Below are 72,089 nucleotides of genomic sequence, written 5' to 3' on the forward strand. Positions count from 1 at the left end.
CTCTACGGCTCCGCGTGCCCCTCTAGTGTTCTGCTAAAGCTGGCTTCACCGCAACACGTGTATTCCTATTCGCGTGCCCTCTCCTTAATGTTTAATCCTCCTAGGATTATACTAACAAAACAATAAACACAGTTTTGTACGGCAAGTATGGTTTACTAGTTTGAATGACACGTATTCTTTTATACATCTACTAGAATGCACTTATTTACTGAATTGACATTGGGAACAACGTTTACAATGCTGTAAGTCATAACATTCATAGGGTTTAATGTGTGCAAAGTACACCTAGTCGAGATTACCTAAAATATCATTTTACAGACTATGTACAAAAGTGGCTTTATTTCACCCACACAACAGTCGGTTCACATGGATATGACAGCTCTCCTTAAATAAATATATATTACACAGCTAAATTTGAAAATATAGTTCATGTGCAGCACTAGTAACTGTGACTCCTAGAACGAGCCGAAGGTTATGTCGTGGAGTGCTGGTGACGAGTTGGCCGGGAGGGCGTAGTCCTTCTCGAGTTGGTCGAGGATGCCACCTGATCGTCCGTAGGATGCTCTGGAGGGCTGGGGCTGCTGGGGCTGCGGTTGGCCGAAGGATACAGGTCCGTTCCTCTCATACACAGGGGCGGGAGCGGGGGAAAAGAAGCTCTGTTGAGGTTGGGGTTGGGGTCTAGGAGCAGGGCGTGGAGCTGGGCGGGGAGCAGGCTGTGAGAAAGAGGAGGATGGACCGACGGGAACAGCACCGGGGATGGCAGCTCGTGGAGGTGCAGGTCCAAGAGACGCGGAGGGGGCAGGTCTGGAAGGTCCAAAGTTCTGGGCGGACTGGAAACTAGGGAAAGAGCTCTGGGTGTACTCGGGTTGTGGGGCGGGTCTAGGGGCAGGACGAGGGGCGGGGCGAGGGGCGGGGCGAGCCACTGGGCGGGGTGGTGGAGGTGGAGCCTTGGCTGGGACCTCCTCGTAGTACTGACCGTCGTCGTACTCCACCGGCTCAGAAACTACCGGTCTGGCAGCTCCCTTTAAACAAACATTATAACAATAAAAACTAAATACAAATCAATATTATTACCATGTCTAATGGAGAAAAAACTACATAAATCTATGTGCAATTTATTTTATGGGCAGTTTCCCATCACATATTCCGAACAAAATATATGTGATACACCATAGAACTATTATTGATCTGTTTTTTTGATTAGAAATTGCATTGACTTGTCATATGCAACATTTAATCCATAACTACATTTTTTTGGACAGAGGATCGCCCACTTATCATACAAGTAATCCTCACTAAGCACCATACAATTTAATCTTTAGAGTATTTTACCAAAACGTGCCAACGAATCTATGGCTATGTGGGGTGTTATTTACCTACTATATTTATCTTGACTTTACCATTTGCACACATACCTTCTTGCTCGGTCTGGTGTTCTCGGTAATAGCGCTCTCGTCCACCAGTGTAGGAGGGGCGACGGTTATTCCCTCCCCAGCGGGTTGGAACCCGTACTTGTTGGCTCCGTACTCTACGACGCGCACCTTGCCGTTGTCGTCCACGTAGCCGTACTTGCCCATTACTTCCCCTGAGGGCAGTTTGGTCTCGATTTTGAAAGCTCCGTCAGCACCCTCATATCCATAGGTGTAGGATCCGTCCTCATTGTGCCTGAAAACACATTCAATTCTATAAACAAACGTGTAAAAGAATGTGATAGATAGCTTGGATGTTGGAAATGCTTTCTTAGGAAGATCAGAACATTTTTTGTAACTCGGATTGTTATTTTGATACCCCAGTACAGCTTTTCAGACTTGTGGGGGACGGACAGTAATGGTTTCTGCATACTTATAAAACAGTTTTTGGCTTTGGACCACTTTATCTTAAAATAGTTTAGTTTTCTCTCTTACACAATTCCACTGACTTTGAAACTAAAAGACTAGAAATTTCTTGGTCAGTTTCAACACAAGTGGAATCTTTCTAAGAAAGAAAACTAACCATTTTAAAGAGAAAATCCATAACATCTTTTTTGGGGGTTGAACCAATCCATCCCATGTTGTATACTGTATTGTTTTATGCATATGTAACATCACCAGTACGTAGATAATGATCCCAAGGATCTCAAGCTCCAAAGGTGTCATTGAGAGGAACACAAGTCATTGAGAGATGATGATAAACTGTTATAACCTTTTACACTGTGTATAGAACAGAATCCAATGTTTAATTTTGTTCGCCCGTATTAGTAAAAAATCTAAAAACATTTCTGATGTTGAAAACCTAACCTTACCTCTATTTACAACAGTTTAACTAGACTTTAGAAATCATGCTAAACATTTCAATAATTTTAACTTTTCTGAATCAATGTCCAGGAAGACTCTTCGGCGTTGTTCTGCTCACCTCCTCGGAGGTCACTGCAGAGATGACCTTCCTGAACTTCCTCGTAAAGCCTTATTATCCTTTCCCTTTGAGTCATACGATAAGTCCTTCCATATAATCCATAGATGATGTATGGCCGCTCATATACAGTGCATTGACTTGCAACGTAACGATCTTCTAGTGTGCTTTTATTCAAGGATACCGAGCGTGAGCTATGAAGGTCATTAACCTGAACATTACTCTCAGACAAATTCGTTATTTTTCATAGATGGAAACGTATTTGGATTTTTGAATCCAATAATATTGTAGTTGCCATTAATTCAGTAAAAAATAACCGCCCATAAAGTGTCAACCTAGATTGTTCATATGTTTTGGCAGGGGAAATAGAACAAATGTGCTATTAACCTAATGCAAAAGAAAGTAACATTATAGTTAATATTTTCTAGCCACATAAATTCTGTTTGATCTGGGTTGAAACATTTGCACGACTCTCCCAAAATAAGTCGTCATTTAGGATTTTACTCTTGAATTATCAGTATAGACTATGTCTTAAATTAGGCCATAATTATTTATCAGAGTTCATCATTATCCATAGTACTAGTTTTTGTGTGAGATTTTAAATTCCAAAATATTAATGAATCTAATAAAAAACCAGACAATAGTCTTTTTCCTGAAATGTATTATCTGACTTGTAAATAACTGTATTAACATAATTCGTTGTTGTTAATTGTAATTGGACCTCATAATGACATGTTTGACAGACTGGACGAAATCGATATTTAGTACATCTCAATACCCGTGTAAGGGTAAGAGTTAACATACTTCTTTCGTTATATCCATGCAATCTGGTTTGTAATACGAACACTTATTATCTAAGAGTGTACTCAGAATAACATGTCGTTATCATAAGTAAATGCAACGTGTGGAAGTGCGAAAATGCGTAATAACTTTGAATAACATCGTGAGAACTAGGCCATCCCGTGATCTGTCTCGGGTCAGGGAAGTAAAAAATAACGGCGTTAATTGTAAGGAAAGCTCAGAAGTTACACAAGCGCATAATGTATGAGTTACGTGAGTCAAGTTACCAATGGTTGGCACGCACACTCACACAAACACACACGCACAACACACGCGTGTACGTGATCCTTGTTGATCTAGATTTGAACATTTCAATCAGTCAAGATTAACACCTGGTGTGATAATAGCGTTAAGGGCATCGGAACCGCCTACATCTTTCACTTTTTACATAACAAGCCTATTCGGTTTGAGATATTTAGCATTGTAAGTGGATTACTGTACTCTTACTTTTACAATATGCAGTTCCTGGTGAAAATTATATTGTGTAACTGACCAATTACATATGTACTTAGGTAAAGATTAATGTACACATTTTAAATACTTTTGGTATTTAAAATGTGTACATTAAAGCTGCCTCAAGTTAGAGTGGTATAACTTAGAAAACTTGGGGTTGACATACCGGTCAACACATATGGAAATGTTAGTCACTAGTATTTGGCTGTCGTTGAAACGGGTAGGCTCAATTGATAGTTTCTTGAGTGATGGTACTAGTTTTCAATCAAATGTTATTTAAAATCCCTGTATCTAGGTGGCCAAATAGAAAGTATGTCAACTCTACAAATTCTAATTAGAAGTAAACGATTCGCAAAAATATCGTCCTAGTACTTCAGACCATATCTAGGTCTCAATCTCGGGACAAAGATAAATTTAAGGCGTAGATTGCTGTTACTCAATTTGCCGCAAAACTAAACTATTAATATAACATTTTTAATCGTAGGTGTAAAATATTTTTCCTACAGTCACCCGACAAAGTTGGCTTCCCTGTACTGTTTATAGTACAGAAAGCTGCTAATTGCTGCATATTTATACTTTGCCGTACGGTTTATACTTTGCCGCACGGTTTATACTTTGCCGCACATCAGGATTCCAACCAAACAACACAAAACAGCGTGGTTTTATTATGCACGTAATCCGTGTACGCTTGGAAATAGGTTGGCAACACTTAAAGATAATAATACTATGAACAGCTGATTGACTATTATAACTACGATTTAACCTGTCATTTCGTGTTTATAGTTTTGGTATTTCTGAACTTTCTGGACTTTTCTTTTAAACGTTTTTAAAACATTCCTACGGTCTTAATAAACAAGAAAATACCTTTAAAGCATTTTTTTTAGGCGCGGAAACCACTTCAAATTACAAAAACATACGGAACTATATTCTCAAAAGACGGAGCACATTTCTTGCCCAGGAAAAATAGCGGAGTGATACGGACCACGGGTACTACTTTCTCCAGGGCACCATTTGTGTAATTGTGTTGCTAGCTGAACCTAAAAACGTGTTGTATAGTGTTTGAAAGACTAATTATTTATGTTTTATAGTGACTGTAGGAAAAATATAATGTGTAACACGAGTGAAAAAGGCCTTTGCTGCACTCGAGATCATTCCGCACTCGCCTGCGGCTCGTGCGTAAACATTGCTCTCGTGTGCAGCAAAGTGCCACTTTCACCACTAGTTACACAAATAACTATTTTGACGTAAGGTTGGGGAATTGTATTCACTGGCTATAGAAATTACAATAAAAAAATGATGTTTGTTTTATGATAAATAGATTTTGTCTCACAATTAATCTATGTTTTTAACTAATGATTGGCCGGGAGGGCTCGAACTGCACTCACGGTCAGTCCCTGGCCCTAATCCAACTATGGAACTGCACTCACGGTCACTTTGAGCCTTTCTGGGGGTACTGGAACTGCACTCACGGTCAGTTTTTAATTAGCCTATATCACATTGTGCAACACCATGATTAAATTGATACAAACTTATTAAATTAGTTGAAATATATTGAAAAGTTTTGATTAAATTAATCCAAACGTCAAAAAATAAACTTACTACTGACATTGTAAAAAATACACATATATATGTGCACAGAAAATTCTAGCATAGTATTTACGATAACATGATAAGCTATATTCTTATTATAACGAAGCTGCTTTTGTAAAGGTTTCTTGTTGGGCGCGAATATTTGGCTGCATACAGACTGATCCGCGGTCAGAGGGTAGTTTTGGATCATTCAAACTGACCCGGGGGTCTGGTAAGTAGATAATAGGGTCGCTTGAAACATGTGATCTGACCCGCGAGTCGTCGAGGGAGGACGGGAAATTCTTCAGGCTTCTACGGGGAAAATAAGTTGAGCAACAGACAAAGTCCTTCCTTGTACAACCAGTAATATGATTTAGCCTAAAAGCTTATTTTAGCAATTTAGTTCATTTGGCTTAAATATTGCTATCATTTTTTAAAATCTTTCACTTAGTAAAAACTAATTGTTATTTAGTACAAACCAACAGAAATACAGTACATCAGTGATAACTTACATTGCTATAGGGTTCTATTGAGTGATTATAACTTACCCTAAGTTTTAATCAAATTTTGAAGGTTTTTTGTCATTTTAATCTTTGTATGTTAAGCTGAGCAGTGTGTGGTGAATGCTTCGCCCCAGAGCCAGGGCTAAAGCGCCTATGTTAATCCTATAGAATGCTAACATTTAGAGTATTACTCTATTTGTTACAGGGTTCTTCATACTATCCTTAAAAATAATACATCGTTTGTTGTAAATTATCATTGGTGCCATTTGTTTTGTCTGATGTTGATTTCTAAAATTTAAAAATATAGGCCTAGTTTTTTTTTTATTTAAGTTTAGGATATGGTTATGTATTTCTTAGTTCTTGTAAGCTTTTTATGATAACAATATATTTGTTATTAAATTGGTACGTTTGATACTTCCAGAAAGTAATTTGATAATAATGATGGAAATAATTAGTAATATGATTTATATTTAAAATCATAATCATAAAAAAATTAAAAAAACGAATTCTATTAAATCCCTTGCGCACAAGTATTTACGTACAAGTATTCAGTGCGAATTCATGTTTCTTGATTCATAATTCGAAAAATAGGTTTACTACAAAGTACAGAATTGGCTTATATCTTTGAATATTAATAATACAAAAAATCAAGTAAAAAATAGTTAGTCGCTAGCGCATGTGGCTGGCTCACACAACTACGTTCTTTTTTAACAAAACACTGGCTACAGAGCTGGTCCATTTAGATGGAATGTCTACTTCAGTATCCAATAGTCAATGCTTGTATTTAATTTGAGTCATATTACGTAAAAGATATTAAATCTATCAATTTAATTCCGTAAGCGAATCGGTCCCCATTAAATATCCCGAGCTACGTAAAAGGTAGAATGGCTGTTGGGGATTAATTAATTTTAAAGCTCAAGGTCCAAGGACTGTGGGAACAAATTATATTAGAATATCAAAAATATCAGAAGTGTCAAAAATTACCCATGCTCTACACCTGAGGCCGTCAGAGATTCAGTAATTTTCTTAATGGAAGTACTGTACTGCTACAGTTTTTCGATAAGCTGTTTTAAACATACCAGCTGAAAACATTACGTATTTGTGTGTTTATTGTTTTTAGTGTTCTGTTTTTAGGTTAAAATGTAAATGCGGTGTTTAAATGTATCGTATTGGGCGAAGACCGCGACTAAATGTGTAAAAAAGTGTGTATTTATTTTAAATTTGTACACATAACTATAAAGCAGTAATTGCTGCTATGGGCCCCTAGTTGTCTATATTGTATTGACAATATGTTTAAAAGACTAGCGGCGAACTACGCGATACCCATATCAAAATACAATGGCGATTATAAAGTAGGCCTAATTAGTAGTGGGAGGAATATTTAATTCTATTCAAGACCTTCATACCTACCTTGTTTGGTGTGTATATTAATAAAAAAACAATCCTGAATGATAAAATTCTGTAAGATCATCTATAATTTTAGTACTATCTAAACAAAGCTGGAATATTCTTTCTAGAGCATTCCAGATTAACTACTATCACGCACTTCCATAGTTAATTCATAAAGCTATAAGACCTCCTAGAATATTCCAGATAGTTTTAGAAAGCCATGAAATAATGAATAAAATATAATATTTTCATGTACACGCATATTGCAGGCCTACGTTGCCTTGTCCAAAACACTTTTTTTTTGTAGGCTACCCAAACCATGCGATATAGGATGATTTATATAGGAAGAGGTCATACATAGGTTCACTCACCCTATAAGGAATTTGACGTCTTCTCTGTAAAAATGTCTTACGTAACGATGTCTATTTGGGTGAAGAATTCCGAAAACTCGACCCGGTCGAGACGAAGTATGCAGTTTGAAAAAACTTGATGTTGCTGTAAGATGTTGACTTGAGTGTGATTATTAGGATATAATAGTATTAATTTTATGTTTTAATCATTGATATAGTTACTTGTACTCTAAACCGTATTGAACGCTCATAGTCATAACACTAAGAAAGACTTAAGGAATTTCGTAGCCACTCGGATATACATACGATTTATTTTATATTTTATATTACGATTTATTTCTATTTAGCCTATTTTATTTTATGATGATAAGATTATACGTGTTCCAGAACTGTTTACTTTTTGAACGCAAACCAAATTGCAATTAAGAAAATTAATTTAATTCCGAAATGCTATCCTCATTGAATACAAAACAATTAATTGGCAACCTTGATACAAATTTATTATGTTAACTTTTTGCCAATTGTAGAAACCATTTGATATCGAAACTTATAGAATATTTGGACGGAATTGAATACACACAATAAACTAAATAAAAGACTAAACTAGGCTAGCTATATTAAGCCAAATCAATTAAATTGCTAAAATGAGCTAATAGGCTAAATCATATGAGTATGAGCATATAAGTTAAGCAAATACTAAGTCTATTACTCAACTTATTTTCCCGTAGAGGACGGGGAGAATTCCCATGCCTCCCTCAACGACTCGCGGATCAGATCACAGGTTTCAAGTGACGCTATTATCTACCTGCCAGACCCCCGGGTCAGTTTGAATGATCCAAAACTACCCTCTGACCGCGGATCAATTCGAGCACACGCGAATATTTTGGGGATTTCCAGCGTATTTCCAAAGGTGGGAAGGAGGTGGGAATGTCCAGCGAGATGGTTCTATTGGTAGCGTCACCACATTCCATCCCCATTGTTCGTACATGACTCATTTACCTGTTGTGCCAATATACACTTCCCTTTCTAGTCAGTTTCAGTTTCAGACTAGAGCTGGTGTGATCTGTTTCCGAAGTTATGAGTAGTGCGCCGTGTGATACGGTTAAGATGTTTAGTGAGAGGGGGCGGGAGTTATTAATATTTAGTCATTATAAGTTTTATAAAAGCCGTTTAACGACTCAGGGACAAAAGTGGAGATGTTGTAAGAGGGGTTGTACGGCAAGAATATACATCAACTCTACGAACGACACGTTGCCTGTTGGGGACCATAACCACCCTGCGAGTGAAATTTTGCATCGACAGTTCGTGTCTAATAGTGTAAAAAGAAAAGCTGAGGGCGATTTACTAGATATGCCGGCAAAAATCGTTAGGCGAGAAATTGTAAGTGCTCCTCCAGATATACAAACTAAGCTAACCCGGTACGATGTGTGCCGTATAAAGCATAATTTATACCACAGAAAGCGGCAAGAATATCCACCTCTACCAAAAGAAAGGCGTGACGTCCACGAAGCGCTGGAGTGCCTGAAGATCGAAAGTAATGAGAAAGAGAACATGCTCATGAGCAATGACAAAAAATCTAATATTATAATTTTTTCAACGAAAAAAAATTTGGATTATCTGGCTAAAAGTAAAACAATTTTCATGGATGGAACTTTTTCTTACAGTGTCCGTTTTTTCACTCAGATGTTTACGGTGCACATTGTGGAAAATGGTAATTATGTACCCTTAGTCTTCAGTTTGTTACCGGACAAAGAAACCAAAACTTATTCTGCGTTTTTTAGTAAATTATTGGAATTGTGCTGTGAACATGGAGTGGTGCTGTCTCCGGAAAACATCGTCGTGGACTTCGAATCCGCTATACATAACGCTGTTTGCCAAGTTTGGCCAACAGCAAAACTTACAGGTATGTTTGATTTTTTTTTTATTTTAGACGTATTTATTATTCTTTTTTAGCTGAACCTGCATACATATATTAAATCAATAAAGTCTCAATACACGTGTTAGTAAAATGGATTTTATATCTCGTATAACAGTAAAATTACAATGTTTAATCTCACTAAGTGTATGTAATACTAGTTGACCCCCGCGATTTATAATTTAATTTTTCATTATAAAAAGGAAATTACGTATTTATCATGAAAAGTAATGAAGTTATTTTAAAGCTTCAGGAAATGTGTTCTCTACCATTATATTTTGCGTATGTAATTTACGCGCTCCAATAAAACCAAGGATTGGCACATTTAGCCATTGTATTAAACTTTGAAACTTTACATACTTGCCAACTGCTTTATCCTCACGATAATGCTATAGTTTATTTTCCATTTTGTAAATAATTTATAATTTATTTCACTATTTAAAAACAACACTACCAAAATCATGACATAAAACCGAAAGGTCGCTGGAAACTTTTTTATATTTTGGTCAGAGTCTTTTGACCTGCGGCAAAGTTGTAGGTTATGAATCAAATTTAATTTTTCGTTTCAAGATTTTTTTCTAAAGTGCACTGTTTTGCTCGTGTAGCACTCAGAACGACGCGTCAGTGGAGATTTCTGAACGGCTCAGGTTATTTCCTATAAAGGAAATTACTGTACTTTGTTTATTTTGTTTGTAATATTAAGAAGAAATATTTTTACTTAAGATTGTGCGTTATATTTGGTTTAAGGTGGGTTTGCTGTTAGATTAAATGTCAAAGCAATAATATATTAGTTTTTAGCGAATTTCCCACATAGGGAATAAGCTATTACCGTAGTACTCATGGTAAGACCTGGACCCGGGACCGATTTACTTTTTCGCCTAGAGGCCAAAAACACCATTCGTTCAAATTCATATATATATATATATATATATATATATATATATATATGTGTGTGTGTGTGTGTGTGTCCGTTAGCGCGATAACACGAGCAAAAATCATCAGATTTTGATGAAATTTAGTACAAACGTGTAAACCTACGTTTATTCGAACGAGTCCGCGAACCAGCATGATCGAACTATGGGAACAGAGGTTTATTGGGGGTTTTATGAGTTAAAAATTGGTTTTTCCTATTCTTGACCCTAAAAACTTAAAATTTAGCAATTTCTTTCCAAACCATTTTGTAGAGCTTAAAAAAACAAATAATTTAGTATATAGAAGCGTTATTATGCGCATAATGGTTACGGAGAAAATTCCAAAAATCTGTAAAATAAAATTCCCATATTATTCTTATGGAGAATAAGTAAGTTAAACCATTGACTATTGGATACAGAAGAAGACATCCCATCTATATGGATCAGCTGTCGGCAATTTTTTACTAAAAAAGAATGTACTTGTGTGAGCCAGTCACAGATTGCACTAGTGGCTAAAACTCTATTTTCTACCTTATTTTTTGTTGCTGACAAAGTTGATGGGTCATAACAGTTGCTATTGCTCATAATAAGTCGTTCCATAAATTTGACTTGGTAAGAAACATTGTGTATTCGACAGAAATAAGTCATTTAGATCAGCGCAATCTGTTGGTGGCTAACATCAACCACGACGAATTTAATAAAAAAAACTGGTGACAGCTTTAACATGGGAATGGAATGTAAGGGTACAGGCTTCTCTATTTTCACCCCACGCTGTAAATAAAACATGTGATTGTAATTTCTTCCATTCGTTTTGATTTTCTGTTTATATTTTGTTGTTATTTCGTCGCAAACATGGCAACGCATAAAGCCCATGTTATTTTTTTTGAATTTCTAATCCATTTTTTGTGCTTATATTTGAGCCTATTTTAATTTTTAAATGTATTCTGCACTTCTACAGGAAAATCTTTCTAACGGTATGCGTGGATTTTCTCTGCGATGCACACGAGCTGAGAAAAAAGGTTTTAAAGAAACATGCTTGCCTATTAATATATAGATATAGATATTAATATATAGATAGATTGGATAAAGTAAGACAGAGGACGGAATAAACAGATGACTTTTTATTACTGGCTAGCGAAGCGTTCAGCCGTGAAAGACCGATTTTTGACCGTGAGTGCAGTTCCATGGGAGACGGTCAGAGGGTCCCAGCCTCAAAATCTACCTAAAAATCCTTTGCCTGCTTTGGTGAGTGTTGCCACAGGGTCCCGGGCCGACCCCTCATTAATCCTGGGACCCTCAGACCGCAGTCGCCTGGAAAGGATTAGGTTCGGGTTTGATAAATGTTGACAAGGGGCAGCGTATTTCTATCTTTCACGATCAACTTAGTAAATTTAGTCACTATTTATTTTATTTAGTCACTAGACAAAGAATTGTCACTTAAAATTTTAAAACGTTCCATATCTGTTGTTTGCACTCGTTATGTTCTCATTACTCCCTAATTCTGCCATGCCGAATTCAATACAATTATTTTCAATACAGAAAAATGCACCAAAAAGGCCAAATTCGTAGAGGCGCTTTTTGAAAGTTTTTCAAATGCATATGTGTAGTGTGATATATTCATTTAAAGATCTAATCACCCCAATAATTTTGGTGCTAATAAAAATAAATTGTCTCTAACAGTATTTACAGCGTGGGCCTAAACGTTTATAAAAGGACTTTGAAGTCAAATGCCGTATACTGAACGAAACAGCACCAAATTTATTATCAAGCATATTTTTAGCTACTCTTTAAGACAACTTGCAGTAAGGGCATTTTGTGTTAATTTTTAATTTTGAAAAATCTCCAACTTTAAGATTAATAAAAAGGGGTTGAACACTCTACATTCTCAAATACCAAGGTATGACAAATTTTATAGTTAAAGGCCTTTAAAAAAATATTTTTATTCAAGTAGTCTTTGTAATATTAAAAAAAACACACTTTATTGCCCTCCCTGTAGCAGCTAACCTAGGTACTTGTTGTATAATGTACTAAAGGTAACGGAGAAAGCTTGAAAATAAAAAAGACGACATTTGAAATATCTTTGTTATTGTTGTGGAGATGTAGTTTACATGTTTCTCTATGTTGATAATATTTGGTTGGTTGATTTATTTCATCCTATACAATAAACGTTCGTTAAAAACACATTTTACCTTCGTAGCAGCAAAACTAAACACTCTTTAAAACTAACTTTATCTACGCTATTATTTTGCCCGTGCCGAGGGTAGAATATAAACACAAATTCCACAAGGATGTATATTTCTAGTTTTACTGTTTGATGTATTTTATGTGTTCGTGATAGTATTAATTTAACTTAGCTGGTGATTACACTATGTAAATAGCTTTCTAATATATTATATGATTAACAGTTTTGCCAAATAACTTTAAACAGTATAAACTCTCGTATAATGTTAATTCCTAAACATTATAGTTTTTTAAGACATGCAGCAGTTTAGAACTTCACATGTAGGCCCTACATACTTCACATATAGTTAAATTGTTTTAATATAGTTTTGCAAGTGTCATCAAAACGGGTTGACACTGATAATTATTATTCATATCTTTATACCGTTAAAAATAAATAGAATTTCCTTCAAATTTTCATTATTTGTTTATAAACAGTATATCAGTAGTTTTTTTTCTCTGTTTTCATGTCAATTACTGTAAATAGTTGTATTTTTTAGTTTTACTGTATGACGTCTTTTTATGATTATTAAGTGGTACTAATAATCTATCTAAACTTATGTAATCATTATATATTTTTTAATAAATTAGGCTATTATTTTTCACGACTTTATTATTGTACTCTATATGATCTAAACGTTTTATACATAACAGTGTTTACCCAAACATTAGTATTTTAGATAGATAGATAGATAAAAAAGTAAATAAATATTTCATTAACAATCAGCAAGCAAAGCCCTCGGACGATATCGAAGCATGAACAGTCCTAAACAGATCCGAGGTATGGTAACTTTATTTTTGTTAGTTTTTACGTACTTGATTAGCATACCCACAGCAGACCCCTTTAGATCTTTGTATGATATTATTGTGTAGTACAGTGTGTCAGTTGTTACATTGGTCTTTTATTTATAGTTGATTGTTTATTTTTCTCTTTTGCATTTTTCCATTTGTTTAATACATTTTCATTGGAAGATAGAGTTAAATCTCAATGAAGTTATTAATTATGATATTTCAACAAGGCTGATTAAAATACATAAACCAAAGATATATTCCTTGAAACTAGTAGTACATCGAGTTTTACCTCCATAGTAAATTGTGCATATAATAAAGGTTGTAATGCAACTGAAACGCAAAATAATTTATTTCCAACAGTAACCCCACATGTGGGGTATTTCAGTGACTTGCGCGTTAATCCTCTCTTGGCTGGAGTTGCCAGAGAGTCCCATCGCTAATGAGGGGTAACCCTGGGACCCTCTGACCGCACTCACTCAAATATTTTACGACCGACCCTTGTCTGGGTAACCCTGGGACCCTCTGACCTACAACCCAGTTCCATATGGCTTAGGCGGGCGACCCTTCCAACCCTTGTAAATTCCTTTGACCGTGAGTGCAGTTCGATGTCAGCCGATTGGCCACTGAGGACTTAGGTCACATGAAGCACTGTTACAAACAATGTCAGACCTGTGTTCGTCAGAGTGGAGGTCGGTTTTTAATGATAGTCTGCTTAGCAGGAGTCTCAAACTACAGGCTGGTGACATGTATGTGTACATAAATCTTCATTATATTCTTCAAAAAATTAATTAATAAACCACTACCAAGGGGTTATATATCCCTCTATTTAATTAATCAGCCTGACTTGACATACCCCTTTAACCGTTGTAGCGAAAATATTACTTCTACAAGGCAGTACTGATATAATGTCAAAGATACCAAACAAGGAATACAATGCAGTAAGTACTATAATTTGTGTAGGACAAGACAATGGTAGGTATGCGGCGGTGTGGGAGGTTACCTACGATGACCTTGACAAAGTCACATGACATCGCATGCCAATCACTCATAGAGGATAACATTTCACGTTCAGTATCAATTACATGGGTTGATTTACCAGTTTGTGATGTTTAAAGCTACATACATCAGTAAAATCCACCGTTAAAGTCACTATAAAAATCAGTAGAAGCAGTGATGTACTTTAATAAAAAAAAAACTTGTGTATAACGGAGTTTATATGTTAGCTTAGCCAGAGACTATATATACCGCCCTTATAGAGACATCATCCTAATGGTTCACTTAGAGACAATTTCTTTTTGTCCAGTATTGCAATTGCCTTAGAATCTGCTCCAAAGAGAAAAAAGTAACAACAAACTATAATTGCTATTTTATTGAATTTAAACTTACTACGATCTGTTTGTAAACTAAGGGTTGAAAGTCAAGACATAGTTATTTATGTACCTAGTGTGCAAAGGCATTTGCACCCGAGTTACACATAATATTTTTCCTACAGTTACTATAAAGCATATACAAAATTAGTCTTTCAAACAATACACAACACGTTTTTAAGTTAGGTTAAATCCAAGCGTTGAACGAAATGGGAAACACTGGACCAGCTGATCGTTGTCGTTGTTTTAAGTCTTGCCAACATATTTCCAAGCGTACACGGATTACGTTCCTAAAAGCACACTGTCTTGTGTTGCTTGGTTGGAAAACTGGAGTGTGGCAAAAGTAAAAAGTGTGCAGCAAAATTAAATAAATGCATCAATTAGCAGCTTTCTGTACAATCAGTGCAACGTAGCCCACTTTGTCAGGTGACTGTAGAAAATATTCTTGGCATTAAAGTTTCGCTCGTGGAAAAAATGCTAGGTTTATGACAATCGGTTTAACCCATTGACAAAAACCCGTAAGAGCCTACATATTATGTTTTTGACAACTGTCGACTGTCTGTGGTACGTACACTCCAGTAGACGAGAACCATCTGGTCGACCTAGTAGGAACTGGGATATCTCACGCTCAAAGCAGTCAACTAGTCGACCGTTGCGTTAAGATGAGAGGATGGCACCGCAGTAGTTAATGAAGAGACAGGATAATGGGAAGACGATCGTTACCAATGTCCCGCGGTCACGACTGCGCCTTGTAGGGAGGAAGACGTCGTAGCGTGCCGGAGGATACATTGTATAGACAGGTGGCGGGGCTTGAACCGGGGAACTGGGTCGTACATGCGGAACTGACGTCTTTATTTACCTCTTCTGTCATAGTTGTGCAGAAATATTGCGTGACTCAAAACTATATAGTAGGAGAATTAATGTGTATTTTAGTTTTTTTTCGTATGAATCTTAAAGTCAGCTGGTGTCACGTCTGCCAACGCATACAACCAAACATTATAACCTCTATACTTTAACAGCGATTATCTCAAAACATCAGTTTTCAAGATAGTTTAGCAGCTACAGCCTCAATTTATCAGTAGTTGCGGAAGAAATTGGTTCAGTTATCTCGATGTAAAAATATAAATAGTTTAATGAGTACGAGAAGTATGTTGGTTACTTCGAAGTAAATCTAGATTTATCTCGCCTTCAACATTCCCCTAAAAAAATATATTACTGAAACTTTTTTCTTACTAAATATATTTTTTTTTAACAGACAGACTTTAAAGAAATTACACTGTTCATGGTTTATTGAATTTTTCATGTGGTTTTATGAGGTTTCATCAGCTAATATTCGAGTATCCAATTTATTTTGGTTACAGGAAATAGAATAATTATATCCGAAAATGTTTTCAATATTTCACCCAACACGATTTAATTTTCCAGATTTCTGTGATCTAAACTGTTTGGTATTAATGAACAGTATTATCAACTGCTTTCTTCCAGGAAACTTAAAAAGTATCGCAATGTTTGATTTGTGTAAGCAACTACCATAATTTCTTCACACGGTTTTTGATCGATTATTCAGCAATGTAAAAAAAACTAAATTTATCTTTTTTTTAGCATCCTTAAATAACTTTCATATAGGTAGTCTTATGTACAGACCAATAAACATAAGCCAAGACCATGGTGGAAGTAAATATATGTTTACTTCCACCATGAGCCAAGACCTATAACATCCCCACATATCCACTGGTTATATGGGTGGATTCGCTTGTTGGGCTTTAGTTTATTATTTATTTGATATTTCATTTAAACATTTTAAACTGATTGTTACCTAACTTCTAATATTGTTTTATTATATTGAAAACACATTTATGATACTGAGCAAAAGCAACTGCTACGCGTATTTATTATAGGAAATTCTATAAATACTGTGAAAAACTAAATACCTCACCTGTTAATCTGCTTGAGGATGGCCACGGGGGGTTGGCGAGGGGCGGCGTTAAGCGATGAGGTGGGCCTGTAGGCGGGGGCAGGTCTGGGGGCGGCACGTGGGGGCGGTGCTGGCTGATCATAGTCAAACCCTCCCTCATCCACGTAGTTACCTTGTTGAGCTACAACAGCGCTGAACAGACACAGTGCTGCCACCTGTCGGACAAACAGTGAGTTAGCTCAACCTTTACTACTGCTGCTATCTGGTGGGCGAATGGTGAACTTAGTGCGATCTCGGGTGAATCGTGTAATTATGAATGGGAGAGTTACTACTATTTGAGATTAAATTGATCATTTTCCATTCTTATGATTCTACTCGATATTGAAATATGTTCAAAACACAATTTGTCAATTGTATAAGCAGAATGGATAAATTACTCCAATCTATCTAACCTTGGAATGCAGATATTTCCAAAGAAATTGTGATAACCTCGACCATACAAAATTAAATCTCTCAGAAGAAAAAGTAAATTTCTCGTTGGAGACTTGAACGCAAGGATGTAATGAAGAATTATTATTAAAATCAAGATGCTGCCTAAAATTTAATAATTTTTATTCATTTGTAAATATTTATTTCTTCGGTTTGAAATTAATTAAACATCTGCATTAAAATTGCTGAATGTATCTATAAAGAAAATCGCGTATAACGTGATACGTCTATTCATGAATTGGTAAGTGTTTGGCTTATACTACGCACCCAAAAATATGGACCCGAGGAAAAATGTTTGGAATGTTTTCATGTGCTGTTGGTACATTAAAGATTTAACTAACCAACCAATTGAACATCGATGTATTAGTATTCATTGTTTTGTAGAGGCTATAAATAACTTAAAATAAGTAACAATCGACTCTAAAACATTTTGGGTTAAAAACCAAAAGAAGTGTTAGAGTTTAGTGTCTTGGGCTTTTGGTGTGAGGGGAACGGCTTTGTTGTCCTTAAACGTTTGAAGAGGTTAATTTGACGTGTTTGGGTGCTTTCCTAGTATTTAATTGAAAATACCACCGACCTAGACACTAGAAAAAAATCATATGCTGTCGAAGGTGCTACGATAACGCCAATTACGATTTCCAAGAGGATTTTCAAGCGTTTTTACGATAAATCTCTAGAACACGTGTCTATCACCTTTGAGGTGGACAAAACTTGACCCTGTGGGGTCCGATAACCCCAGGAAGTGCCTTGCCAAGGTCCAGGGTGGCCGGAGACCAGGGCGAGGCTCACCTTGACTGGAGGCAGACCTTGGCATTCTAACTGTCCCCGGGTCTGCCGTCTACCGCACCCCAGTCGGCTGTATCACTTTTGTTCCGCGGTTTAGGCTAATTTCTTCACATCACTTTTGTTCCGGGGGTCAGCAGGTAGATTTCGGGACCGGTCAAAACATTGCTTTTGTTCCACGGACAAGTCTCTTGTTCTGCGACATCTCTCTTGTTTCTCTTGTTCATGGGGCTGTACTCTCCCTCCCCCAAATACTGTCTTTGGCTCTCCACCTAATTCTTTCTGTCATAGGTTAGGTTAGGTTATGTTAGGTAAAATTATTTAACTTATTGATATTTTTGCTAACAGGAAAATGGTAATTTAACGAGTTTTAAAGCCCGCATGACACACTACACAGTATCAAACTAGTAGCTCAATTCGAGACTCGTCACGGGATGTGAACCCACATGAAAAGTGCCTTAGACCATTGTGGAAAAGGCCACAAAATAGTCTGGATTTAAGGACCATTGTATATGGCCATAAAACACGACGTATCTTTCACAATAAGTTAAATTACCATGTAAAATGAACAGTATAAAAACCTGACACATACTTTGATTCATTAGCTTGTCAACCAATCTTATAATGGGTTGGTGGAAGATTCTTTGGCTTTTATGGGAATCACAAAAGTTGCAATAACTTTTTAAACGTAATTTTTACAGCAATTAGGGTAGTAAAATGTTGTTAAGAGTTAAAAGGGCTATAACATGATAGATTTTAATGAAAACCAGTCAAGCCAATGTTTTAGAAATCCGGTTTTCCGTTAGTATATGGGTTTTAATGGGAAAAGCGCCATAAAAGAAAGTAAAATTTCAAAACTAGAAACCCCCCTTGGGATATACTTTGTAGAGGGAGAGAAAGTAAAAAATAAGTAAAATTAACATTGGATATGTACGTTGTCAACCAATTTTGATGTTGCTGCTTTTGCCAGTAGAGTTCTGGGCTTTTCATCCTACATCAAAATTTGAAACTTATTTCATTCTGTGTTTCATGTTTAATGAACCAAAGGCTATTAAATTGTTCTCTCTTATTTTAGGTAGGATTCAGCAACATGTGCTTATCACTTTGATTATTATATTAGAGGACGATAAATAGTTAATTGAATATGTTTTCCAGACTAATTAAAATAATGTGAAAAGTGGTCCAGTAACAAGAATCAAGTAGGAAGCAGCATAATGTAATTTTAATAAATTTATAAAACTTCCTAATGCAAAGGGTGAGATATGTATGAGGAAGTATTTGTTTCGGAGACCATCTTCAATCCATGATAAAACATACTCTTTTACGAACTCTTATCCATAACATCCAATAAAAAAATGTTGGTCCATTTTAGTTTATAAACTCAGTATAAAATATATAAAATAATACTATGATTTACTGCACCTGAAAAAATTCGCTTGACAAAACCTCGAATAACACAAAGTCGAGAATGCAACCATAGAACAAAGGAATTTAATATAGACCATCAGACGTGCTGTGGTTACCATAGTTACCAAAGGTTCTGGCGCACACCGCTGGGAGCGTCTTGTAGTTACGAAGTGCGTAGGCCGTAACAACATGGTGCTCCCAGCGGTGTGCGCCAGAACCTATGGTAATCGCAGCACAGCTGACGGTCTATATTTCATTCTTTTTGTCTATGATGCAACTCAATAGCACCTGAGTGATTAGACAATCGGTTCCTAAACCGAGCGGAACGAACACGGGAGAGAAGAAGAGGAAGAGGTAATAGCGTGGTATAGGTACGATACAGGTTGGTTATTAGATAACAAATAATGGGTGGTTGAAGATATAGAAGTTAGCTATAGACAGGAAATTATAATTATACGAGAGTAATGTATATGGTATGGCCGAACTAGCCAGGAAATTGAGTTACAAGATTGCATGTAATCTTTAGAGTAATTTAAGCACAAATTATAGGAATAATTTAACAAATAAGACATGAATTAGCATTAAATCATATTTAATGAATGAGCTGTTTCCGTATATTTTTTGTTTTAACTTATTTGAAATTTACGAGGTTATAGTCTTAAACCTAATTTTAAATTTTAAATGCTAAAACTTTTATCACCACGCCCAAGATTCGCCCTTGGCATTACCGAAGTAGGATGGTCAGTATAAAAACCCGCACATCATTGCCGCCAAAACCTGATCTCGGAATACAAATGGATGCCCTGATTCGGTAATCGTAACTCTCAGGCTTGTTGCTTGGATCTAAAGACATTGTTCCACTTAGCAAAACAAGTAGACTCCTCATTCCATTGTAAATTTTAAGCTTGTTTTTGTGTCTAGTTCATGTACGTCCACACTGATCGCTGGGGTAGACCACATTTTGTTTGTAATATTTTAGGGTTATTTTCATGATTTGTGCTGTACTATTTGGTTGTGTAACTAGGAGACAAATTATTGTTTACCATAGTATAGTTTTATTTAGTTAAATGACGTTTTAAACGACTGAAATAACCAACAAAAAATTGTAAACGAAACATAAGCCTATTAGTTCGACGTACAGAACTAACAATAAAATTTGCTTAAGTTGTTACATAAGGATGACAAATCTACTAAAGGAGTATGTTAGGGAGTATGTTTTATCTATGGTTCCATTCTATAAGAAACCTAAACCAAACCTACGATGCTCACTATTGTGCTAAAATATGAGCAATACTAATAATGAATAAAGCAGTATAATGAATAGTAATACAACATTGTGCAAAAAACTATGTTGAATTATGTTGTGTTGGGCTAACTGTGCTAAAGATGATGTTGTATCAGCGAGTCGCAAACATTTTGGCAAATAAGGCTTTACAAATATATTGAGAATTTGTTTATTGTGTCAAGCTAAAAATGTCCAAGGGTTTCTAAGATTTTAAGTCTTACACATCAACTAAAATTATATTATATCGGAAAATAGCATTTCAGTAGGTTCACTTGGCATGTTTGTATCTTTGAATTTAATAACCATTGTTGCTAACTCATCCACAGACCCGTTGGGGATATATGATGATTGTATTAGCAACAATCAATGTACTAATATCGATCCATAAACACCACGCTATTTTCAAAAGTACGTTAACCCCCAAATATGGCCAGTATATTCCTTTGGAAAATGTTGGATGGTTGAATCTCATCGCGAGTTCCCTAAATGTATCTAACAAAAATAGAAAAAAACTTCGTCCACGAAGATGTAGCTGAATGAACCCATTTTGGCAATCAATAGTCGAGTTTAGGATAGGATGTCAAACACATTTGATACCTCGTTAATCTTTATTTAAATTTACATGCTAGCAGTTAAACACGTTTGGTTATAACAACTAACAACTCATTTAATTCGACCGCTATTCCAAATAAGCCTAAACCTAATGATTACTGGGACGGGTGGCGTCGTCCTGTTGTCCAACTACTAGGAGGTAACGAATTGTGGATATATTATATAGGCATGCACTCTGGATGCGATACTCCCTGATGTGGATTAACGTCCGCACGAGTGAGTACTACGACTATCCGCAGTACTATCCTGATATTTAGACCATTTCGTATATACCAAGGCAAAAATGTGGATTGGGTTCCACTATAAACTGTAGGTCCCTTAGTTGTAATTATCTATTAATTAACAGCTGTGTCTAAGGAATATGTCGGTCTTAGTCACTAACAATGCTACAAGAACGCGCCACTCATCCTACACTAATCTCAATTCTTACTTGGCTTAAAATACCTACTTTGTATGGTCGCCATTTCATTGAAAAGTATTAAAGTATTAAAGTTACTTAATTCAGCTTGATCTAAGTACATGACTGGTCAACAGGTATGCAGGCTTTGCAATAGAGGGCGCTTTGGTCGAGTGGTCCCAAAGAATGTTATGTGTTCATGTTGCAATGAAGCTGAGCTAACTATTTATTAATCAGGCCATTCGGCGGATAAGAAACGGTATTCCAAGGTCCTTGAAAAAATCAGCGAAGCTTGAAGCTTGGTCATCTGTAGTTAAAGATAGACTTCAAATACCCCCGCCACAGCAAACCTGCAGACTAAGCGAATTTCCATTTACTTGGCTGGATTTCTACTAAAATATTCCCTGAAAATTTTCAGATTTATTTCCTATTTAAATAACATTAATTTTAATGAGTACCTAGGTTTGCTGCTACAGGGAAGGTATTGAGGTGTATTTTTATTGAAATGTTGATCGCTTAGTATAAAATGAACAAACTGCCAAATTTGATTAAAATATATCCATAAACAAGCAAACTACAACGGTTTATTTATTCTCCATTAGAATAACATATACATTTTACATTTAAAGTTTGTTTTATCATTTCCGTAACTGTTAGGCATAAAACAACGCTTATATATCCAAATTATTCTTTTTTTAAGCTCTACAAAATGATCTGGAAATAAATTGTGAAATTTTACGTTTTTAGAGTCAAAAACGGAAAAACCCAATTTTTTCCCCGTAAAACCCCGTTCCCATTGTCCAATCATGCTGGTTTGCGAACTCGTTGGAATGAATGTTGGTTTACACGTTTCTACCAAATTTATGCTCAAATTTACGGTATGCGATAGTATTACACATCTACCATAGCCATAATGTTCTACTACTTCACCTATACAATACAGAAAGATAGATTATAAAAATTCGCAAAATATCATGAATTATTCATGAAATTAAAAACATAAACATAACTGTAAACAATCCTACTTTGGCAGTTCTCATTGTGTATCACAGTTTTTTGTTGCTGCTTAGTTCAAATTAGCTGTTTCCATAAATAATGAAAAAAAATAATAGTGCTTCACACTGTTGGTAAATCTTATATTATTATAAGATTATAGACTTTAATGCTTAAAGACTTTAATGCTTTTGCATATCATAGAACCAACTCTTTTAGTTGAAACAACTGGCTAAATTCTTTAATTCCCTTTAAATATTAATACTCATAAGGTTAACATGGGGAACAGCAGAGCCACTGGGGCGGGGCCCAAAAGGATTTTTGAGATAAGAATATGCCTATATGTTATTCGGGAATGTGAGCTATCATGATGCAACATTTCAGCCCAATCCGACCAGTATTTTTCGTGTTTACTTGTTTGTGTTTATTTCGGATCATTTATGCTCGAGTTATCGTGCTAACGGAATCCGAACAGAGGGTATTTTTGGCCTCTGGGGACCTCAAACAAAAAAATTAAATCTGTCCCGGGTCCAGGTCTTATCACAAGTACTACGGTAATAGCTTATTCCCTATATGGGAAATTCGCTAAAATCCGAAAGTCTAAGTGATTTAGTCAGGTATATTATGTTATAGGTACTCTATAGATTTCGTGACATGCACCAATCCCACATTAATACAGGTTTTAAACAAATGTAAAAGGCCCATTAGTTTTTATAATTTTAAATTTTACAACATTTTGTAAAGATTCAATTTTTTGTTCGGGTTTCGTTTTATTCAAATGTAGAAACGGATGCCATAAAGTATGAAATAGTTTTTTATTAGTCCACATAAATTATTAGTTACTATTTTCCTTTCGATTTTACGACAAATACTTTAAATAAATCATTTGACAGAAAATTACAGTGAAGTTTAGAAATCCTGTTGTACTTTCTACGATTTTTGAATTTCTCCACAGAACGTATTTTCTTTGAGATTGAGGTTGGTATTTTTTTCATATAGGTTTTATTAAGGTTTTATTTTCGACTGCAACCTTGATTACTATCAGCAGCATAAGGGGATGTCGCCCAAATATTACCAAGATTTCTAAAAATTCGCTAATTTAACTGGTTTACACAAAGATCAAGTACAACCAAGTTTTTTATTACACACTTTTGGAACATCCCTAGCTTTAATAATCGTATTATTTCTTAGAAATATTATTTCTTTTAAAAACTGAAGACACAACGAAATAATATTAGTTATTAAACCTAACTTACTCATATTATAGGCAAAGGCAAATATCAAACATAGGTTTACCCTTTTATAAACTTTAAGATCAGGCGAGGACATTTTAAAGTAATTTTCTGTTTAGTGATTTTTTAATTTCAAAAATGTTTAAACTACGAGTAATTTAACTAACCAACTACTACAGTGCACCATTACGCAATACAGTACTGAAATATCTGACCAACAGTGCATTACAATCTAACCGAAAATGAAACACATGAAAAGTCAACTCGCAGTCTCCAGAATCAATGCTAGTGGTTTCCGAAACCACAGTGACCGAGTCCCCTACATTCACCCTTTGTGGCTATCAGCTGATTATTGCGTCAGCTGACTGTTATCAGCTGTTACGGCATCTGTTCTCTGCACGACCGCTACTGTCGTGGTTAACGATCCATTCGCATCCAACTTTACTTTCTCATTTAATCGCAACTAGGCTATTTCCTAATGTGTTTAGTATATTCGGAAGTAGAATAACGCAATAGGATTAGCAATTTTCTACTAGAAATTAGTTATCTTCATATAGAATTCCCCTAGTTCATCAATTCATTGTTCAGCGGAAAGAGATTTCAAGGAATATTTCTGTCCAGTTTATGGGAGTGCGGGTGAGGGTTTATGTTTAATTTTTGATATTGTAATTTTATTTTTCATTTCAAAACTATTTTAACTAAAAAAATATATTTGTAAACTATAGTTTGTCACTTAGTATTAAAACACCTACTGCAAGATTTGTCCTGTAGGAAGAAGATATCTGTCCCTTAGACATTCATACGTAACTTGAAAATAAATAAATACATACATAGGCTTTAGATTTTACGACAACATGTAAAGAGTAATGTAAATATCTAAAATAACAAATAAAATTAAATTAATACGTTTGTAAAGTAGTTTTCTAAGGTTTAGGTGAACATTAGTCAATGTTATACGTAAAGTTATTAGAGGACGATGTATAATTAAATATTCCAAATAATGTACGGGCATTTAAAATAACAAATAATAGGTAATGAAAGAATTGAAGAATGTCGTTGATGCTAGTCTTAATACATTCACTAAGTGGAAATTGAAGAATGAACTATAAATGTGTTTCAACAAAAAATCGCAAAAAGTTGCCGATCAACCTTGTGAAGAAATCATATAAATTACGGTGTTTTTTATTGAGTAGTGATAACTTAATTTTATTCAAAAGAATTATTGCGTTTATAATCGGGTTTGTTGTGGATTGAAGTTGGAAAAGGAGAATTTAAATAATTGGCTCTACCCGAAAGGGCTAATAAGAAAGCTGATTTGATTGACGGTTGATTTCCACACACGCGCAACTATTGTTTACTAGTTGAATAATGACCTTGCCATAAGCGCTTGACAATAAATCGTTGTTTTCTCAAATTTGACGAAAAGTGTCGACTTAACCTTGTTGTTATCATCTTAACAGCTTTTATTAGCAACTACTTACTTCTGAGGCTATTTTAATAGTGTAATTTGCTCTCTTCTTTCCTCAAACAAATGGAAGGATTAAATTAACAGAGATTTAGCGTGTAACAAAATAGGATTTGTGAATGGGTTAGAAAGTAATCTTGAACCTATTAAAGACAGAAAGACCCGTTTTACATTAGTTATTGTTATGTACTGATATAAGTATGCAAAACAGTATATAGTGTCGGTCCGGTACAAGTTGACCTTGGCTTTTCACTACCGCTATCCAGGCACTACCTGATTTATACCTACCTACAGGAAGTTCTCCCTTCTCTTACAAAACGATAAATTGCCATCATATTGTATATGTATAAGTACTGGTATTTAACTCAAATATTTAAAACAAAAAATTCACTATTTCAGAAATTTCGTTAAAAAAATAGAAGTGCTATTAAAAATTGTTAAATCCCCAAACATAGTAAAACCAATCAAATCAAATCAAATCAAAATAGCATTTATTCCGCCAAAATATTTACAAATTACATCATGTTAGTACCATACAGAAATGTTTGGTAAACTATTTTGGTAAACAATTTTATAAACTAATGATTAACTGATATCAAACTTGGTAGATAAACAAAATACAAAACATATTGCTAGTAGCTGGTCAATACGGTATATAATATTATGCAATATCTAAATTTGTCAAAAAATTATGAACATATTTTCCAAGCAACAAAGGAAATTCGTTAAATAACAAAACAAAACTTTTAAAACAATTTTTATTGGTTATAGGTAATCAGAAAAGGTGGAATAGTTAAACAAAATAATTAACAAACTTAAATCAAGCTATGCAATATGCATGTCTAGATATAGGACGTCAAAAAATAACTGCCCAGTAACATGTAACATGAAATTTTAATTTTAAAATTTGTGTAGTTAGTGGGATTTTAAAAGTAACTATCATATAGCTGGTGATGTTTAAAGGAAATAATTTTAAAATCTGTTAGAGTTATAAAAGAAAATTGAAAGCTTATCTAGATTCTAAAACCTGTGAAAATAAAACTTTTGAAAAGCTTTCATAGGCAAAACAATCATTTGGAACGTAGCACCTAAGCTCTAGATCCCAAACAATGTTTCCTTAATTTAGAGATATCTGTGTTAAAATTAACATTCTACTATGAATCCATAAAATTTTATTGAAAATAGAAAACAATCTTCCATTATTTTCTAATTTTATAGAAATAACGTCAATCCAAAAACCATATTAAAAATAGCTTGAACATAACACTATCACTGTTCAATAAGGTGGCCATCTCCCATAGACCATGATTAGGAAATTGAGCATACACTACCATTTTTGAAGTAGGTACAGTACTGTAGACATAACATTTCAAATACGTCACCACTAAAAATTTAAAGTACCAGATCAATTTGTTACCAAATAAAACTAAATTGTAATTTCCAAAAAATTTAAATTTACTCACGATAGTGGCTGTCTGTGTGGGTGTGGAGACCATGACTGTGTGAGAGGAGGCAAGCCACTGACTGGACGAGTGGCGACTCAGCCACTGTTATATCTGGTACAGACCAAGGTCCACGGCGCATCTGCTGATAGTAGTGATAACATGATAATCAGCTGAGCTCATCACTGTGGTATGCGGGACGCTGCTGAGGAGGTGTGTACATTAATTTCGATCAAATGTTCCTTAGTTGCGCCCAAGTCCAAGCCAGGTAGGGGTGAGTTGCCGGTAGAAGGATTGTCATTGTTTACATGTCATTCTAACATGTCCTAACCTAACCTAACCTAACTCAGCCCAACCTAAACTACTAAACTATACAGTCAAAGAGGGCCGCCACTTGGTGCAGTTATAATGAACTTATTGGGGGCTCCCTGGAGTATTTGGCGCAATTCAGGAATACCCGACTACCTGACTCAGGTCAGTGGGCGCAATTAATGCCTACAATTTATGGGACCGCGGGAAATATCACGGTGCTCAGGTTATGGGACTGAAATAGCTTGGATAGTGATGAAGTCATTACTTATTAATCACATATCTTTTACTCATCATATTTCTCATTAATTACATATCTTTTAATCTATTATTGACACTTTACATTTCAATTTTTAAGTTCTAAAAATACTAATTATTTAGCTTAAAGGAACATTTTTTTTAATTTCACTCTTCTTTATATCAAATCACAAATCCTTCCATCTTCAGTTTCTTCACTCACAAAATCATTAGCAAAACACTTAGTTTTGCTAATGAGCTGATATAAACTTTAGAAATATTGCTGTGCCTTATCAATACAGTCTTTTGAAATATTAAAGAAACTATGTCTATAGGTACTATAAAAAATTGTAAACAAATCATTTAGCATTAAAGACAGCGCAGACAAAACTAATATGATTATCAAAGCATCAAGGACTAAAAATGTAACAGCAAATACAGTAAATGTTTCATTGCATCTCTGATTCTACTCTACAAAAATATCAACAAACAACTTAGGCCTAATATACAAACCAGTTCTTTTAATCAGTTCCATGCCCATTGCCTTTACATTTCCACACTTAGGCCTACCATTAAGTAAACATAGAAACAGATATTTCATTGATTTTAGAAACAAAAGAAAACTGTGTACTGCTTAGTTTTATGATATTTTCCTTGGTTTAATTTAATCAGTGGTGTGGCAAAACACAAATAATAAATGTATCAAATAAAGTAAATGTGAACTGAAAGCTATGTTAAGATAAAATAGCAGTATTTTGTATTACCATTTGATAATTAAATATAGGCTAGTTACACAAAAACATCAGATTTTAGAAAACAAAAATCAACAACGTACAATTTAGTTATTGATGATATTCTTTAGTTTATCATTTAAGCATAGGTTTAGCAAAACACAATAACTTAATTTACCTAAATCTAATATATAAAATTCTCGTGTCACAGTGTTTGTCTGCAAACTCCTCCGGAACGACTTCACCGATCGTTATGAAATTTGGTGTGTAAATTCTGTAAGTATGCGAATCGGACGTAAACTATTTCCCGTTTCGAAATTCTTAAAAGGGCTCCGCCCCAGTGGCTCTGGAGTTTCCCATGTTAACCTTATGAGAAATGAAATTAATGAATCTTAACAGCTGTTTCAATTAAACAAGTTGGTTCTGTTCTATGATGTTCAATAGCATTAAAGTTACAAGGATTACCAACAGGGTGCAGCACTATTATTTCTTTTACATTTATGACAACAGCTAATTTGCAACCAAAAGGTGAGTGAGCGTAGCGAACGAACTTCAACCTGGAGGCGAGTGAGCGTAGCGAACGAGCTAACCTGAAGGCAAGTGAGCGCTGCGAACGAGCTCCAACCTAAAGGTGAGTGAGCGTAGCGAACGAGCTCCAACCCAAAGGTGAGTGAGCGTAGCGAACGAACTTCAACCAGGACGTGATTGAGCGATGCGAACGAGATCATCTTGAAAATTAAACGTAACGGTACTTTCTTTCCATCGGTCTGAGGGGAAACCTATAACATAGGCGATACGAAGTTCGCCGGGTCAGCTAGTATACATATAAAAAACAATGCGATGTGCAAGTTATGTTAAGTTAATCTAACACATATTATGCAGTTAGAATTTATTTAAAGTAGCCTCCAAATTCATACAAAACATCTATACATTGTAATTTTCATACTGTTTCCATGAAAACATATCAATAACATTATTTTCATAACTTAGACGCTTTACAAAATCCAAAGCAGAGCCGGAGTTAATACAGCAACGGTTATAGAATATTTTATTCTATAATCATTGACATAGTTTTAGAATAAATAATCCATGATAAAAGGTTAGATTAAAATAAACTTACCCCATAGTTATAAAAATATTATATTTAATTTCTTTGTATCAGCTGTCTGAAATTGTGAAATATGCAGTTTAGCAGTTCTTATTGTTTACATTTAAATGTCAAAGCAAATGTAAACAAATAATTGTTAGTGTTCTCATTGCAGCCATGGAGACCAATCAATATTTACTTATAAAATGTTCACCTCACAACTTTTAAAGCCAAAGGGGCAAAGCCTACGGTCAGTATCGAAATGTTAATAGTCCTATAATGGTCCTTAAAATGGTAGCTATATTTTTGTAAAATTTAAGCCCAGTTGGTTCAGTAGTTTTTGCACCTATTAGTAACACACATACAGACAGACACCATTAGATTTTTATATAATAGTATAGATATAGATTTTCAAGAATACATAGTATTAAGTTGTAGAAAATATTACACTCTTTCTGAATATCAATTTCCACTTTGGTCTATTTCCTCGCCATTTAAAAGTTATTTGCAAAAGTGCTAAGCAACCTCAACATTTTTATTTGCTAGAAAATACTGAAATAGATATATTTTTGTTAATATTTCTAGAATTAAATCTACAATTCTACTTGACAGATTTTAGCGAATTTAGGGAAGTAGCTATTACTGTAGGTGGGTGGCATGGTAAGACCTAGGCCCGGAACCGATTTACTTTTTCATTTTGATGTCCACAGAGGCCAAAAACACCATTCGGTCAAATTTATATATACTGTACGTATATAAAAATATATAGATTTCAATTCATTCCGGCATGTTTTTTTTCGTGATGGCCATTATCAATGTTATTCTTAGTTTGTTGGCTACTCATCACTAAATTCAAATTATACACAGTTTACTAAAAAATGTGGAGGTTTCATCAAATTTATTTCGAATTTATAATTCGAGTTTTCATCAAAACCCATATTCAGCCTTTGGTAACAACACATCAGGTAAATAAACTATGTTTTATATATATTTTTTATTTTTATAGATTAACATATGTTTGAATTATTTTAGAATTAAGTTAGTAAGAATTTTTTTTTTATTTACCTGATATGTTGTTACCAAAGGCTGAAGATGAGTTTTGATGAAAACTCGAAATATACCTCCACATTTTTTTAGTTAACTGTGTATAATTTTAATTTAGTGATGGGTCGCCAACAAACAAAGAATAACATATAATATAGATTTATATATGTATGTGTCCGTGAACACGATAACTTTTTTGAGTTATTTTTTCCCGATTTTGATTAAATTTGGTTTGAAGGTGTAAGGTGGGATAAACTTGAATGAGTTCGCGAACCAGCATGATCGGGACATGGGAACGGGATTTTACGGGTTTTTATGGGGATAAAAATGGGTTTTTCTAAATTTTGACCATTTAAACACAAAATTTCGCAATTTCTCTCCAGACCTTTTAAAATATCTTAAAAAAAATTTAGTATATCAAAGTGTTTTTGTACAATTAGTGGTTACGGAGAAAATTCAAAAAATTTTTGTTATAAAATCCCATGTTATTCTTATGGAGAATATTAAATAATTGTAGATTGCTTGTTTATGGATATATTTTGATCAAACTTGGTAAATTTATTTATTTTATACTAAGTTATTAATATTTTACTAAAAAAACACGATTTTTACCCTCCCTGTAGCAACAAGCCTATGTACTCATTATTCTATTCTATTCTATACTCATTAAACCTAATCTTATATACAAAAAAACTTATTACAGCTAGCCTGACCATACTACTGGACCTAATTACACGTGGTTGGTAGCAAATGAAAGATATTTTCCTGTAAATGTGCAGAATCCATTTATAAATTACAACAGGCTCAAAATTAACACGAAAAATGAATTTGATACAAAACAATTAACATGGGTCTTATGGGTTGCCATTTAAATACATTTAATTGAAAATCAATTAATTCAGGCATCTGGAAATTTGCTTAGTCGGCAGGTTTGCTGCGGCGGGGGTATTATTAAATATTATGTCAATGGAAAGCTTCATCCATGTAGATTTGCAAATAATTATGAAAGTTTGATTTTTTTACAGATTTATGTCAGATTTATTTATAGATTTATGTCTGTAAAGGGTTTGCCGGTATGCATTATAATCATATAAAAATATTTGTTGATAATTTAACAGCTGATTGTTGTATTGTTATTTCATTAATTTATCTTTGTTAGCATGTTGTCATAGACAAAAGAAATATTATTCATGGTCTATTGTCTGTGATGTTGTTCACAATTTGAATTTGTGTTAAAGCGTGTTCATTATGTTATGTGTGTGTTTCTAAAAGTTATGTGCTTTATCTGTACCATTAATATTAGTGAGTAAAGTGGTGCATGGATTTCATAACTGTTATTTGCCTAGAGACCTTTATATTCAACCACAACGGGCTCTGTTAGTATAATTATAAAACAAAGCATAAGGTGACGTTCTGATAAGGTTCTCATAATGTTTCTGTTTTTAGCTAATTTCGCTAATATCTATTACCGTATATGGCACGGTAAGACCAAGGCCTGGGACTGATTACCTTTTTTTTCATTTTGATGTCCCCAGAGGCCAAAAACACCACCCGTTAAAAATGTTATGCATATATATGTGTCCGTAAACACGAGAACTTGAGTAATTTTTGCCCGATTTTTAATACATTAAGGTTAGGGTAAGGCGGGATAAACTTGAGTGAGTTCGCGATCCAGCATGATCGGACCATGGAAACGGGATTTTAGGAGGGGTTTAATGAGATAACAATTAATCTGGTTTTCTCATGTTTCATCCTAAAAAAAAATTTCCCAATTTTTATCAAGACCATTTTAAAGAGAACAAATCATTTAGTAGGCCTATGTCAAAGTGTTTTTGTGCGGTTATTGGTTGCGGAGAATAAAATTGTAAATGAAAAATTCTCATTTTTTATGGAGAATATTGTAAAATGTTGTGTTTTGTTTGTTTATGGATATATTTTGATCATTTTTGGCCCATTTATTGATTTAATACTAAGCTATTAATATTTTAAACAAAACATACTTTATTTGTCTCCCTGTAACAGCAAACCTAGGTACTTGAATGGTACTTGTTAAACATAATGTTATTCAAATAGATTTAATTGAAAATCTATAATCTATTGAGTAAAATGGAAATTCGCTAAGCCTGCAGATTTGCTGTAGCAGGGATATTTATTTTAAATGTCAACTTGCATCTGATTACAAGAATAAATTATTTAAAAAAGATATCTTTACTTTTTTCAGGGAGAGGAAAATGATCACTCCCACACTAGTGTTCGTTCTCGTATTTATAGGGCAGAATATTCCTGTTTTGGAGGCGGAATCAGAAGAACTACCATTGACGCCATTGACGGCGTCTATCTAACGGTAAATATACAGGATTTTACAATGTCAAATCAGAGGACCGAGCATTGCTTGGTAGTAAGCCATTAAAGCATAAATTCAACAATCAAAAATAGGTCTTATATTGATATGCAATACTACAATACACATTATTACAAAAACAATAATTACAAAAGGGTTTCACAGCCAAACACAAAGAATTCAAGTAGTATCATAAGTGAAATTGCATATAAATTCATTGGTATTGCAATATCTATCAACTTTGAAATTGGGGTTCTACCCGGCAGCCTGAATTTCAATTCAAGATGGCGGATTATATCGATTTAATATTCTCTATTTTACAAGCTCTCGACGTTCAAAAACTAATGTGTTTCCAATGATTGTGTGCTTTTTGTACTCTTAACATATTAGAGCTTACAATGAATGTGAAAAAATGCATTATAAACTATTATTTAGATGTTAAAATCACAAGTGTAAAAGACTATTTTATGGTAATTATTATTTGGTAATTATTATTATGGTAACTACTAATTATTTATTTTGTAAATACTTAATGAAACAATTAGGAAGTTCATCCAGTGTATACTTTGAACCTTTGTGAATATTTTACAGTTTATTTCAACTCGGTAAACACTTTAATAATGCCACGAGGTTCTTTTTTGTAGGACCATGTTTACGTGGTAATCAGCCGGCGGGTGGAACACTCTTAATATGCATCTGTTTTTAGTTTTGCAGTTATCAAATATTAAACACGTTTTTCTCATAAAATGCATATTAACTGTTATGTGTCACAATGTATAAAGAGATACCAAAGGCAGTGGAAACAATTAACACGTGTTTATATGGAGAAAACATGTTTTAAGTTGATAGCTCGAAAAACTTGTATCAAAATGAAAACGCTATTTCAAAACGTTGTTATTCTTCACATTGTTTTACTAAAGCCACTCATTGAAGAATTACAGCGTTCTACTTCTTGGAAACAATGACTTGCTGTGTACATTCTGCATCATTTAGCTCCTAAACGAGTAAGTTTGGAGAGAAAATGCTAATAATGTGATGTTAATAGATGCGATGATTGGGTAAGTCTGCAGGTTTGCTGCGGCGAGTGCTGTACATTTGATGTATTATACCAGTTTGCTTGATATTTTATATATTTTTCATTTTAATAAAGTCTTTTCCAGAATATACTTATTAATTTAAATTTTTTATTGATTTTATAATAATGAATATTTATAAAACTATGTGTTTATAAGTTAAAAAGGACTTTTTAATCAATTTTATTTGTTTTCAGCTCAATCAAATTGCAAGCGTAAAAAGGAATTTGGAGAACAACATAAAACATGCGTCTGTTCGAGACCAGGTCGAGATCTAGCAACAGATACAGCCGCCCAAAAGTTTCTAGACTATTTGGTGCATAACTGTGTACGGAATGAGTTTATGGACTATAAAGGCTGAAAGGACTGCGATGGTGTTAAAAAAGGACTACTACAACTAATCACGGTTACGGTAAATCAATGTTTAACAGAAAAAGTAAAATATTGGCGAAAACATTTGCGTAAGCATTTTGTTATCAAATTGTGAAGAAAGTATTCAACCCATCCCAAGAAACTTTAATTTATAATATAAATTAAGGAATATGACAAATTAAATATTATTGTAATCGAGCATACAATAACGGATATAAGCGTGTTACTTTACTAAAATAAATTTAAGAGTAGTACGAGAGCTTGCCCCTCGGTCGAAAACTCGACCAAAAGTATGTATTGTGCGAACTTCTCTATTTTCACCCCACTCTGTAAATAAAACATGTGATTGGAAGTTCTTTAATTTGTTTTGATTTTCTGTTTATATTTTGTTGTTATTCCGTCACCAACATGGCAAACCATAAGACCTACTGTATGTTAATTTTTAAAAATTAAAAATTAATTTTTCGTGTTTATTTTTGAGCCTATTTGAATTTATAAAGGGATTCGCACATCTGCAGGAAAATATGTTTGATTTGGTACTAACCGCGTGTAATTCGGTCCAGTAGTAGGCCTATGGCCAGGCTAGCTGTAGCAAGTTTTGCAAAAGTTTTTTAGTATATAAGATTAATTTCAAGTATTTATTTCAAACTAAACTACTAACATTTCAAGCACAAAAAACACTTTTTAACCCTCCCTGTTACAGCAAACCTAAGTACTCGTTAAACCAATGCTATTTAAATAGGGAATGAATGTAATATTTCTAAGAAGATATTTTAGAGTAAATCTAATCAGGCGAATGGAAATTCACTTAGTCTGCAGGTTTGCTGCGGCGGGGGTATTTCATTTTATCATAGTATTTTCTAAGTATTGTCGTTGGGCCTAAGCTTACCATATCTTTATTATAATTTATATACTTATTATTACTTTTTAATTTATATCTAGTCCAACTCAAATAATCAGTAGAAGATATATTTAAAATCAATAACATTCTTACTTTTCCTAGCCTTTACATCTATAATTTACAAATTTTTATGAAACAAAACATCTCTAAATTTTCTGTTAGTTCAGACAACCACAATTATGACACAAGACACAAAGACTGCCTTACATTTTTATCCCAAACACAAATCTTCTACCTTTGAACTTTCGCCCCACTACTCTGGTATTAAATTTTATAACAACCTGCCTGATTGCATTAAGTCTGCATCTTCCCTCAGGTAATTTAAAAAAAGTTTATTTAAGTTTTTATGTAACAAGTGTTGCTATAAGCTCAATGACTTTTCCGGTGAGTGTTGTACGGCTTATTTATTTATATTATTTTTATGTTGGTATTCTTAGGAATTGACACTATTCATGTATATTTTGTACATAATGAATAAAGGATGTTTTGATTTGATTTGATATATACTTATTGCATCATCTGCTTTACAGTTAGATGACATTTACGACAACGTGCTATCGAGCAGTCAGCAAGCGGGGCATAATCTTATGGATGCAGAAAAGGGAAGAGAAAATCACTTCAATGATATTGTGAGGAATGATCTTTCTAGTCGTATCGGGGAATGTACAAGTGGTGTCTCAACCCTCGATGATGTAAAAGGAAGTTTATAAACCCCCAGACCTAAGTTGAAGGCAAACAAACTTGATGGTTAATAAACTTGAAAGTTATTAAACTTAATTAACGCAGTATTCAGTGTTTATTTGCACCTAATCACACTACTTAGAGCTTTAATTGCATTTTCTTTGTCTTAAAACGATTAAGACATGGTCACATATCGATGCTTTTATTTGCTTATTTCAAAGACTCGAGTTTGTGGATATTTACAGGCATGCACTGTGGATGTGATACTCATTGGTGTGGATTAACGTCCGGACTAGTGAGTACTACGACTATCCGCAGTAGACCAATTCGTATATAGCAAGGCAAAAATGTGGTTCAAATTCCACTATACACTGTAGGTCCCTTAGTTGTCATTGGCTGTTTGGGCTATTAATTAACAGCTGTGCCTAGAAAATATGTCAGCCTTAGTCACCAACAAGGCTACAAGATCGCGCCACTCGTCCTACACTCATTGTAGTTATTCCACATTGATATTCCCTAAACACAATAATGACTTTCAATGCGTGAAGAAATGTAAACAAAATAAATTAATGAGTAAACATCATGAATATTATCTTTTGAGTATCAACCATAGTTATAACTGGTTTTATCGTAGTATAGCCTAAAGTACATTTACAGTTTACTGGTGAATAAGGTAATCCAAATGTTGATATTGAGTACTGGCTTGAAAATAAGTCATGATCACCTGTATTAAAGTAAAAAAAAATCAGCCACATATGGCTTCCAATGCGAATAGCATCCATAGGAATACTATGGAGAACATTTTTTCATCATATCTAATGTTGTGCAAAAATATTCTATATGGGTATTACTGTAAAAATCAAGAGGCAAGCAAGAGTTTTGTCGGCAGAACCCCTTCATGGATTCTTAACCGATTTTGATAGTTTGTGGCTCATCTGAAAAACCGCCCCCCCCCCCCAGGAGGTAGCGTATAATATGGCATAAAATGTCCAGAAACTTTGTGCAAAGTTTTGTAACTCTATTTGAAATATTTCGAAAGATTTTGAACCCACCCGGGACTGTTTGGACACCCTGTATCCAACACAACATTTTTTTCTACCATTTTTTGTAGAAAACATGGACTAGCTTTGTGTTAATTGCAGAAGAAACCCCCTCTAAGGCTAAACAATGGCAATGAGCAATAATTAAATGTCCTTGACTGGTACGTCAAGGACATTTAATACCTAAGTGTTTCAATTGAAGTCAAGTGATTTTAGGAGAATAGGAATAGACCCAAGAAACCTTCATTAACATTTTCATGTAGGAATTCAATTATTCACAGTTAAGGGATACAAAAAAAATAACAACAACAGGCCTTTTAAATCTGCGTTTTCTCAGGTATATATAATCTACGTTATTGCAGCAACCACAAAAAAGAATTTAAATTGAAGCGAATCAAATTATAACATAGAGATAATGCAGGATATCGAGTAGTAGGCCTACTTGAGTAAAGTGAAAACTTTTTATCGCCATTTAAAAAGAAAAATGACTGACATTTGTAACTATACTGGCGACAATGGTGGTATTAGGTAGGCTACATTATCAGTGGCAAATATACACATGGACAACTTAATGCAACTATGGGTAAGTCGGGAAACAATTGTAAAAACCACTTAAAATCAAGGTCAGCTTCTAAAAAATAAATAAAATATTTTGTTTTTTATAGCGAACTGTTATTCAGCGTGCGTATTTCAATTAATTGCATGAGCTCTTAGTTGAGTCTTTAAACTCATCGAAAATTATGCTATTAGTTTTAAAATGATGCTCATAGTACCAGCATAAAAGTTGCTCGATTTCGAGCAACAGGTATACTAGTTTTGTACATTCCACTATTTTTCCCGCCGTCACGGAGTAAAGACCTTTCATTTGAGCCATATCCCAACCTTCTACGACTTTCCAGACTTCCACACATTTTGACGTAAAGAATCGCCTTACGTAATTAATTATATATATTCTGTTTTGATAAAAAGGGCTATATCTGGTGGTGCTCCTATTTTAGTATTAAAAACAATCAACGGTTATGCTTAAGTGTAAAATATTCATATCAATTCATATCGTGTTGCAGGGTGTAAGACTGGTAAAATTTTAATTTAAATAGTGTAAGTTAACCACCAAGACATGGCTGGCTGATTCTTAAAGCTGGCCAAACATTGACGGTAAGTTACATAGATACTTTCACACCTTTGTAACTTCACCGTGGTCGAAAACTGCCAAAAACTACGTGAGCTGAAAATAAATACTTTCTGTGCGTCTGCTCCTCAACTAATAGTTGGAATACAGAGAGTATTTCACAGATAGAGAAAAAGAAAATGATGTTTAAATGGATGTACAAAATTACTTTCTACTCTACTACTTTTACTTCAATCTGTGGTCTTCCAGGCATACATAAATAATAATTATCGTTTCTGTGTCAAATATAATTTATAGTTTGATTTGTTAGTAAAATACTTCATAATAATGTTTATGTTTACTAAAATAACAGTTACCTTGTTCAATATCCTTTGGTCTTGTTAGATAACGACCGGTTTCGTGACGACAGTCACATCATTGGGTCAATCCTCGTAGAACGATTCGTTATAATAAATACATAAAGTTTTTACCGAACACAAAACGAAAACATATTATATTTACAAAATATTTACAGACAGAAACCATCGCGATGCGTGCACGCTTACAGTGATTACAGTGACCTGCACGCTTAGCCGGCCGCGACGTAAGCGTGCAAGCATCGCGATAGTTTCTGTCTGTAAATATTTTGTAAATATAATATGTTTTCGTTTTGTGTTCGGTAAAAACTTAATGTATTTATTATAACGAATCGTTCTACGAGGATTGACCCAATGATGTGACTGTCGTCACGAAACCGGTCGTTATCTAACAAGACCAAAGGATATTGAACAAGGTAACTGTTATTTTATTATTAAAATCTTCAATATCCAGTAGTAGGAAAATTAAGTCATAAAACTATTACAGTTTTGTAGTGGATAATTTCGTATTTTATTTTTCACTAATCGGCATAGCCAATATAGTTGTTATAAGACAATTTATGCTAACAGAATACGAGTATCTTAATCATTTTTGTTACAATATTAGCTGTATAACTGGTGTAATATTTGGTATTCATTAAATAGGTGTTTTAAATATCAACACTTGTTTATCATAGTTTATTATGGTTAGCTTTTTAACCATTTATGATTAGAATATTAATGAAACTTAAGGTTACATTGGTTGTTGCTGATTAAACATATTCCATATTGGGGATACCTTTTACTGGAGGGCCACTTTCCGGTTATCTAGCGAATAACATTATACCTGTAACATTACTAAGCGATGATGGAGATTTGACCGTTTTAAACCTGTGCCTTCAGAACAAACCACGAGACCGCTCCTCATCTTCGGGTTCTAAATTTTAACGATCTTATCCGTACATAACCGCCAATTCCAACCTATGGTTTGAAGTTCCGTGCAATCATCTACATAATACAAGGTTATGTGAGGAACCATTACATAACCCTCCACTATGGGTTGCAATATTTTGAAGAATTTGATGTTTCCTCTAGATTGTAGCTCAGTGTTTGAGTAACGATTTCCCCTATATTTCTCTACATTCTACACTCTAGTCACGATCAGAATGTTGTAAGAGTCACGTGGTCCACTGCTCGACTTTTCACCTTTGTCTGTCCTTGGACTTGGACATTCGCAACCCACAGGCTACAGACCACCCCGGGGTATCCGGATACTGTATAGGTAGTTGTGTAGTTGTATAGTTGTATAGTTGTATGTTGTATGGTTGTATGGTTGTATAGTTACTGTATTTCAGTTGTACGTTGTACCATAGACAAAAAAAATTAAATATAGACTTTCAGCCGTGCTGCGGTTACCGTAGTTACCATGGGTTCAGGCGCACACCGCTGGGAGCGCCGTGTAGTTACATAGCACGTACGCCGTAACTACATGGCGCTCCCAGCGGTGTGCGCCACATTCTATGGTAACCGTAGTACGGCTGACGGTCTATATTTAATTGATTTTGTCTATGGTTGTACCCAACTACGGTACACACAGACAGCTAGAATGCTTGTTGATGTAGCTCTAGTTACTTATTTTAGACACGTGACTTATCAAAATATCTTGACAACTTTAAATTTAGATGTTTATATTTTGAATTTTAAAATATTTATGTGAATTTTTATCTTAGAGTTATTTATTACTAGCAAACCCGTCGTGGCTTTACTCACGAAAATTTTGATTTTAAAGTTAAATGTTCAACCAGAGTAGGGCCTACACATAAAATTTTTTTATACATTTAAATAAACGAGTAATGAAAAAAGTAGTCATGATTAATACGATAACAATATACAAATAATGAAGATTTTCTACCATAGCTAAATCACTTTCCAAACAGTACATCATACATAGATAAGCAATCAATTAATTTCAGTACGATGTAAGACCATAATCGTAAATTAATTGATACAATTACATTTGTTTTACAAAGTCATCTATGATGTAGGCAATATCTGACGTGAGTTTAGTACAAAGTGTCATATCGGGAAATGACCGTTTCTGTTTGACAGACTGTCGGCTACTTGACCTTGAGGTGACCTTGGGAAGGGCGTGCCTGTTCACCTTGGGGTGTAGACGCTGATACGGTTTAGAAGAAACACTTAGACCCTCTAGTGACCACAGGTTGCGGACTTTCGGCACCAAAATGTGTTTTAGATAAATCAAAAGGTTACATAAAAACCTTACTCAGTAAATTTTATTCATTATGTAAGCCAAATGTAGCATATTTGAATCCATCCTATATATTAATAAGCAAGTATGTTCCTTGAAAACATTTTTTCTCAGCTCATGTGCATTGCAGGGAGTGTATACGCATACTGTTATAAAAATATTTTAATGTGAATGTGCAGAATCCCTTTATAAATTAAAATAGGCTAAAAAATGAGCACATAAAATGAGTTTTACAGTCTGTACATTACATATTTTTGGTCGAGTTTTCGACCACTGGACGACCTTTAGTTTTATAATCGTTCAGAGCTACAATAATATTTGAGGTTCGAATATTGTAAGGATTAGGGTCTTATCACATGTGTATTTGGATATGCTCGACGCTCGTTCTATTGTTAAAATAAGCTATGTATGCATTTATGTTATTTTAAGGTGGATTTTACAGTTTTTACTTTAATGACAAACTAATAGTATATTTCACTACTAGTCACGAAATGGGACTTTCGAGACAAGTACTGAACGATACTTTATATCACAATTAAAAAACAACTTCATTAAACTTTTAAAAAATTATCTCATATTTCTACTCTATGGTTCTGTCAGATTTAATCGTATTTCTTAACTATTTAATCTAGTCTAAGTTAGATGTTGATGCAAGTTGTAAACTCTTTTAGTAAAACATTTATTTAAATAAATCAATTTCCTGTTATGTAGCTCCTTTTGAGTTAACCGGGAACTTCAGTTGTAACTTTGTTGAAGTCAGACAAAGTAATGTTTATGTAGCGAAAGTAATGTTTATGTCACGAAAAGTCAGCTGATCACTATTTGTTTTTGGTATATGGAAATTTACGATTAATGAAGTTCTCAGTTGTATGGAAATGGGCTATTTTCAAATACAGAGTGATGAAAAATAATATACATTTGTGTTCAAATAGCATTACAGTGTCCTTAATATCAAGAAATAAATTCTTCTCAACACCAACACACTCTTTACACACCGTTCAGAAACATGCCCCAGTATTGGAAGACCCATGCCCATGTCTAGATTCTTTACTGGGTTATCTAGATTCTTGTCGTTTTTCAACCAGCAAAGGTCTCTAGATAAATACTTGTGCCTCTTTTGGGCCAGAGATGAGGATGGTACGAAGCTTTACTTACCCTTTTAAGGTGAGAAATATTCGGTTCTGTTACAACAGTATACTCCACCTGTTTTACTAAGGATGGTCACTGATGGTTACAGACGATTGTTCAATTATTATGTGACAAGCCAATCAATCAATTATTTAGGATGGGGACGCCACTATGGGTGTCTTTTAACCCAAATGTGATTGTAGGATAAGGGGCGCGATCTTGTAGTTTTGTTAGTGACTATGGCCGTCATATTCCTTAGACACAGCTGTTAATTAATAGCATATACAGCTAATGGAATTTAAGGGACCTACAGTTTATAGTGGAATCCGAACCACATTTTTGCCATGGTATTAACGTCTAGTTATCAGGATAGTTCTGCGGGTAGCCGTAGTACTCACTAGTGCGGACGTTAATCCACACCAGGGAGTATCGAATCCACGGTGCATGCCTATAAATACCCACAATTCGTGACCTCTTAGTAGCTGGATTACAGGACGACGCCGCTGTCCCAGTCTTTGTGCTATGTCCAATAGTAAGGTTTAATAAAGTATTTTGAGTATGTGGCCAATGTAGGATATTACTTCGATTAAAAACCACACCTATTTCTTATTTAAGTCAGCCTAATGTTTTTGGCTTCCAATTATTAAGGTTTTCCTTAAATCCCTGAAAATATTCTTAAACTAAATGTTTAAAGTATTTTTTTTTAATAACAAGATTTCCAAAAAAGAATCACAAACCCTTGGACACTAAAGAGGGGTTTTGGTTCAGAGGTTTTGAATGTAAATGTTTCAGTCAAAATTACTGGTTTGTTATTTGTTGCTGTTTTTGGTTGGTCAATCCTGAAACTAGAAACAACTTAAAACCAAAATGATGGAACCGATTTCAATTTAGACCAAAACTATGGCGAAACCACTAGTTAGAGCAGTTTGAGTCAGTGTAGTGTGTTGTTATTGCTGTCTAAATTACATTGTAAGTTTCTTACTAAGCCTTCCTGTATCTATTACGACTGATTGTCTCCATCTATGGACTCCATTTCACTCACTCTACTTGGAATGTAGACTCTGGAATGAACGGAATTCCGATTGTCTACTTTCTTTAATTACAACATTTAGGTAAAATGTTCCTTTTAGTATAAGGTTAATTCATATATGTATAGATCTTTGGTCGTATGAATCAAATATAAGTTAACGTCTTGCTGTATCCATGTTTTATTCACAATTATCCCAATTATTATTGTTATTAAATTCCTTAACTGTTACAGTATTTACAGTCTTATATATTTAAAAAAATTGGTTTTTCTTTTCCGAGTGGTGCGTTTGGCTCTGCTACCCGATCGATTTTCATTATTGAGGACTCAAATCGAAGGTATGCGCACACAAATTTGCCATCAAACAACGGCATATATCTATCTATAATCCCACTCGGCTTATACGTAAATGAAATTTTCTCCCCATGTTTTTCCTATGTGAGTTAAATTTGGTTGTTCTTTTCCGAGTTCGTTTGGCTCTTCTACCCGACCGATGTTCATGATTGAAATCTCAAATTGAATGCATGCACGAAAAGATTTCACACATCGGCACGGAATATATTTACATGGCTAATTGTAGTAAAAATTAATTACTAATGTTACGTTTACAGGAGGATGTGAAGTTTGTCATACGTGCAGTTGAACGGATTTTATTTCTTTATTCCAAAAGTGTATTGTGTTCAGTTTTTCTCTATGTAAATTAAAACTAATTCATAAATAGGTGCACCCTATTGGTCTTGATGTAGTAAAAAAACAAAACAAAATAACATTACACAATTAAATCATAACACGTTATTATCATTCAATAAGATAACAACATTAATTGATTTCGTGCTTCCATAACGTTGGTTTACCACAACCACATTGGAGTATAACAGAATAATGTTACACAACATATTGCTAGAGCATGAGGTATTATTTGTGACCCGGAGGTAATTTATTTACCATTCGAAATTATTGACCAATATACATCTTATTTTTTCATGTTTTTTTTTTATATTTCTGCTTCCTGTTATATTCAATCTTAAAAAGATGTTTTTGATCACTGTATATCAATTTTGTTTTTTAGAATAGTTTTAAAATGTCTTTATAAACAGCGTTTAAAAGTATCGAGCTTGTCTTTTGTAGAAGCCTAAGCCCAACATATTATACTACTTAATATACTTACCATTAATAACATTAATGAATTAACCTTACAAACTTATTAAACGTTGTAGAGTGCTAATCTTAAGCAAAATGTTAAAGTAATTTGTAATGAAATTTGTTTGTTGTACAATTTAAGCATTATACTACATAATATTGAACTTAATAGAAAATCCCTTAGAATTTGTATAGTGAAAATTTACATGCAAGTATTACAACGTAAATATACGTAATTGTGTAATAACTATGCAAAAATAAGTAAATAAGACAGACCATTTTGACTATACAATTCAAATGCAGAAGAAATAGGTATTTATCTACACAAACCAAACTCAAACATATTACATAAATACATATGTTATTTTTTTCTTGTATATCTTACTAATATTATAAATGTGAAAGTTTGTGTGTTTGTTTCTTTGTTTGTTTGAAGTTCAATCCCGCTTCAACTACTGGACGGATTGGGCTGAAATTTCGCATGATGACAGCTCACATTCCCGATTAACATATAGGCATATTCTTATCTCAAAAGTCCTTTCGGGCTCCGCCCCAGTGGCTCTGTAGTTCTCCATGTTAACCTTATGAGTATTCATATTTAAAGGGAATTAAAGAATTTTGTCAGCTGTTTCAACTAAAAAAGTTGGTTCTATGATATGCAAAAGCATTAAAAAGTTATACGATTTACCAACAGGGTGCAGCACTTCGAAATGAGAACTGTCAAAGTAGGATTGTTTAGTTATGTTTGTTTTTAATTTCATGAAAAATTGGTGATATTTTGAGAATATTTAATAATTTATTTTTCTATATGTTTAAGTAAAGTGGTAGAACATTTATAGCTATGGTAGACACTATACCGTAAATTTAAAGAACCAAATGTAATCAAACTGTGTCCTCCCTCATTGCAAATGCAAAACTTGGTGGTATAACACTGCAATTAAGAATTTTATACTTATATGCCAACACCGTACGAAGGACGGGCATTCTGCTAGTACAATCAAATAAATAAGACAAATCCAATGACCATTATCAACGAATAGTCGAGTTAAAATTACTATTAGTTTGGCCAATTAGCGAAACTACTAGTGTTTTTAATTGGTAAAGCTTTGTAATGGTTTGGTTAGGCAAAATATGTACACCACCCAAATTGCGTAATCTGTTTATAAGGCGCACTCAATTTTTTTAATTTGTCTTTTCTCAAAGTATGTTGTATTTCAACAAATATTTTTCTAACTCTACAAATATTATCCTCAATAATAAAATACACGAGCATAGTTTTAGGGTTTAGAACATTAGTACTCATGATATCTAAATAATTTACCTCAACTTCAATCACGAATTCCGAAATAAAAATTAATGACCCATGACATTTCGATGACAAACAATACATTTCGTTTGAATGTACTTTTGATGATTCTAAATTAAATATTAATATTCTTGGTTCAGTTACTGTTAGGTTTGAGTCTCTACTTTGTATTGTTTGTTGTTAATATTTCATTAGTATTTAATGGAGAGTAGAAAACAAAAACAGCATTTAGCTTGCGTTGATCAGATAATTTGAAAATTGACAGTTTAACAGATTTAGATACGAATCAATAGTACGAGGCATGCGTATCAACTGGGGATTACCATAAATGATTTATAACACCTGAAATAAAATTAAAGTTTACATGTCAAACCACACTAAAATATTATGAAATTTATTTAAACTAGAGTTCATCCAATGGTCGAAAACTAGACCAAAAATGTGTTATGTACAGAATGCTATATGTCCACCCCACACTGTAAATAAAACATGTGATTGGAATTTTCTTCCATTTCTTTTGATTTTTTTTGTGTATTTCGTTGTAATTTCGTCACCAGCATGGCAACCCATAAAACCCAAAACTTTAAATCCATTTTTTGTGCTTATGTTTAGCCTATTTTAATATAACAAAACAGTGGTTATAGTGCACCCATTGTAATCAGCAGGTCATCGGTTCGACCTTGTAAAACAGCTGTTTAATTGATCTGAACTGAACCCAGCTGTTCTTGAGTATTTGACCAATGGTTTACCAAGAGAGTCAGTTTCTGGTTGAATAAAAATCAGATTTTAGCCATTAAAACAGCTACAAAGATCATGTCACTACTTTAGATCATGTCACCAAGCAGAATTTGTTAAGCTTAAAATCAAACACAAAGTTTTGCGGAATGAGTGATAACTTCCGTTATAATATTCCAGGTAGTGGTTTCTTGGTCGATTAGTCATTTGACACTTTAGAACAAACTGAAGCTGTTATCCTTGTACACGTAAGGTCGTCGATATCCTGAGGCTCACATACTTCTGGAATGTCCAGCAATTCCTGATCTGGATAGTCATATAATTATAGTATATTTCTTGTCCTTTTTTGATATTGGCTTACTGTATTAACTTTTGTTCTATTGTATGGGCTCATTACTTTCTAGTTTCCTATTTTATAGGGGTGCTTTTTCGGAACTTTTTATACTTAATTTCATAAATACTTTTAGTAATGTTCACTGTAATGGCTTGTGTGATTTCTTTAGCTCCTTGTTTTCATCCTATGGCCTTTGAAATTTTGTTGATGTAAACTTAATTACTTCTACTTAATTAGTTTGTTTCTTGTTTTATGAACGGGATGCATGATTCGAGACAATAAGTGTGGTGTATGTTTGCGTCCACGCCAGAGGTATTTTATTAAGAGTGTAATCTCAAAATGTTTGATGAAAATCGGTACAATTCAAGTGTTTGGCGTGTATTCGAAGTACAGTCCAGTAGTTTAATTGTTATCTATTCCCAAATTAAATTGCTGGAGATTTGTAAGCGGCAATAATCAGTTTTTTAATATCCATGTTGGAAAGATTCTTAGCCATTTACTAGCCACATTATATTACGTAATGAATTATAGTAATATAGTATTGTAAGTGGTCTGAACTAGTTACATTACTGACATGTCTGACATGTCTACATGTCTTCTTGATTAATTCAGATTCATTTTCACAAATGTTTATCCTTCAATTTCAGATACCGAGGAATTTGTCAGTGTGTACAGTTGTACACTTTGAATATCAATAATGGCTCTACAAATTAACACATCTTCACTGGTATATTAATTTCGACAAAGAACGTTTTAATTGTTTAAATTCATTTTAGTGGAGGGATTACTTCATTTGGAGTTAAAATCATATCTGTGGTTCTTTTCCTCCAGATTTTCCCATTTCGCCCAAGCGAGCCACGGTGTCCATGGAATGTGGCTCAATATTTGAATATGCAAACTGTTTACACAATATGACTTGAGTAGTCTAGTTCAGTTGCGTGTCTGACTAGCATTACAGAATATTTTGCTTTTCACACAATGTTGTAATAATACGAATTTCTCTCATTTCTTGTTGTGCATTTTTAAGAAACAATCATGGTCAATTGAGTTTTGAATGAGAATTGACTCCATATAGCTTTCAATTTGACTTATATAATAGCAATATACGAATAGTATTAAAGTTTTATTCTTATCAAACTTGTAAAATTAAACTTTGTTGAAAGTTTGTTTTTATAAAATAAAATTCCAAATTAAGTACTATATAGGTTTGTAGCCCAACATCAAACACAGGTTGGTAATCATAACACCAGTTACCACCATCAAAACAAAATCTTTATTCTAAAACAAAAATGATGGTCTGTAAAACACACAAAAATCAGTACCTCAGAGGACTAGCACCATTTGTTGTTGTGAAACACATATGAAATACAGAAAGAAAAATCTATACAAAAAAAAGAATGTCTAAAAGTTTTAAATTTTGATAAAAATCATGAGAACTATAATTGGTTATTTAAGATTTTAACGTTTGTTAAACGAAGTGTAAGAACCCCTCAGTCTATAGAAGCTAGCTTAACTAGTGTTTGTACATGACTAATATAAATACGCTAGTTTATTTACACTGTAAAGCTTTATACAATGGAAGATCCGTTGGTACTTATTTGTAATTGACAGAGTAGGAGCCAGTGTAGAGGTCGATGTTAGAAGCGGGGTGTCCTAGGAAGATGTTCTGGTCTACAGGGGCAGCAGGAGGGTTCCAGGACCTCTGCCAAGTGTTGGGGCGAGGAGTCGGGGCGGAGAACTGGCTGTAGGAAGGTTGTTGAGAGTAAGTAGGTTGTTGTTGCGTGTAAGTAGGTTGTTGTTGCGTGTAAGTAGGTTGTTGTTGCGTGTAAGTAGGTTGTTGCCGAGTATAGGTAGGTTGTTGTTGTGAGTAAGCAGGCTGAGAGTAAGAATTCTGCGAGTAAGCAGGGTTTGTATAAGAGGTCTGAGAGTAGGTGGGTTTCGCAGACTTAGGAACTCCCTGGTTGTACTTAGGGTCCTTCCAGTAGATGCTAGGGTCCTCCCTGTACTGACCGTCGTCCTCCCCCTCAGGACCCACGTAGTTGGCACTGTTGGGGTCAGGGAGGGTTGGAGGGGCCACGTTCACTCCAGTACCAGCTGGTTGGAAGCCCAACTTGCTCGCTCCGTACTCAATCTCCCGTAGACTGCCCGTGTCGTCGACGTACCCGTATTTGCCGTAGACTTCCCCAGTCGCATGTTTTGTCTCTATCTTGTAGCTTCCGTCAGCACCCTCGTACCCGTAGCTGTAGCTGCCGTCCTCGTTCTGTCGGTTGATCTGCTTCAAGATGGGGATTGGAGTGGTGTACTGCTGCTGGGACTGGGCCCATGCCGCCGCCAGGCAACAAGCTGCCAAAACCTGCAAACAATACGTTTGTAAATTAATTGTTCTGAAGCTTTGACTGTTGAGAAGAAGAATTCCATTGTTAAGACTTCCCAGTGTTATAGCTGCAGCCAGTTCTAGAATTAAAATTAAACAGTATAATTACCGTGCAGCAGATAGAGATTGATGACGTCCATCACCTATTTATACAGAATCAGCCAGGAAAAACTGATTTATGTCTTGCTGCATAGGGAGTAGCTTAATCAAAACCTCAACAGTTAGTTTGTACTATCACATCAACCAAGAATGTTTTAAATAGGATAAAAGTCAACATTTGCAGTAGTACACTCTCTAAGAGGTTTGTTCAAACATTTTTTATTTGAAAACACATTGGCTGCGGCTGGTCCATTTGGACATGCATGCAAGATAGATGAGATGTGCCCTCCAGTAAAGTTTACATATTGTAAAATACTTTAATTAGTTAATTATTTGGGGCGCAGTTTAAAACGACTTGCCTATAATTTCATTCAGAACGTTAAACTTAAACACTGATTCTCTACAAATTAATAAGATTCTTTTCCTACTACATAGCTATAAATGGTTGGAAAATGCAGAGTGTATATTCATAATCGAACCTACAAAAGTATAAATTTATAACAAAATATTATGTACAGTAGAGACGAGTATGAAGGATATTCAATTAGTTACCGTCAGGAATAAATTTGTTTGTTTTCTAATTGTTTAAGTAGCCATTCATACATCATTAATTGTTCTTGAGTAGTTAATTTAGTAAGCCAATTAATAAGCCCCTAGGCGACAACAACATTTGAGTTTTGTAAATATTTGCAACCGCAGTTTCGTAATTTTCCGTTGTATTTCCTGAAACATTACTTTTGAAAACAAACAATAAATATTAGCATATTTTACACCCACCACAATTTTGAGTGATAGCATTAAACGAAAGAGTCATCGAAAATAAAAGTCATAAAGAGAATTCTTAACGTTAGCACGTATCCTCCATCAAAGATCAATATAAAAACAAAGACTCGTTTAGGTTCTATTAAACACAAAACGATCACACAACTATGCAGCAAAGTACCGCAGACAATAAAGGCATTCCGAGCAAGATGGAGTGATCTTGACCTCGTCGCTGTCCATGCCTGTAACCTCCTCGGACACCTCAGCATGCCATGCCCCAGGGCAGCTACCCCACCACGACCATTCCTCAGGGGCAGCCACCACCACTGGGGCACCGCATTGCTCTGGAATGTTGCACCAAGGTCGTCTGCTAGCTGCACTGCAGTCATTATCATTCTGCTGACCGTCTACAGTCTTGTGTCACCGCTATGTTTTTATATAATGACGCTCGGAGGAATTTGAAGAGAGGAAGAAAATATACCTGAGAAAATGTGGCTTGTTGGAGTTAGTGGTACTTATTCCTTCTCTAGAGTGTGATAGCTTCTTAACGCGCTCTTTTTAATTCTTCTATGGAACTTATTGATGGTTTCTTCTTTGAAATTATTAGAAGTTAATTTTTTAATTATCCCTGGTGATAATAAAGTTTGAACACGTAATTTCAGTTGTAATACTTTTGTAAATTTGTATTGTGATTTTTCGACAACTGTACAAACTAGTACCAATATCAATCTTCTTTAGTTCAACTATTTTGGTCCAAATTCTCCTTCAACAAAAACCTAGCCTATGTTGATTTCCATTTTATCGAGACGTGAGTTATTTCGTAAACCACTGTGTATCGAGAAGTATTTTGATTGATTGATCATATAAAAATGCGTGTTTTTTCTTGTTTCAAAAATAATATTTTACTCTATATCGTCTTGCGGCGTATCATTCATGGACCGGTACAAAAAGCTACTTATGTAGCTGAACTGCGAAACTTGTAATAACTAATTCACATAGTTTCTTTCTCAGCGGAAATGAAGTCATATACAGTTGAGTAAGCTTGCGTGTGTAGTACGGGTATTGTCCAGTGATCATGTAGGTTTACTACACATTATGTGGTTACAATGAGCGATTGTGTTATTGTCCGTGTGTGTGTGTGTGTCAGCTTGGACACGCCTATACACCACCTGTACGTTGATTATATACTAGTGTAAGACAGTAGATTATAGTTTGCTTAAAGTTCGAATAAGAGCTGCTGTTTTCACCGCAAAAATGATAGAACGCACTTCACGAGGGTATGGATTATTGGGAAAGGGAGTGATGTAATTTAAAACGATATGATTCTTAGCATCTCCCTAAATACTCATCCAACTTACTCTTTTCTCATCAAAAACAAATGCAAACCATTAAGATTCATGCCAAAGTTAATTAAAAGGGGTGGACTTCCGTATCTGTTGGCACAAACAACCGAATGAAAATATCGATTGTTCGATAGTTTCATTCGATATACCATTTGGTTAGTTAGATTAGGTTAATTTTACCTAACTAACCAAACAATATGTCGAATAATCGATGTATCGATCGATATTTCCATTCGTTTGTTGGGCCAACAGATACGGAAGTCTACCCATTACAAGATTTAAAATAGTTTACGAGCAAGTTTTTTTTTTATAGAATCAGTTGTTGAGTACCAAACTCTTGTTCAAAATCTGATCTGAATTTACTTGGATAGAAATATTTTATTTTACTTTTTTAAATTGATAGGAACTCAGAAAATGAAAATGGATGAAAAAAGGATTTCGGCTAATGTTTTCTTTCGTGTACTTGTATTTTCTGTCATAGAACACTATTATTTAAGGTAAAATATCGAAAATCAATCTTGTTTTACGATTTTAAATTAATAGCTGTCGATGTATTCGACTATTTGGTATGTTACATTGAGATGATGTGTTGCCGACCACTAAAAGTCTATAACCAAAACATTTGGGTCCAGTTAAATATTACTGTTAAAAGCTGGCGGCTAAAAATGCTAATGTTCCTAAACATGCCTCTACGGGACCAGCTCTCAACACTCTAACACTAATTTGTTTTCAACGATTGTGCGTTGTTTTAGCTCTTAACATATCAGAGCTTGCAATTGATGGGGATTTATTAATGTTTAACTATTATTTAGAAGGTAAAATAACTTTAGAAAAAGACTAATTTACGGATTAAAATATTTGTGTAATTAAAGACACAATTACGAAGTTTCAGTTAAGCCAGTGCAAAATTAGGGTCTTGGTGAATATTTGACAGTTTATTTCAACTCGATAAACATTTTAATAATGCCACTAGGTTCTTTTTTTGTAGGACCATTTTTACGTGGTAACCAGCCGGCGGGTGGAACACTCTTTAATCACAGAAGAAAGCGGTTAAGACAAAGGAATAGCAAACTAATGAATTTTACCAAGCTAGAATGATCTCCTCGACTTCAGGCGATTTTTCACTCTTTGGATAAAATGTCTATTAAAGCTCCGTGACACAAGTATTGAACTAATCCGTTTTCGCTCGAAGATACGATTTGAACGATTTAGTTATCACAAAAAAAGAAAATAATGCTATCGTCAAAAAGTGTTAAACTTTATTTTCAATCCGTGCAGATTGGCAGTTTGATGCCAACTTTACATAACGTAACTACCTCTTGCTGTTTATCCAATAGCTTACGTGATGCATAACCGATTATAGCTCTCCTGATCATTATGATAACTAAGGAGCTAAGGAGAGTAAGGAGAGAGAGGGTTGGGTAAGAACGAGATGGAAAGTAGGAACATGATCTATAATTACTCACACGCAACTGACGGTATTGTGTCCAAATTACCAAATAATACCTGCGTCTAGCTCCAGTATCCCATGGTGGGTCGGAAAGTTGCATAATGTATAATTTACAATACAATCTGTATATCAATTATAACTACTTTTAGTTAATTATATCAAATATTTAAAATGGGGACACCACTATGTGCATATTTTAACCCAAATATGAGTGAAGAAACAGTGTAGGATGAGTGGCGCGATCTTGTAGTCTTGTTAGTGACTTAGGCCATAGACAAAAAAGGCCGACATGTTTCTTGGACACAGCTGTTAATTAATAGACCATACGGTCAATGGTAACTAAGGGATCTACAGTTCATAGTGGAATTTAAAGCACATTTTCCTTGTTATTAACGCATTGGTCAAATTATCAGGATAGTACTCCGGATAGTTGTCGTACTCACTAGTGCGGACGTTAATCCACACCAGGGAGCATCGCATTGTGTATGCTATAAATATCCACAATTCGTGACCTCCAGCTGGATTACAGACTTTTACTTTTACAATCGAGTTTACACGGTTGCAGACTACATTGTAAATAAAACTTCAAAAGTGAACAAAATGGATTACAAATTTTAAGAATTTTGAATTTGTGTTTTCTGTAATCTTTTGCTAAACTGACTGTTTAAAGGACAAATTATTAGCATTAAAAAATGAGGATTATATTTGGCAAAATAATATGAGGTAAATAGTTTAAATTAATATTGAACTTAAAAAAAAACGTAAATGTTATTGCGTATCGTACAATTAACTAACATTTGTAAGGCAAAAACCTATACTGTACAAAATAATAATAGAATTAAGTTATTTACATCACCTTAAAGTTATTTTAAGTGTTCATAGTTCAATTCTTTAGGCTAGATTTTTGATTAAAGTAAAGGCGTTCGAATATTACTTTTATTATTATTACTTAAGTAAGTAATACAACTTTCAGAAGAGACTTTAACGTGCGGTTCACATGAAGTGAGATGAAACTGCATTTAAATACATACAGAAGACATCATAGTTTTTAGATTAGATTAAAAAACTTAAAAATAATAAATTAAAAAATGAACTCTAAAAAGTATTTAATGTAAATTTGACATTGTTTTTATTTTTAGGTTTGTTTTTTTTTAATAACGAAAGTTATTAAACGAAAGTTATTAATATCCTTATAGAAATAAACATTTTTAGTTGTTTTAACTTACCATAAATTATTTAAAACCAAATGTGGTGTTATATTCTATATTAACGAGACTAATAAAAAAAATCATATTTATACTATTAGATAAACAAAAGTAAAATATAAATAAAAGTCATTACTTCTAAAAATAAAAGACAAATATGTAATTATAATTAAAATGTATTTAATAAATCCAAAATAATCGCATAAGCTAAATTGCTGTCCAGGAAAAAATATATTAAACTTATCGTTATTAAACGTGAATGTAAATACAATAATTATTGAACAAAAACTAACATCTTTTGGACATCTTTAAAACATTATAAATGATATTGTTATTATATTTTTTTATGAGCGTAGTTTATTTTGTAAACAAACAGCTGATGTCTAAGAGGAGGTACTCACCAGTCGTGTTGCGGTCATGATGTGTGTGGAGAAACAGAGAGAGGCTAGCTTATATAGCCTCCCCCCTCCACCATCTGATAACAGACCTTATCACTCTTTACATCAGTGATAAGATACAAGTAATACCCCCGCCACAGCAAACCTGCAGACTAAGCGAATTTCCATTTACCTGGCTGGATTTATAATATAATATTCCCTTAAAAAGGCCAGATTTATTTCCTATTTAAATATCATTAATTTTAATGAGTAGGTTTGCTGCAACAGGGAATGTATTGAGGTGTGTTTTTTATTGAAATGTTGATAGCTTAGTATGAAATAAATATAATGGCAACACTTCATTAAATAGATCCATTAACAAGTAAACTACAACAGTTGATTTATTCTCCATGAGAATAATATGGGAATTTTAATTCAATTTTTTTTTACCATCTCCTTAACCGTAAGGCATACAACAACGCTCCAATGTACAAAATTATTTCTTTTTTAAGCTCTACAGATTGGTTTGAAAGGAAATTGTGAAGTTTTGTGTTTTTAGGGTAAAAAAATGAGAAAACCAATTTTTATCCTATAAAACCCCCCAAAACCCCTGTTCCCATAGTCCAATCATTCTGGTTCGCGAACTCGTTTGAATAAACGTAAGTTTACATGTTTGTACCAAATTTTATCAAAATCGAATCATTTTGCTCGAGCTATCGCGCTAACGAACTCATATAAATAAATATATATTAATTTGAACAGAGGGTGATTTTGGCCTATGGGGACCTCAAAATGAAAAAGCAAAGCGGTCTCGGGTCTAGGTCTTACCATGAGACCTACGGTAATAGCTTATTTCCTTTATGGGAAATTAGCTAAAAACCTATAGCAATCTTACTAGAGTAGTCCTCTGGTGCTTTAAAGAAGAAATTAGAAGGTTTACGTGCGTTGGTCAGTCAGTGTGTGGGATAGATTCAAAGAAGCACAATTGAATGAAAAATTGGATTTGTAAAGTTTATAAGTCTTTGTGTAGCTCTGTTTTTGTACACAATCCAAAGATTCTTTGATGAAGTATAAGTAGCATGTTAAGCGGTGATAACATCAGGTTGTATTGAAACATATATATATAGCAAAAGATGTAATTCTTTTAATGCACTTTGATTATAAAAGATTTAAAATTTTGAAAATTGTCTTCAAAGTAATTAGCCTTATGGGTTTTAAACTTTTACTGTTATAACAACTAAGTTACGACAATTAAATTAAATTAAAAAATACATTGATCTTAATACTCCATCGAGGAATATTTACCGTATTTACTTAATTAACACCGTAAATACATCATGACACAATTGAATTATTAGATCCTTGTTTTTATAATAGAGTATGTTTTTTGTCTTGCACTTTATCCAACGACCACTTTTCCAAATTATGGTGAATTAAGGTAATCGAAAGGATTAAAAAAATATATTACAATACCAAAGCAATGCTTAGGCGTTAGTTTTAAAATGGTGTAGATGGTTTCTAATTGCACTTACTTTAAGAGAAGTATTTGTATGTTTTTGTTTCTAATCATTCCATTTTAACATTCCCCCAAACTGTATTTAATATGGGATGAAACCATTTCGTTTTTTAAATAGGCAAATGCATCATGCTACTCATGTGCTAATAATTTAAAGTACATTTGAATAAATATGCCATTTAATGAGTGATTGTAGACGTATTCCTCCACATCAATGAATATTATAAAATATTTAGGAATAAATTAGGTTTAAGATAAAAATTTAAGAAATATGCAAGTAGTAGGATTGTTAAATAATCGCACCACAAAAAACCACAGACTAAAGAATTTCAATTTGCCTGAGTGGATTTTTCCAATAACCCAAATATTTCCATGAAGAAGTCATATTTACTACCCATTTAGGAAACTGTTTTTCGTGTACTTAGGTGGGACCGTGTATATGAACGGTTTTCATATGTTGTGATGTTTAAAGTTTTTCCCATTGTTGCACCACGCGACGGTGCGTTGGCGAGATATGGTGCGGCGGACTGTAGGCCTACCATACAAAAATTTATTTTATTCATTTATTCATTTTTTATATCTTGGCTGTTTATTAACCATTCTTTACAACCTATGTACCGTTGGATTAGTCATTAAATTTCTAAAAATGCTTATCCCTGATATTTTTTGTATCATCACTTATTTTTAAGATATTTAAGATAGAAGATTTGAAATTTCTTGTGCAAATACTTTGTGCAAAAATTTAACATACTGTTTACTACTTACGTACCAAGTTTCAAGTCAATTGCTTAAGGAATTGGAAAGTTATGGATTCATTTGTGAAAATCACACATAGACAGAAAACCAGGCATTTTAGACCCATGTTTATTTGATGTTTTTGCATTGTTTTGATATAAGAAATAAATTTACAAAAGGGTTCCGGGAGAGTTCTCGGACACCTGTATAAGGACATTATGTGATTGTAAAACAAATGGTTTTGATATGCTAAAGATCTGAGCATGAATTCAATCCTTACCATAATTGAACCAGTAATATGGTAATAATAAATATTGTATGATTGTTCTTGTTCGTTTTTGTTTTTTTATGGTTAATTCAGACTATTATTTATGAAATTTAAATTAGTCTGAAACACGTTTTTTCACAAAATTACATTTTTTTTTTATTTTCAATATTTCTATCTTTGTTCAACATATCGACATTATTCAACTATTGTATTCAGTCAAAACCCTGTTGTTGACTAAAATTGTATTAGGAGTATTTACAGTCATAAACAATATTAGTAGGCTGATTTGATAGTTTTATAATTTGTGTACACAAACAAAAATCTTCATTTAAAGTGTTATGACACTGACGTTTTCGCTTGAAGTATTAGGGCTTGAGCTAGTTTATCACAAAAATGATTTTTTAAGGCATAATCAATATTTATATAGAGATTGTTGCACTTCCTCAGTATCAGCCGCGGCCCACGAACGACCTTGTCAAGGTCACCGAGCCGACTTTATAGAGCCATCGTCCTTGATATCTTCAAGATAGGCGATTAGAAAATGAAGAGCAATTACGTCAACGGGCTGCGAATTCAGATATGCAAAAACACGTCTTCCCTTCGTCACTATTTTAACACAGTTTGTAATTTTTTATGAAGTTTTATGAGTAAACAGATGGTTTGGCAAAGGGAAGCCCACTTTCGGCAATTTTATCAGAAGTATTTTTACAACATCGCGAAAAAGAAATGTTAAAAAAGCTTAAACTCAGTCATGATGTTATATCAGCTTTATGTTAGATATGTAGAAGGTATTATTGTTATTTTCAGGCAAACCCAGGAGAAAGAGATACAATGATGCAGATATTCAACAGCCAACACCCGAACCTCACGTTTACCAACGAATTCGCATTGTTATTGTCAATTAATGTTATTTTTTAATTAATGTGCGGTCGATGTAACAGAATAGGTATTTGATACTTGGTAACAATGAGCGAACCCAACACATCAATCTACAGATAGATGGATCAATGCTACCGTAAATCGCTTTAAAGTAAATGATAAAATAACAAATAAATTAAATAGTAAAAAGCAAAACGTTCTCTACATTCACCGGAGAAAACATGTCTATAAACTGTTTTAGACTGAGCCTATACGGGTTATAAATATACATAGGAGTATTGATTAATAAATTCAATACAGAAAAACATCCAAATTGTTGTATCGTACTCTACTTTTGAGGCAGCAATGTTTCCAAAAACTATTCTAATCTTAACATGAATGCAAAGTGTAGAATTGCGTGGACGATCTATGATGCTTTCTTTCTGACTTCAATAAGCTGAATGAGCCGATGTCATTATGATAATATTGTTCAATGAGCAAGGGCTGCCTAGTTTAGAAATGTTAAAAAACCACCTACTTTTTTGGGATGGGACTGGAGACCGGTGACCTTGGGCGGGTATTAATTGCGCCAACTGGCCTGAGTCAGGTTGTTAGGGTAATCCTGAATTGCGCCAACTACTCCAGGGAGCCATCCGATACGTTCCTTAACCAAGTGGCGGCCCTCTGAATGTATAATTGAGTAAGTTAGGTTAGGATAGGTTAGGTAAGTAAAGTTAGGTTAGGATAGGATAGGTTAGGTAAGTTGAGTTAGGTTAGGATAGGTTAGGTTAGATTAGGATGATAGGAAAACCAGAACATTCCTTCTGCCGGCAACTCACCCCTACATTTAAGGGACTTAAGGGACATTTTTGGGGCCCTTTGAGGGCTTGGCACAATTAAGGAACTCTTTGGCGCAATTAATGCACGACCAAACACTGAGCTACTCAGCCACCACACAACAATGATTCTCTACCTACATACTAGATGAACATTCAACAGTAGCAGTTACATGAGACATTCTCTAGACAGAAGGCACAGGAGGTTGTGTGTTCAGCACATCTCAGCATCGGCAGATCCAGTTTCTAAGGACTATGCAGATCCACAGTTTCCTGGTGGCGGAGGTCGACCTTGCTCTTACACTTCCGTCGCCTCCTCCACCTCCACAGGACAAACATGACCGCAACAGACCGGGCGGTGGCGTCATTATCATCTAATTATGGTGCAAATTGATCCGTTTCAATCAGGAAACTGAGTTTCCTGCTTTCGTGTTTGGAACGTTAAGTTTTTTTGAGTGAATGACATGTTTATTTAAAGATATCAGGTGTTCAACTACTACTTGATTAGTTGTTTGTATACTAATGGTTTCCCTAAAGACTCACCACTGTTTAAAAAACAAATAAAATAGATATTTTTAGCTTAGCTGTCACCAATTTTGTGGGGTAGACCGGGATTAGTACGCCAGTTATGTGAGTGTTAAAAAAGGTCAGCCTGGAACGCACCGGGATTGCGCCAACGCTAGGTAGCCGGGTAATCGAGTGGAAGATGGAATGTAACCTAACCTAATTTAACCTAACCTAGCCTAACCTAACCCTATAATGAAGGGAGAAACTAAAGTTGAACTTTCAGTATTTTCTGAACTTGAAGAAATGCCGCATTGGCGCAATTGACGGTGCGTTTTTTTTGGGGGGGGGGGTAGATTTGGCAGTGGCGCTTTGCCGGTGTTTACCTGACCCTAGTGGCGCAATCCCGGTGGACTGACTTTTTTAAAGTAGAAGAATTATGGTTTGATATGAGTTTTAACGATTACAGATTATCTTTTACATTAAAAAAACGCTAAATAATTTTAATTAATTTTATTAAAACATTAAGGACATTGTGTTTATTTTTTATTTTTTTGGCATATTTTACGTTTTTGTGTCAGGGAAAGTTCAATGCCTGGTTTTTTTACTACATAAATTCCGTCTCTTACTGACAACCATTATTAATTAATATGTTGTAGTCAACGGTAATAGTATAATGTTGCAAACGATTCATCGATCAATAAACCAAGTGCAACGGAATTCGAGAGCCAGTGCCATTTCTTCTCAGCTAACTAGACAATATTGAAGGGAGTTTGAGATACATTACCAAAAGGTTTGTTTTAAAAAGAATTTCACTGTGAAAATCTGCTGCATCGTTAAACTATGAAAAAAAAAACAGGTGATTTGCCATTCAAGAAGTGTTAATATAGGAAGCAAAAGCGCACATTTTCCAAGTCCTCCCAGCGTAAGGTAGGCTACACTATTCCAACGTTTTGTTGGGAAAGGAGGCGATGTTTTCGCTTGGCTGAAGCTAAAGTTCAAAGACCAAACATGAGGATTAACTTAATTGAGCTAAAAATATTTCATTGTTGTGAATGGCCGAGGTGGTTCCATTCACCCGCGATGAACTTGAGAAATTACCCAATCGTTAGAAAGTGTATTACACAAAGTAGCCTCGGTTGCAATTGCCAAACATTTCATGAAGGATTTTATTTTCAATAAGCGTTTTCTAATACCAAAATGCACTTCTATGACCAATGTCCTTTCTCTACTAGAATTGTTTCATAGCAGTGAAAGCCAGTTGAGCGGAGCGATTACTTTGTCTCAGAACTATCAGCATCTATAACAAGTTTCATAGTCAAGATGTGGACATTACATACATATCCTTTGTATCGATATTTTTTCTGTGTTTGCTTGGTACTGTAGTGTCATTTGGAGAACCAACAGAATCGACATTTTCTCAATCTTGGCCAGATTTTGCAGAAATAATCCTTCATGGATTCATGATTGCAGCTGTAATGTTTTCAAGAGTGCCTGCTTTAAAACGATTTGCACGAATAGTTTTTACCAAACCTTCAAGTCTGTTATTTTAAATATTGCACATTTAATACTCTACTATTACACTATACACTATTTGTACTGTGTTTAGGTCGTATTTTGTCTTGATTTTAAACATATGCTATCTGCTAAGATTCTTTGTTTTGTTTTACATTTACGTCGTTAGCTTGTAACCATCATGGACACCCATAAGGCCAATGTTAAACTTTAAAACTTTTAGTAAATTTTAAAAATTGTTGCTTTCTGAACCTTTCAAACATTTGTCGAAACAACCTTGGTAATTTGGCTAAACTATGTTCAGTCGTTATTGAGTGATAGTGTTAGAAAGTTTGCATTGAAGTCGATCTTAAAGAAATTCTCTTCTCTCCGCTCAATTAAGCAGAACCAATTCTTTCAAATTCCTTGCTCTATAGTTGGATCACTTCACAAGATGAGTTATTCCAAACATATTTCCATAAGTGATGTATATTTTTATTTCAGCTGATATCGATGGAACGTGGTAGAAAAGCTGCTACCTTACTGGATAAGATTAACATTACTTTAAGACTGTACAAAAAAAATCATTCTATATCGCTTTTTTTATATTTGGTGTCTATCACGTGGTTATAAATAATTTATAGACAATATATTGCGTGTGCTTGGTGTGTATATTCTATAATCAACTTTTTTTTATTTCCCCCCTCTAACTTATAAACTATTTAATATAATTTTCTTTTCATCAATTTGAGTTTCAATAGTTTTCCACATTCTAATAAAAGATCGTAAAATTGAAAATAACAAAAGTGAATGGTGATAGAAATCTCGTTTCAGGATAGTTAATAAGATTCTCCTATACTATAATATAGGAAATACTATAATACAGAGTTTGGCAATAAGCAATTCCTTTAAGTTTTAATTTACTTCAGGCTGCTATCAAGAAATAGACATTCTAGTGTAATTACAAACGGTTATACAATATTTGGGGTCCATGTAAAAAGGATAATGAAATGCTAAACTATAAAGAGCAGAGGGCCTAATTAAGTCTAAGCTATCAACCAAATTAAAGAAACTAAAAACAATAAAAACAACATTTTAATAGACCAATGATTTTTCTAGTGAAGAAAATAATGCGTTTATTTTAAATCCGAGTAGGGGAACGGATTGATAAGGGAGGTAAACTTCTTGGGGATGCGGAATACTATCCCCCGGAAAACCACCCCCAGGTGAAACGTGACGTCACGAAATCTGCCAACTAACCAATTTGGGAGCCGTGTCCGCGACTGGAATACTACCCCCCTGGCAAAGTGTGATGCTATGTAATTGTAATTTTAATTCGAGTAATTCCGTTTGATAACAGAAAAGGCATATGGGGATGGGGAATATCATACAGAATTTTGAAATGTTACAGCAAGGTTATTTGGTTAGTTTAGAACAGTATGACAACGAAACTTGAGTGTCCATGACTGGAAAACTGCCCCCTCGATCTATGACGTCAACATGACGAAGGAACCTTCTCGCATAAGTTGCTTTTCGTTACCTGGCCATCATTTTGGATTTATTTATGGTTTTTTTTTTATCATGTTGGATTTTGTTATGCTACATTTTGTTGTATTAGAGGCAAGGTTGTATTAGATTGGTTAAACCGCAGGGGGCTCACGCTTGCGTGGGTTCGTGGCCTGGGCGACCACGCGGACCCTAGCTCTCCCAGAGGGGAGGTAACTGCCCGGTGTCAGACCCGGCACTTCAGGTAGACCACAGTTATGGACGACTGGTAAGCGCCAGCCCCTTAGGGGGAGCCTCCAGTGACATTCCCTCCATTCAGGGTGGGGGGGGGGGTGTTTAGCTCTCAGTGACGCCGTTAATTCCGCCTCTCCTCAACTACCTGTAACTGTGGTTGTGACTGAGTCCTACCTGTTGTGTTCGACTGACATTTTGTGAGGCATATCCTCGACTTTGGAAGTAGCCTCGTCCTGGGAGGTGAAATACCTAGCCCCCAGAGGGGAGGTAAATGCTCCGTGTTGGTATCGGCATTTCAAGTTGGCCACAGACATGGTCGACTGGGCATCGGGTCCCAGTGACATTCCTTTATCCAGGATGGAGGGGTGTTTAGCTCTAGGAGAGATGGAAGTACATCATAATCTCTAACCTACCTGTGTCTGTGGTACTTTGGGCTTCGGCCTGCTTGTGGTGTGCGACCAGCATTCAGTGGGCAAATCCTCGACTTTGGAAGTAACCTTTCCTGGAGGTGAAAACGGGCAAGTACCCGCAGCTCACGGGGACACTCAAGGGCAACGTAACTTTCCGCAGTGTGAGGGCAACGGTTTGTAGGTACTTATGCAAACCTATCCCTGTCTCTGAGCACGGACGGTATGGTTATCTTGAGTGTGGGGGGTTCTTCCCGGAACCTCAATTGAGTCAAGGGTGTCGCCACCTCTGGTGGATAGGTTCATCCGGGTGGGTCCCACTTCTATACCTGCCTCCTTTTGGGAAACCCTGATGGCCTGGCAGTGATGTTGGGTCTGACGGGCAAACGAAGTAGATCGGGTGCTGGGTCCGAGCCCGCCAGGGGTATCTGGGGATCTATCGCTCTGGATATCTCTGGTTCCCAGCAATGGGTCAGGCCTCGATCGGGCAGCGGTGTAAATGGGAGGTTGGGGTTCCCCCCGTCAGCGTGCTGATGGTCCCCTTCCTCCTGGCTATTGATGGCGGGTTCTGCCTGTCAGGGATGAGATAGGTCCCGAGTGTTGCTTGCACTAAATGCGTCGGGGCGCTCTACTATGGACCTCTAGGTTCCGACCTAGTGGAACCCAGGTGGAGTGACGCTTAAACAAGCAGCCGGAATCCCTGGTTAGGATTGAGGGGCAACCCTCTTTCCGAAGGGTCTGCTTCGGCAGCCGGCGAGCCTGATGACCTTAAGTCATCCGCCCATGATGTGCTAAAGGTTGATGCGTAAGCTTCGGCCTACATCATGGGGCCCGGGTATGTCCTGTAGGATAGGTACCGGGTAAGCAGTCAGGGGGCTTCGGCTCTCATGACAACAAATAATAATAATAATAATAATAATAATAATAATAATAATAATTAGATTGGTTAGGGTTTATTTTGTAAGGTTAGGTCATGGTGTAAGTTACTAGTAAGTTGGAAGATCACATTCATTTCCCAGAATCAGCTTCAAATTGTAAGCATTCGCATGACAGCACCCGCGATTCTCACACAAAAATCAGTTTTATGACTCCAAGCTAGTATTACCATGTTTAAAAAGGCAAATTTTCCTATAGGGAAGTAGCTATTACCGGACATATACTGGTATATATATAATTATGTGTCTGTTTACGCGATAACTTCAGTAAATTTGGTCTGATTTTATTGAAATTTGGTTTAAAGTGTAATAAAACTTGAATGAGTTCGCGAGCCAGCATGATTGGATTATGGAAAGGGGGTTATACCGGGGGTTTTATGGGCTAAAAATTGGGTTTTCTAATTTTTGACCCTCAAAACAAAAAAATTCCAATCTCTTATATTAATACGTGAGGGCTGTTTTTTGTGAACAAAACTCCTCCGTTATTTCTGGACCGATTCTAACGTTTGAGGTGTAAATAATTTGTCTCAATTCGTAGTTTTGCATAAAGGTTTTAGAATGAAAAAACTCTTACCCTTAAGGGCACGAGAACGCTCTCAAAGGTCGCATTTTCCCCATAAGAATTACACTGGAAACAAATTTAAAAACAAAAACAGCTGTATATAAAAAGAAACTCACCAGCTTTTTGGGAGTAAATATTGATTTTTGTAATATATAGGAGGTTATAGACAAATCTAAACAGTCAATCAGTTTTGTTGGAAGAACTTATTTTGGAAGTAAAAAAAATCATGAAGAATATACACATCATGTTGTCACAGTGGTAAAGTAAACCTACCTAAAGTCAGATCAAATAAATACATGCAAGAAATGTTTACTGGTAACAGATTTAAGTCGGGAAACATTTGTAGAAAACACAAAAAAATAAGGCCGGGTCCAAAAAATGCTAAAATATTTTTACAAGAAGCTTTTACTATTTCAAAGTGCTATTAAATCGTGAGTATTAATTCAATTAGTTACATAAGTTAATTTAGTCGGGTCTTTATATTAAACTCATCGAAAATTATGACTGTTATTACTGTAGTTATAAAATAACTTCTTTATAATACCGGTACTTGACAATTGCTCGATTTCGAGCAACAGGTACACTAGTTTCCCTTGATACCGTGTTAAAGAGCTTAAAAAATAAATAATTTAGTACATTGAAGGGGTTCTTATGGTTATTGGTCACGGAAAAAATAAAATAAATCGTCAACTTAAAATTACTGTGCTTTTCTTATGGAGAATAAGTAAACTGTGATAGTTTGCTTGTTTACAGATATATTTAGATCAAACTTGGCAAATTAAATTGTTTTATACTAAATTATCGCTCTTTAGAACCCCCATTTTATTACCCTCCCTGTAGCAGCAAACCTAGGAACTTGTTAAACATGATGTTATTTCAATATATTTCATTGCAATCGGGCAAATTAAAATTCGCTTAATTAGTCTGCAGGTTTGCTACGGCGGGGGTATCTTACACTCATCCTCCTTTACGTTTGTTCCTGTTATCAACGCACCAGGAAGCGTCGGAAGTTAGATCAGAAGTTGAGAGATGTGATGAAACTTCACTTGAGCCAGAACTAATGCAGGGGAATCAGAGTGTGAGTGAGTATTGGCCAATAGTGTGGGTGAGATGGTGTATACTATAGCTATTACTATAGCTGACTGGTGTATACTCACATACTCACACGACTGTAGTGTGAGCTCAGGTGTTACTATGCTTATGTACATACCGTCCATTCCATACTATCACTGATCACTCCATACCATCCATTTTATCCGCACCAGCGTGACCAGTCCAGTAATTGCGCCAACTGACCTGAGTCAGATGGGTATTCCTGAATTGCGCCAACTTTTCCAGGGAGCCACCTGATACGTTTATAAGCTCCATCAAGTAGCGGCTCTTTTTGACTGTATAATTGAGTAGGTTAGGTTAGGTTTGGGTGGAGTGTAGGACTTTCGGCCTGGGGTGATTATGAGAAACTTACCCTCCGCAACAAACAATAGGGAACGTGGGTAGCTCTGAGTCTGCTGTCCCCAAAAGATTCCCTATAGGTAAATTTGAAAAGATTTTGTGGGTAAGAGGGAAGTAGGGAAGGGGTGATATGGGGTGTTTGACACAGCAAGCAGGCCAAAAACTATGAATAGGATTAGGTACGGTACTTCCAAGAAGGACCTGAGCCCCAGAGCACTCCAGAGCAAGAGCAGGTATTAGATGGATTTAAATCTAAGTTAGAGCTAGTTTAGTTACAAACACCGTGCTAAAAGTTGTATATTTAAACAGTTTTTAACCAATTTTAACGACGATTTGACGACATATGTGTCACCTCAGTTCAAGATACAAAAACAGTGGATATGTATAAATTGACCATCATAATATTAGTTATAGATATTATAGTTTTGTATATACATTATAGCTTTTATAGATAGGCTACTGCAGAAGGTGGGGCCACCATCCGCCTATTGTCACTATAGCTTTCATAAATCACAAACGTTGACGAATTAGTCTCACTTAATATGATTTCAAGGCTTGTTTACATAAGAATCCATCCACTCAATAGTACAAAAATATTATCCACACAACAGTATATTATATTATTACAGTGATACAATCAAATTTTATGTAAACGGTTAAGGCCATTTACCAAATAAAAATATAGGCATATGGCATATCAAAATGAAGCTTAGAGTGTGTAGATTTTGCCGAAAAGTATTGATATGGACGAACTCCCTAAGGGATCTGCCCCACAGGCTGATTTTCAAAAGGCTACGCCTTGCATGTTTTGGAAGTTATTATTTGACTAGCTGTACTCACGGGCTTTGCCCCGTTTAACTTCATATGTGAGCTCGTTCGCATGGCTCAATCACGTCCTGGTTGAAGTTCGTTCGCTACGCTCACTCACCTTTAGGTTGGAGCTTGTTCGCTGCGCTCACTTGCCTTCAGGTTAGCTCGTTCGCTACGCTAACGCGCCTCCAGGTCGAAGTTCGTTCGCTACGCTCACTCACCTTTTGGTTGCAAATTAGCTGTTATCATAAATAATTAAAAAAAAAAATAATAGTGCTGTACCCTGTTGATAATCTTTGTAACTTTAATGCTATTGAACATCATAGAACAGAACCAACTTGTTTAATTGAAACAGCTGTTGTAAGTATTCTTCTTCGTAAGATTCATTAATTCCATTTAAATATGAGTACTCATAAGGTTAACATGGGAAACTCCAGAGCAACTGGGGCGGAGCCCGATAGTCCGATCAGAATAAAAACAACTTCGTTTTCCCATTTAATGCCTAAAGAATTGGTGTACCGAATTTCAGTCTCCTAGGTAAATGGGAAGTAAGAGAATTAGTGATGAGTGAGTGAGTGAGTGAGTCAGTGAGGGCTTTGCCTTATATATATATATAGATTAATTTAGTGAACAACAGCTGGCCAATGCAATCGACAATATAGTTTGTTTGTTTACATTTTTAGCGAATTTCCCATATAGGGAATAAGCTATTACCGTAGTACTCATGGTAAGACCTGGACCCGGAACCGATTGTTTTTTTCGTTTTGAGGTCCCTAGAGGCCAAAAACACCATCCGTTCAAATTCATATATATATATATGTGTGTGTCCGTTAGCGCGATAACTCGAGCAAAAATGATCCGATTTTGATGAAATTTGGTACAAACGTGTAAACCTACGTTTATTCGAACGAGTTCGCGAACCAGCATGATCGGACCATGGGAACAGGGGTTTATGGGGGCATTTATGGGGTAAAAATGGGTTTTTCCTATTTTTGACCCAAAAAACATAAAATTTTGAAATTTCTTTCCAAACTATTTTGTAGAGCTTAAAAAAACAAATAATTTAGTATATTGAAGCGTTATAATGCGCCTAATGGTTACGGAGAAAATTCCAAAAAATTGTTAATTTAAAATTCCCATGTTATTCTTATGGAGAATAAGTAAACCGTTGTAGTGTGCTTGTTTATTAACATATTTTGCCCAAATTTGGAAAATGTTTTTATTTCTTACTAACTATTAACATTTTACATAAAAAAAAACACTTTTACCCTCCCTGTTGCAGCAAACCTAAGTATGTGTTAAACTGATTCTATTTAAATAGGGAATAAATGTGACATTTTTAAGGAGACATTTTAGTCTAAATCCAATCAGGCAAATGGAAATTCGCTTAGTCTGCAGGTTTGCTGCGGCGGGGGTATTGTTTACTTATTTTATTATTTACTTTTACGTTCTTAAAAGAGTCGCGGTGAATGGACAGTGAAGCTATTTATAGCTGTTTGTTACAAGTGAGTAACTAAAGGTGTTCGAACCATGATGACTATGAGATTAACAAACCATGTATGTTGTTCGTTCCAAGAGGTTGTCACCGATCTTTAACAGATCGCAATTTCATTGAAAAGTATTAAAGATGTCGTGAAAGAGAGCTGCGTTTTCAGGTACAACCTTGGCCAACCTTAGGACGTAAGGTATGAAGGTTCCACTGCCTTTAACATCCTTTCACATGAAAATTTCTCGAACTTGGGCCCTTTAAATGAAATATAAAGTGAAAGTTGATTAAATTAATTTAATGGTGGTTTTTGTTCACCCGTGAATTCACGGGTAGAACCTCTTGTTTCAGTTTAAAGTGTGAATTGTAGTTTAACAGCTGAATGTACATTCGTAGTACATTCATTCAGATAATTTAAACAAGAGACGTAGTATAAAAATAATGATAGGCCCACTTTAATTAAATTTCAGTCTGGTGTAAGGTAAACAAAAAACTGCAGTGTTTAAAATAATGTTTACCTAAAAAAACTTCTGGTAGTGTCCTATTTAAAAGCAAATACAAAGTGAAAGTAAATAACAATTTGTTATGTAAAAACCAGATAAACACTAAGTATAAAATACGAAATTAAAAACTAAACCAATGTAACAAGAGACAAGTATGTTATAAAAATGTGTTCAAAATATAATCCTATATATTAATTAACAGTCTGGTGTATTGGTACAACAAAATATTAAAATTAAACTTGTAACTGCAGTGTTTAAATGATCAATTACTACAAAAAGGCTTCTAGTGATGTAGACATTTACAATCAATAAAAGAAATTTACAGTTTGTTATATACAAAATCAGAAAATTCAGTTGGATGGAATTAAATGCCCCTATGCATTCCATTCAACAATTAATTAATGTAATTTGCAATTTAATAATTGGAACACACAATTCAACATTGTGCATGTCCAACAAAAATTATGTTGGATGGAATTAAATGTGCTGTTGTTATTAGGTGAAATAACACAGATCATTAAGTATCAAAATTAAACTTTTACGGCCAAAATTTAGCGTACGCAGCCAACGAAATAAAGAATTCAAGTTAAAATTACTACAAGTATTTTGCATTTAAAGGTTTCGTAATACAGTAAAGTTAAATAGACACCTTCTAGTGATGAAATGCGTGTAGTCCTATTCCGCCCGAGTTTTATTTCGCCCGTAGCCTAATTACTCCCAGTTCGCCCGCGGTCCCAGATTAACCCCTATAATCCTCAGCTCTACCTGCGTCAGGAGTCCTATTCCATCCACGGAGGCGAAGCCCCGCCTCCTAGGACCCCACCCACCCCCAACTATGTAAAAGCCCTCCGCTACCCATCACCCCTACCACTTTATAATCTGGAACTTTCCTTTGGGTTGAAACGCTTCAACAGTAATCTATATTGATAAATGCTTACGACATAACAGATTAATAAAATTGACTGTCCATGAACTGTTAGTTACTGTACGGTAACTGTATGTTTCTGTACGGCAAACAGAAACATATGATAACACTGCAATCCAAGACATTGCCAAACAACGGCCACTAGTTAGCTGCTTCTAGTGTTAAATACCCAACTGCACACCTTTGAGTTTTCTTTATTATAGCCTACAATGTAAATAATTCGCCTATTGGGTCTGATGATGATTGGAGTGTCGAATTGAACTCTTGCCATCTTTTATGTATATTTATCGTCTGGTGAGATAACAGTATAAGAGCACAAATATATGTTTTAAGTGTTATTCGACGTTTTTTTCACTTTTCGTATACAATGTAATGTAGTAGTTGACGCAAGGAATACGTCAAGATAGTGTCGTTTATTTTATTTACGCAAGTTGCGTACACTACTTTACCTACGACAATATTTAAATTACTTATATCACTATTCATAGCTCCTAAGAGAGGTTACGTTTTCGTTTAATTTATAAAATCTCATTCCCACTGACAGTGATGCAACGAACTATTGTACCAAAGCTGCTTTGTAAATAAAAAATGCTTTTAAGGGAATCTTTTTAATTCTAAGAATTGCACTGAAATGGCTAACTTAGTAGATGCGTGTTTAGCGTGGAAACGGGTGAGTGTTGTGATGTCAATTAAAACTTAAAACAAATAAATAATAAAAAAAAATAATAATAATAAATAATAATAAAAAAATAAATGGGGGTGGGTGGGGTCCTAGAAGGCGGGGCTTTGCCTCCGTGGATGGAATAGGACTCCTGACGCAGGTAGAGCTGAGGATTATAGGGGTTAATCTGGGACCGCGGGCGAACTGGGAGTAATTAGGCTACCGGCGAAATAACACTCGGGCGGAATAGGACATACTTTTTTTATTGTTTAACTATTGTACACGAACATCTGTTACATATTTAGCGTTCGCGGCCTAAGAAATAATGAATTCAAGTTCAAATAACTGCAAGTATTTTACATTTAAATCTATATATATAAAATCCAATGTATGTTTGTATGTTTGTATATTTGTATGTTTGTATATTTGTATGTTTGTCCTTTATGGACTCCGAAACCGCTCGACGGATTGTAATGAAACCTTCAGGCATTATTAAGCATTATTCAAGGATGGTTTGTGTGAAGTTTGGTGCAGATCCGTCAAAAGGGCTCCGCCCCAGTGACTCTGGAGTTTCCCATGTTAACCTTATGAGTACTCATATTTAAATGGAATTAAAGAATCTTAACAGCTGGTTCAACTAAACTATCTGATTCTGTGATGTTCAATAGCATTAAAAAGTTAATAGGTTTACCAACAGGGTGCAGCACTATATTTTTTTAATTTATGATAACAGCTAACTTGCAACCAAAAGGTGAGTGAGCGTAGCGAACGAACTTCAACCTGGAGGCGAGTTAGCGTAGCGAACGAGCTAACCTGAAGGCAAGTGAGCGCAGCGAACGAGCTCCAACCTAAAGGTGAGTGAGCGTAGCGAACGAACTTCAACAGCTAATTAGCAACCAAATTGTGAGTGAGCGTAGCGAACGAACTTTAACCAGGACATGATTGAGCCATGCGAACGAACTCATCTTGTAAATGAACGAGCATTTTACATAAATCCACACTAGGACAGGACGACGTCTGTCGGGCCAGCTAGTTTGTCATAAATAGTACTAAAAACCACTATCATATACAGTATTAAAAGAGGCATAAAAGATTTATTATATGTAGTAAGAATTTGCGTATTTTTGAATCTAAAATTTTGAAACAAAAATAGGTTTATTTGGGGCGGATATCCACCACCCGCAGACACCATCACTTCCTGAGTCGTTAATGCCAAAGATTACAGCAGTATTCTAATACAATAGTTATGTATTTCTTAGAAGGTTGGCTCCAATGCTATTTGCCCTGTTTCCTGTGTCGACGACCCTGTCCACCACCCCACAGGTATTTCCGGGAGATTCCTGGGATTTAGTGGGTAAAGCGCAAGCTCAGGTCAGGTACCTACTCCCGAGAATCTTACCCTTTACACCACATAATAGGGGCAGCCCAGGCCGAGTCAGGGGCAGCGCAGGCCGAAAGTCCGTTTCCCGTTTGGGTGACGTAAACAAGGACATTCCTTCTGCCGGCAACTCACCTCTACCTGGCTTGGGCTTGGCGCAATTAAGGAACTCTTTGGCGCAACTAATGCACCACAAAACAGGGGCTTGGAGAGCCTTGTTGGAATCCAATCAATCAATTTTCAAAAGCAGTTATTTTTATGATTAACAAGTACCATTTTATTTAAGTTGTTCTATATTTTTTAATGTTAGCTAATTTTGAGGAACTATAAGGTGAAATTAGCAATCAGAAAGAAAATTGGTAAAATAATATTGTTGTAAATTAACATAAATGCGATAAGTAAAGGGTAACCCAATACATCTAGTAAGGTGTAACTTTATAAGTAAAACCAACTTTATATGTTAAACAATCGTTAACACCTTCGATTCTAATAAGGACGCGGTTTTATAAATGAGAAGAGCCATAGAATACTGCAGTCAGACCAAGAATAATATCATTTTATAACGGTTGACGTGTAAAAAGCCAGGGGTTTCAGGCAATAATTCTACCAAAAATTTGACAAAAGTTGTTATACGTCAAGACTACTCGTTAAAACTGGAAACATACCTTTAATAAGGTGTTAATTTTCTGATGCATTATGCAATGAAAAATCGCCTCTGCAACGTCATTACAAGTAAAGATTCCAGTTGCGTTTGTTACCCCCAGAGTGGTCCATTGCAGTTTTAGGTACATCTGCGTGCTGGGTACAGATACGATGATTTTAGCAAACTGTATACTCAAAACAACCTTTTAATATCACCCGGTTTATACTTTTGTTTCATTAATAAAGGTTACACTTTAATTTCACTTAATTGTTACAGATATTTCAATGTTGTTACGCTCAGTTACGGGATGGATAAAATACAATTTAAGTGTATTTAATGTCAATGTTTTCAACTTTATGAATGCAATACTGGTCAGATAATTTGATAACAGGTATTGAAGTTAGCGCCTTCGCAAGAGTACGAAGGCAACATCTGTACGTAAATGTGTAGAAAGCAACGGCCTAGCAAAATGCAGGCTTTCAAGATGTTTTCCTTAGTCTCTCGCAAAATGTCTTGCCAATCAACATTTTTCTCTTAATTTATTTTTAATAGATTTGACTCAGATTGTAATCTCTAATATTTTTCTTCAGACTTCGTTTATAAAGCTTAAATAAAATCATCATGCATTTACCAAGTAGTAACCCAAGAAGTTGTTCTAGAAGTTTTGATTTAACTTGATTTTTTGTCATAGTGCAGCAAAAACAGCTGTTTTCAATGCATGCATTGCGGGTCTAAAGTAGCACTTTTACTCTGTTGGGAGTAAAACGCGTTTTTAAGCCCTAGGGAGTAAAAATCAGGTGTTGTCAACGATTGTAAACAACCGCATGTAT

At 34.9% G+C, this 72,089-nt stretch overlaps 2 protein-coding genes across 2 annotated transcripts; both read right to left on the reverse strand.

Annotated features, from left to right (window-relative positions):
* Positions 1-320: 320 nt before the first annotated feature.
* Positions 321-26,847, reverse strand: LOC128989914 (skin secretory protein xP2-like). The gene is made up of 4 exons (XM_054412043.1): positions 26,739-26,847; positions 16,634-16,827; positions 1,416-1,665; positions 321-1,022 (listed from the first exon to the last, which is right to left on the reverse strand). Exons 1-4 carry the CDS (start codon positions 26,769-26,771, stop codon positions 456-458), a joined length of 1,044 nt encoding a protein of 347 aa, XP_054268018.1. The 5' UTR covers positions 26,772-26,847; the 3' UTR covers positions 321-455.
* A 20,339-nt stretch (positions 26,848-47,186) lies between these two features.
* Positions 47,187-53,640, reverse strand: LOC128990996 (uncharacterized). The gene is made up of 2 exons (XM_054413687.1): positions 53,571-53,640; positions 47,187-48,289 (listed from the first exon to the last, which is right to left on the reverse strand). The coding sequence occupies exons 1-2, from the start codon at positions 53,586-53,588 to the stop codon at positions 47,531-47,533; spliced, it is 777 nt and encodes a 258-aa protein (XP_054269662.1). The 5' UTR covers positions 53,589-53,640; the 3' UTR covers positions 47,187-47,530.
* Positions 53,641-72,089: the final 18,449 nt, after the last annotated feature.

This window comes from Macrosteles quadrilineatus, unplaced genomic scaffold, assembly GCF_028750875.1.
Source record: "Macrosteles quadrilineatus isolate MER2022 unplaced genomic scaffold, UCM_ALF_1.0 Scaffold_3__2_contigs__length_128488019, whole genome shotgun sequence".
Lineage (NCBI taxonomy): Eukaryota > Metazoa > Arthropoda > Insecta > Hemiptera > Cicadellidae > Macrosteles > Macrosteles quadrilineatus.

What these genes read in the sequence shown, in the direction of transcription:
- LOC128989914 (XM_054412043.1), bottom strand. Translation starts at nt 26,771, where the DNA reads ATGGTCTCCACACCCACACAGACAGCCACTATC. An exon ending in ATCCTCAAGCAGATTAACAG is followed by an intron (nt 1,666 to 16,633) that starts GTGAGGTATTTA and finishes ATGTGTTTTCAG; the next exon opens with GCACAATGAGGACGGATCCT. An exon ending in ACACCAGACCGAGCAAGAAG is followed by an intron (nt 1,023 to 1,415) that starts GTATGTGTGCAA and finishes GTTTGTTTAAAG; the next exon opens with GGAGCTGCCAGACCGGTAGT.